General features: G+C 36.1%; 1 long non-coding RNA gene across 1 annotated transcript; it reads left to right on the top strand.

Annotated features, from left to right (window-relative positions):
* Positions 1 to 22,770: 22,770 nt before the first annotated feature.
* Positions 22,771 to 71,857, top strand: LOC146760962 (uncharacterized). Its single transcript, XR_014945189.1, has 3 exons — positions 22,771 to 22,946; positions 65,733 to 65,819; positions 70,014 to 71,857. It is a non-coding gene; the product is annotated as an uncharacterized LOC146760962 (long non-coding RNA).
* Positions 71,858 to 72,089: the final 232 nt, after the last annotated feature.

Here is a 72,089-nt window from a genome sequence, read left to right as displayed (position 1 = left end):
TTCTATGGAACAGAGAATATCTGGAATGCACAGAATGTGGATGCAAAGTAACGATCTTTTCTTTAAATAGAGTCAGTTGTTTCTACAATGGGATTGCCCCTACTACAAGCATTAAAATTGGAAATTTCTTGCTCATATAGAATACTTTAAATGCAGATCTTGTGCCAAAGCATAAACACTTTAATGGAAGCTATGCTGCTTTTGACAGAATAAGAAGCACAAAATGAGGAAGGATTTTCATTACATGCAATGATATTTTATTCTGATATAAACTACAGTTTTTCTTTTGCCTGTTTAGGAAGTTAAAATGACTTGGTTTATGTTTAAAATTTATAAACAACTTGGAAGCAGATCAAAATATGCCTTTCAGTTTGTTCTTTCAATACACTTTTATTTAAGTTGTGCAAATGGATATATATAACCTATCTCTAAATATGTGAGGATGCATATCTTGTGACTGAGTATGAATGTGACGTAGATATTATGAATGCTTAAGTTGTTGAACTTAGATAATTAATAGAGCTCACCATGAAGTTTGCTGCCAGCCAATTTGTCTGGATGACCCAGAGCAGTAAGGTAGTTTAATAATGTATTCAGTTTTTTTTTTAATAGACTCAAACTTATTCATGAATAATCTATTAATTTTATTTCTTACGAATATAATATTCTGAGTTCTTTGTTCCTTTTCTTCAGAAAAAAAAAATAAATCTTCAAAACTTACTCAGTAGGGAATTGGTACATTATTTCCACTGAGACTAAGATGATATTAAAGAACTGGTATATCAATGATATTACTCAGATATCTGGACCCCATCCAATCCTCTTCATAATTCCTAGATGATATGCTGGTATTGTGGTTTGTTTGTTTTGTTTTGTTTTTTTTTTCCCTGCGCTTTCTGTAGAAGCAATTGCAGTGGGGAACTATTCAAAGGTCAGTTTCCCATAAAAATTCAGCACTTTATTTTTCTAGTGGTTTCTTCCCAGAAAAGTTTCTGGAGGGGCAAAGGAAAATACTAACAGGGGTGGTGTTCATCACAATTGTTACCATGTTTTTTGAAAGGGTGGTTGCAGGATGGAAGGGATGTGTCAATCCCTACTCATGTAAAATAGTTGAGAAATTAACAGTGGACAGATTTTTTTTTTTCTTTTTTAATCACCATAATGTATTCATTATTTATGATATTCATCATAGTGAGATGCGTTTATGTAATTTATTCTTGGAATAAATTTCTGTGAAGGTGAGAAAAAAACTTCAGACATTCCTTTACATGGGCCTTTTTCCTTAGTAATCTCTGTTAGTTGTTGGTAACAGATCATTGCTTAAACCTCAGTTTTTCACAGTCAAAAACAGTCCATCTGGGGAGATTTTCAGGAATGAAACAAGGCTTCTATTTTATAGGCAGTTTTCCACGTGGTACAGGACAACAGAAAGTTGGCTTACTTCTAAGGGGCTAATTCTATTTCCATAGGGCTGATTATTTTAATTCTGCTAGAACACTTAACATATGAAATATTAGAGCCTGGAGTACACATCCTTTTAGCAAGATTTTGTATACATAAGTCTTATTATAATAATTATAATACATGTGTCTGTTTCTGCCTGTGTTCAGTTAGAGCTTCCTTTCACTTAGTGGCACGGGTTCAGGATGCTGTATAAGTCATGTATGTTGGTTGAATACTTTATAGTTTTTCAGACAAAAAACTGCATCAAAATTTCCTGGTGTGGCTTAAGCTCACAAAAGGATGAAAATTCTCAGTGTTGAGATTCTAAAACTGCTGCAAGAGGGTGCCTTGAAATAAAGTTTAAGTGGTTCCCTGTTGTGCCTTGATCTTGCTTGTGAATGTCTGTGCTTTTGTTGGTGCAGACAAAAGTTGTCAAACTGAAGATTTTTAAAAGCTGGGGAAGGCAAAGTAGAAAGGTCCACACTGGCTGGTGTCCTCAGACTCAAAATTTCCTTTGTGTGTCATTCTTGGAGGAATAGATGAAGCTGAACAATGGCAGTTCATTCTTGTGGATACAAAATTGTTAAGAATTATATTGTTATTCCCCAAGGAACTATGTATCTGTCTGTACTACTTGCTGTAACACCTTAAGGAGCCTGCATATCAGGTGACTTTTGTGTATTGGGAGGAATCAGTAGAAACTGAATAAGGTAAGAATTCTTTATGTAAATAACTTAAATGAAACTTCTCCACTCCACCAATGGTAAAGGATAGGGATTTCTTTTAAAATCAGACTGATTTCTATTTTATCAGTTTGAAGTGATTGTGTAGCTAAGACAGTGTTCAGTTTTATGTTTAGCCTAAAAAATGATTCTATGCATCTAGACTATACTAGCTAGCACAAAACAACAGAAAATATTTAAGAGCACAATTATTGAAATATCCTCACACTGAAGCAAAGTTAGCGTTTTATTTCTATGTTTTTCTTCCCATTTTTGTACTAAAAAAATATACGTTCATATATTGCACTTATGGTTAAGCAAATGAAATGTGCTTTTCACAGCTTGCTAATGAAACAAAAGGGATGCTTATACTACATAGGAAAAATCATTCCTAATAGATTTTTATTTTTTTTTCATAAACAGTACCAAAATGACAACTGTGAGCCCACCTTAAAAGCAGAAGTAGCTACAATGAAGGCAAAATAATCCTCACAATTGCAAAAAGTTTTTTTTTTTATGGTATTGGAAATAACATTTCCACTTGTTCCTCTTTAAAGTAGCTTATCTGTTAGAAAGAACAACATGACCATTCAACCTTTAGAGAGCAAAGAACCTTTTTACAGAGAAGTAATCCATTCATGGATTAATTTAATTTAAAGCCCTTGGTTGGTTAAGGGTCAGCCCCATTTTATACTATAGAATATTATTTTCATGTTTTAAAAGATATTAACATAGATTTTTCTGTCAAGATGAAATTATTTCAGTGTCAGTTCAGTTTACTTAAACTGTCTATGTTAGATTGATTATATTGCCTCCTAGAACTATTTTACATATATGTTGACATTAATTTTTGATTTGTACTTGAGGGATAAATGAAGAATAAGTTATTACATCATTGAGATGTTTTGAAGGCCAAATACTCTTCAGGTGTTGCATGGAAATTACATTTTGAAATCACAGCTTGAAGCCATTCCTTCTAGTTCTATTACCAGAAGAGGCCAACCCCCAGCTCGCTACAACCTTCCTTCAGGCAGTTGTAGAGAGCAATAAAGTCTCCACTGAGCTTTCTCTTCTCTAGACTGAACAATCCCAAGCTTCCTTAGTCGCTCCTCATAAAGTCTGTGCTCCAGACCCCTCACCAGCTTTGTTGCCTTTCTTGGAACATGCACTGCAGGGCCTCAGCATCTTTCTTGCAGTGAGGGGCCCAAAACTGGACACAGTACTTGAGGTGTGGCCTCACCAGTGCTGAGTACAGGGGAATAATCACTGTCCTGTTCCTGCTTGCAATGCCATTTCTGTTGCAAGCCAGGATGCCATTGGCCTTGGCCACCTGGGCACATTGCTGGCTCACATTCAGCTGTGTATCAGTCAATACTCCTAGATCCATTTCCTCTACACAGTCTTTCAGCTGCTCTGCCCCATGAGCAATCAGGTGTACTTTATTTTGCATCTTCAACAAGACCTGAGAATCAGAAAAGAACTTTGTCATTTAGCAGCTTAGTGAATATGACATCAAAGACAGTGCTTATATTCATTGATAATCATAGTGACATTGTGTTGTTTTTGTTTTCCATTAAAACAATGTAGGGTCTTAATTTAGGTCATCACAGTCACAAACCTGAACTAGCATTCAGTTTGTTTCTTGATGCATAGTAACAATACAGGTGTCCTTCAAACTAGGGTGGAGAACAGCTGCTAGCATGAACTGAGTATTCAAGCCCAATGAGCTTTTTAAGTCACATGGAACGTTAAGTAACATTATAAACCATGTAACAGCAACTGGCAAGTCCACTGTTTTCTGTGATTACACTTCAAATCTTGAGCAATGGCCAAAGTATAGGTTGTGTTATTATATAAGAAGTGATGATGTTCATACTTTAAAACAGCTGTGGCTAAGGTAAGTAATGCCATGATTCTGTTTACCACTAACACTGATAGTTGTAACATAAAGGAGTCTGATTTCTGGAGAGGAAAATGATAACCTGGAAGATATCATTGGTGATTATTTGTCAAACATCAAGATAATATATCAGATTAGATGGAAAATTCTTTCATGAAAACTAAGGTTTTTTTATATGTACAATGGTTATAATTTAATGTACTTTTAGTTGTAGTACAGCATTCTCAGGCTCTGTCCCAAAAGCTTTCGTGCTCTGTAAATCCAAAAGTTTTAGATTTCAAAGTGAATTTCTTCAGTATGAAACAGCCTGACTGAAAGCTTCAATAGAAGGATCACTAAGGTACCAGAGAAATGCAGTCAGTTTTGCTCTTTTTAAAAATATAAGTTTTAAAGTGAGACAAAGATCACTTGATGACAAAATCTAGAAGCTCTTTACCAAACTAGAGAAGTAGTAGATGTGGTTTGATTATTTTCTAATGGCAGATTCTTAAGCAGAGCTTAAGGGACATTCTGCATATCCTTATATAAGGAATTTTCACTCATGGAAGAATTCCTTTTCAGGACACTGGAACTGCTATTTGAATGAAGACTATCTTGTCTTCAATGTGAAAGGTTTTCTATGGTTGGAATATCTTTGGAAGGGGGATAAGCTGAGAAATGTTTATGTTTATATTTGGATGCACTGCACATCTAGGAATGACAATATTGAAAATAAGAACCTGCATACCAAGGTACATGGCTTGTGTTTTGTTAAAAGTAACAAGATAAATGATGTTCATGAAATAGTTTGGTTCCTTTATGTATTTTAAGAAATAAAACAAAATTTTATTTCTCTTCTGTTTTAGTTAAGTTGAATTTTCTTGTATTGACATCAGGAGACTGACACGTCTAAATATTGCCTGACTAATGAGATTTTCACAATCTATCATTATGATTGATAACCAGCCCAGAAAGATATTTAAGTAGGGATAACAGTCATGACTAGACCTCTGATGTGCTGATTAACATTTCTGTGGTAGAGCACAATTCTATCGTGTAGACATAGAACAAAGAAAATCCACGGATCAATGTCTGGATAATCATAGAATTAAGTTTAATAGAAAAGTAGGAACAAAAATTGCATGTCCCATCTCACAAAGTCTTCTGATGAATATTTACAAACTCTGAAACTAAAACAGCTTTAAAGAAATGAGTGCTAGAAGAATATGGACAGAAGAAATGAAGGAGGAAAAAAAGAAAGGAAATTAGCTTGTATGGATGTAGACTTAGTTTAATAAGACTCTACATCCAAATATCCATTATATGTTGGGCTCTTCTTTCATCTGTGTGAATGGTTCCTGAAACTGAGTTCCTCTGCTTGCGTTCTAAGCAGACTGGGTGAAAGACATTTACAGTCTCAGACACCCATATTACTATGCCTGAAGTAATAAATTCATAATAAGTATTCTAAAATATGAGCTCATTTCTGAGCTCTATGAAGCTATTCACAGTCTGTGTAATTAGTATCCCTTTGACTGTAAATAGTATGCCTTCATGTAGTATTTGAGACTGTGAATTCTACCACGTAACTAGGTCTATGTAAATCCTTCATTGCTATCCATTTTTGTCATGCTGTTTCCTTATTTAACTCCTCAGGGTTTCAGTAACATAGTGCATGCTTATGCATCATGTATGAAAATCTAATGTAGAAAGTGCTTTTTATCCCAAGATAGTGTTCATCATTTTCCTTGAAATGTTTGCAGATACAACAGATTATGAAGGAATAATCATTCTTTTTTAATCAATAAGTAATTATAAAATAACATTCAGATTCCAATGAATTGAACAAATGAAATATTATTTTTTGCCCTTTGTGTGATGAGACTCATGATTCTAGATTCTTTTTCCCAAAGATCTGCCATCAATGGAGCTGTCAGCTTTTCTTTTGTAGCCAAATATGTAACTCTGACTTCTAGAGCTCAACTTGCCATGGTTTTTAGCTGTGCTTACTTAATCCAAATGCTATAACTTGCATAGCATAAAATGCTAAATGATTAAGCATGGATTGAGTGCAGTTTGATTTGTAATAGTAAGAGAATAATGTATGGATACCAAAACCTAAGGCTGTCTCATGTTGTGACACATTTTTTGCACCAAAGGAGAAATAAGTATGTTTCTGTGATATAACATAAGACAGAATATCAAATTTTAAAATTAAATTTTACTTTATCAATTAGTTTTCATTTTAGTTATTACTTTAAGATATTTCTTGTTAAGTTTAATTCCATTTAAATGCTATTCAAGAATTGGTTCTAAGTATGTAATTAAATCTTGTCAATATTTTAATGGATGTAATATATTTCAAGGTTGAGTTCTTTGAGTTTGCATACGTGTTTTGTGCTAGATTGTGCTTTAAGCAGTCCTGACATAAGCCATAGCAACACAGAAACACGTTCCCGAGACAAAATAAAGTGAGACATGGAATTTTGGTAAGGTCACTTATCCTCAGCATGTTAACTGCTATGGGCATAACAAATTATTATTTCCATGTTGTATTTTTCAAAAATCAGCTTTCCCTCAACGCATTTTATATTAAAATATATAGTGAAATCTATTTTCCACATTTATCTTTTCTCCTTCTTCTTCCCCTGTGAATTACCATATACTTATGTAGATGTAAACAACGTGCAGGAAGGGGGAATTGGGAGCTATGGACAGGCTGTCTGCCAAACTAGCGGTAAGGATTCCTACCAGCTTCACTTGCATTCCTGAGGGAAGTTTGTATTCAAGCAGCATGCTGTAATGTGGAAGCCAGAGAGCTCTGTTCTTTGCCAAATGGACAATATTTTGTCATGATGTGTCTAAAAAAAATCTCCCTGATCTTGCTAAAGCATGCCATCCTAAATCACAAAAGAGAAATTTGGCAGTTCCCTATAACTGCAGTTTTTAGCTGTGGTGCTTTTCTTGGTTCAGATAAAATAAAGGGAATGTTCTTTTTTTTTAAGTGGGCTACCATGCCCTTCTCTGTCTGACAAAGTGAAATGCATTTGAAAGTATTTTCATTAGGATTCTTCTTTCACTTCATGCATTTTAAAAAAGCTAATGCTTTACAAAGTTCTGCTCTTAGTAGGATTTAGAACAGCTACCAGGCTCTGGAATTTCATTGCTGTCTTCCTGCCTCTTTGACATACCTTTTACTGAACATCAGGAGAAGCCTTAGCCAAGAATCAAATGGAAAGATTGTCAGTGAACAGAACAAGTGAACTCAATTCAGTGATCAAATCTGTGTTGAGCTGGATCTTGTTGGAGTAGATCTGGTTCAATGCTAGAAGTAGTCAACTGATGGGGGGCTCTCTTACCGGCTCCCTTAGGCTTTTTGTGTAGCTATGAGCAAATGATTGTCCTTTGAAGAGAAATGATGTCTTGAAATTTTCTCTTTAGCTTCACTTGTTATGAAACAGTTCTTTTCACGTCTTGCAGTGATTTGGCACATACACTTATATCATTTTGTAAGCTGCGCAATTTAGGATATAAATAGAATAATAATTCAACAGTGTATCATTGATCATTAATGAGCTGATTAATGATTAATCTGCTTTTCTCTCCTTATTATAATAAAGGAGCAATGTAATATCTACCTCTGGTTTGTTGTGATCTGCCCCAGAAAAGTTCTTATGTTTTACTTACGAAATATTTTAGTGCTGATAGTGTAATAAGATTTTGCTGCCTTCTGCTCTATTAGTTTACTAATCTGGCAGTTCTCAAGCCTGATTCACTCCATTTCTTGGCAGCTGAATAGTAGATAGTTATATCAATAAAACTTCATCTAATCTACTGCACTGCGTGTATCATATACTGTGGAGTATTACAGACAGCAGAGCTCTCAGATTAGCTCAGTTTTCATTTTTCATGTGTTCATTTCTCATCTGTTCATCCCTCTGAATTCTGATTAAACTTTGGACTTTTGCTGTAGTTTTCTGTGGGTTGAATTACATTTTTCATGATCTGTGCTGTAAACAAGATTCCCATAATTTCCTTTGGGTAATGAATCTTCCTGAGGGAGGGGTCTTGCATAAGTCTGTGTGGTTGCAGTGATCTGCCTCTGGCTAACACTGCACAAAAACTCCAGCTCTGTTAACAAGGGCCTCCAGCAATGTACTGCACCTGGGAGGTATTAAAGTCTGTTTCTAAACCACATAATTGAAAACAAAGAGGAGTCAGGATGAAAAATGCTGATGTCCAAGATACATGCATTAAGAGCAAATTGGTTTCTGCCCCTAAAGAAATATAAACCTCATGATAACTTTTAGTCTTTCTCCTCATGTATCTTTGCTTTCCTTACTACCACCTTTTGTTTGGTTAAAACACGGTTCTCATAATAAAGAGCCCATGGGTGCTGTTGGTTTGTGGTGGAAGAGGATTTTCTGTACAGAGGGAGGCAGGGGCAACAATTGCCTGGTGATCTTGTCATGAAAAGAGACCTAAGAGAAATATTCTTACTTTTGTTTTCTCTGTAATAAGTGAGAATAGAGCTGCTTTCTTTTTCTATGGTTTTAGCTCTGTTATCTAATAAATCTATCTGTGAAGTCAGTCCATTACCAGACAGAAATCTTTTGATCAATTTTTTTCTTAATCATATGACAGACAGCCTTCCCCAAAATAGCTAACTTTTAATTAGCAGAAAAACATCAAAGGGTTTGGACTCCATCCAGCTTAGATTAAGGATATTCTGAAATCTGTTTTTAGTGAGAAAATCATCTCAATATGAAGGGGAATTTGTGGCCAAACAAACAAGTGAGCTGACTGGGAATGGTATGAAGTCTCTGAAAGGGATGACCTTGGGGAAAAGGAGAAAGACATAAGAAGAAGGGTAGTGTGAGTTAGAGCATATATCTTTTCTATGGCAAAAGTCTTGCCTTATGAGCTAAACTCAAAAGACACTTCCTGTAGATAGCTTCATAAGTCAGGCAGTGACTAAGATAAAATTCTTGGAGGAATTTGTGGTCAGAGAGTCAACACCAACTCTATTTTTATTTTCTTGTAAAAGATAGCTCCTATAATGGTGAAATGGACATTTTTACATCTTCACTCCCCTCAGAAGATCCTCCAATTGTAAGAAAAGCCCACATTTTTAAAACATAATAATTAGAGCTGCCCAAGCTATAATGAAGATGAACTTTGTTTTGGAACAGCTTGGTTATTCTAAGAAAAATGGCGAGTTCATTACTGACTTTTTTTGCTAATAACAAAATTAAATCCTATTATGTCCCATTGTTATTCCTGTTATGGAATATTAGGTTAGTAGCTCAGTTTAATAAAGGAGAGAGAGTGATTTAGACAAAAAAAAAATAAAATAAAAAACAAAATGAAGTCAGTCAGAAGCAGCTAATGGCACCAGAAAGCTGCAAATGAAACAAGAAGTTTGTGAGGAATATAAAATAAATAAATAAATTCAGTTCATTTGATTAAAGATAGAGACTGGTCTGGAAATATGATAAAGAGAACAGCAGTAATGATGACAGGCAACAAAAATGAGCTACTACAGAAATTATAGGACACATTTATGAAGTTATTTAGAAATAAAAGTGTGATCTGTAAGAATTACTAAATGATAATATTTTCTTAAGGCTTATAGATAAAGTTAGAATTGATGAGTTTGGATAGGGGCTTGACATGCCTATATAGGCAACACAACTCACAGTGTAGGAGGTTGGTTTGTTTGCTCATTTGTTTTGGTTCTGTTGACATGCAGGGAAGAGGAGGAAAAAGTTGAGGAATAGGCTTGTTCCATTAATGAGTAAGGGAACTGAAAGAGGTACAAAAGGGAAATAGAGAAGAGGAAACAATTAAGCATTCAAACAAGTCATAGGGATGAACTATGAAAGTAAAAAATGTATTAATTATATAATGGAAGGGTGAGAATCTGTCAAAAATAAAGGCTCTTAAGGTTTGCATATTTGGCTGCATTTCATCTTAAGGACAATATAAACTTGATAATAGAAAGCTCTACTTGTTTTTCTCTGTAGCTAATTGGTTTGGTGCTTTGCTTGCAGTCTGACTTGATGTTTGTATGCTGACTGATGTAATGACTGAATAGAAATTCAGTTAGTTTTGCTGTGTTTCATATTAAGAATCAGTTAGTGAAATATGGGGCTTTAAAGCTTGATCCAAAATCCACTTAAATAAGCAGAAGTTGAGGTGTCATAGCGCTTACCCACCTGTACAAATAGATATTATGTCACTGACAATGTAGGTAAAGGTATACATTTACTAATTTACTGAGAGTGATTTCAGCATTTACCTCTTACGCTAAGGAAAGCTGTACAGTCATGAAGGAATATCAGTGCTGGCATCCTAAGGAGAAAAATTCAGAAGTGTTTTGTATAGGGAAGATCTGGCATTTAATGATTCAGAGTATTCTTACTTGAAGCAGAACATTTTTTATGGCCACCCTTTCCCTCAAGCACTGCAGAGTTATGGAAAGTACTGATGTGCAAGCTTACAGTAACCTGCCATTGCAGCAGGTGTTTTGCTACTTCCAGTTGCTTATCAAAAGTTGCAGAAAAGCACTTTTGTTCTAGCTGCTGTTGCATCAAAAGATGTAATCCACTACGGCATTGCACTAAGTTGCCTAATAAGAAATGACAAAGCTTGTCATGTCAGGAATTTAACTAAGAATCACTTCTCTCTCCCATATTGCACCTGTTAAAAATATGTATATTTCATTTTAAAGACTTCATGTTATATAAAAATGTACAAGATTCTGCAATATCGCTTTGGAGTTGCCCTTCTATGTAAATTGCAATCAAAAACATACATGGAATATTTGATGTAAAGGAAATGAAAACAGTTAATTGAATTTGCTATGCCTCCATTCCTTGCTGTATAAGTTTTCTATTTTTCTTCTTTACGCCAGCTTTCTGGTCTGATGGAGAAAAAACAGTTTGTTTTGAGAAACTAAAATGAAGATAAAGGTTTCTGACTGAGTGGCTTGCTTTCTATTAATTTAGCACAATTCATTAGCCAGGAAGGAAAGAGGGAGGTATAAATCAGACCCTGGTGCTTGGTAACTCAGGTGCCATTAAGAAGTGTGTTCTTTATGAAGAAAATCTGCCGAGAGTAAGAGTACAATTTTATTTCCCTCTTTGTTATATCAGGAGTTACAAGAGCTGTACTTTGGGCTTCTTAACAGACTTTTTTTTTTTTTTTGGTACTCTTGCTACAGACTTGCTAGGTTTTTGCTCTTATCTCGCTGCTTTTTCTGAGAAACACTTAAATGCAGCCCTAAGCCTAGCAGATTTATGAAGGTATGACTCACATCTCCTGTGAGAATGTCCTTCACCTGTTAGAAGCACCAGTTTTGTGTCACTAAGGAAACAATCCAACTCTCCAAGTCCTCAGTTCCTGAGGACGATTTCTAATAAAAGAAGAAAGGTAATTCAAATCAATTTTGGAAATTATTTTGTCAAATCAGCACTTATTAGTTAAAGAAAATTCTCTGTGTAGAGCTATCACTAAGGTTTTTTCAACATGAATGTGAGGCTGCTGTGGTGGGATGTATTTCATGCAAAAAAAAATAATAGCTGAAATGTGCTCTAAAACCAGCTGCTTGGGCTCTATTTGTAATCATCTTCATCAGAGGAGAATGATTTCACCCTTCTGGATCTGGACATATTGAGGCTATACTGCCTGATGACAAGCTACTATTAACTATTGCAAAGAAGCCACCACAGAGCTCCAGTAACCAGTTAGCTAACTTGCTGCTGAGACTGTGGATTTGTGATGGAAGAATAAAGTATTGCCTTAAGTAACCACTTTTAATGATGAATAAACTAAGTTGGATATACCTTCCAAAGCATATGACAGATGAAACTCAAAGATGACACATATCAGCTTATTGCAACTGCATTTGTCTCTTTAAATGATGTACTTTAATAATCCTTGCAGTAGACAGCATAGGGTGTTACAAGCAATAAAACAACTCAAAGTTGAAAGCTGGTCATAGCAAATGACAAGATGTGTCCAGTCTTCATATCAAGAGATGAGTAATCTGTGGTAGCAGAACAGGGTTTAGTATAAACAGGATAATGCTAGGAGGTTTAAGAGCTCACATCATAGAGAAATACACATATCACAGCTGGTCATGACTGAAGTGCGTCAGGGAGTATATCTTATAGCTAGCTGTGAATCCCTAAGGACATGCATAAAACATTGCAAGTCATGTAGAATTATGGACTGGTATTGGAAAGGGATTGTCTGATCCCATAAAATTCTGTCCTAAGTCTGAGTCCAATCTTTTTACTCTTTGTTCTCTTTAATGATGGAAACTATGTTTCGGAACATTACCTCTCCCATTCCTGGGAGATGAATTGTCACTCAGACAAGTGCTATGATTAGAAAGCTGAAAGTGAGTCTTGCAGTATAAAAGGTAGCTGACACTGAATTTGTAGACAATGATCTACAGTTCACTGAAGTAGAATTTAAATAGTTCAGCACCATCGTGGCATTAAGATGACTTCCTTTGTTTACCCACAAAACAATGCAAGGAGGGGGTTGTCTGCAAAAAGCAGCAGACATCTAATGGAAATGGTAAAATTGGAAGAAAGTCCTAATACCTTGTTGGACCACCCCTTTTGTCCTCAGATATGGGAGACTGAAATCTGGAGAATGGCATAAAAAGCACATAGGCGCATGAGAGGAGTGGTTTTGTTTAGCATAGATTCCTAGTCATCATAGTTGGGGCAGAAAACCCAGGTTAGAGATTCAGATTGGGACTTAAAGCAGTAACAGAATTATGTACAGAAAGACCTAAACCATAAGGGGCTCAGGACCCTAATGGACATAAATTGGACAGTGACTGTGAAGTTCTGTTGGACTGTACATAGACCCAGACAAATAGAGCTGATATCAGGACTGGAATAAAATGTCAGTCTTCAGTTATTTTAAAGCAAATATGGTAAATGTACATTATGCAACTTTCAAATTCTAATCAAGAATGCAGATTACAGAGAGGAAATGTTCAAGTCAGATGTCACCTGAATTTTAAGCAGGATTCCTATATATGATGTTTTAATATTAAATATCAAATAATGAATTAGAACGGAACAATTTTTGTTTAAACAAACATATGAAAATTGTCAACAGTTCTGTAAATATAGGAAAGGCACTACAGTGTGTATGCACTTCTATTTGTAGAAACATCACAAATGGAATTGCTCTGGAAAGTATTGGAATGGTCTCATGATAGCGATATGTGTCAGATAACACCACTAACTAGGTTGTGATATTGAAAATCCAGTAGTGGATAATAGTATAATGATTTCTTTATTTCTTCTGGATTTATTCCCTCTCTTACCTTTTGTTTTCAGGGCATTAGAACGACAAATGTAGCAGAAAACAAGGGGAGAAGATGACGGGGTATGTGATGGTTGATTTTTCTCCTTTTGATGTATACATGCACATGCACACTTAATTTTTAAGTCGTACTATAAACAACTTCTGATTCATGGCAGTATGAAACAGTTAACCTGAGACAATCTTTGACTACTGTAAATGTAAATATAATCTTACTAAGCTGGTATTTGTTTCTTACTGCTTCTGTCTGTTGCTCTGAATTCATATTTTAGGAAAAAAAATAAAATGAAAGATTCATAAGCAACCTTACTTTTATAAAAGGTTTTCTTTTTGTTTCAGTTGATAATACAATTTACATGGTGGAAATGAGACCATTTCACCACTAGTTTTTTTAATGCAGTGTTCATTTGAGAATAAAGATGATTGCCGTAATAAATAGGGCTGAAATCGTTGTTCAGTCCTCTCTATCCAGGCCCAGAATTAAATGTTTACTATTTCCAAAGTCTGAAAACATCTTTATGTCCCACAGTACAGTTACATGCAACTTAGTAAGATTTCAGTAAAATGTACCTGTGTTGTCTGGTTGATCAACACCACAAACACTTTTAGTTTGGAGAGATAAGGAAGAAAATATGTTGAAAAAAAAAAGAAAGAGTAATAAAAGAACATCTGTCTTGATATTGTCTATTTGTGAAAGCAGTTTCTAGCTGACATAAAGCTGGTAAAAGCTACCTTTACAAAACAAAATGCATGGTTTTGCTTTGAAGATACCCTTCAATGTGGCTCTAAGCTATGTTTTTGTTTTTCCTCAAATTTGATGTTTTTATAATGTAATGGGAATTAACAGGTCATGTGTTGTGTGTCAGCCATTTTCAGTATATGAATGAGCTTGTGTAGATATAAAGTATGCACAAATATAAATATATACATTATATAAACAGAGAAGTATAAATATATTTTAACAAACTGAGACTGAACAGGAACTTGTTCTTTAAATAGCTTTGTTACATCACAAGACCTATTTTAAGAATTGTGTCGCAAAATGACTTGTTCTGTGCCTGCTACGTGCAAGATGTGATGAATTACAGCTAGCAATTAAACTAGGAGATAATAGGATTCTAGCATTTCTTAGCAAGCATTGGACCAGAATCTGGACATCTTATCGTGGAAAGGCTCCACAGCTGATGTGCAAGGGATCCAGGTGAGGACACCCAGAAGGTAAACCACTGGGTCTTGCACTGGGTCAAGGTCTTCCAAGGCACACAGGTGTCAGGGATTTGCACTACAATAGCTCTGCAGATCTTACCGCAGCAGGATTCTTTTGCTCCTGCAAAAGGGAACTGTGCTTGCTGGTTCATTTTTAAGCTCCAGTTAAACAAGTTAATGACATGGAAAACCCATAAGATGCACAGTCCTATGGAGAGAGGGAGATGCTTCTGAGTACAAGACTGTATTATCTTCTGATAACTGCCTTTTGGCTAGGTGATAAAATACATTTCTTCTGCTCAGTGAGCACGCTGGCTCTCTAAAAGGAAGTATAGCAATAGCGCAGAACATAAAATGCAGTGGGAAACTGTGAAGGTGCAGCAGTGCAGCAACGAATATGGTGTGCTTGCAAGAGTAGTTTGAAAAAAGTAACATGGGAAACAATTCAAGAACAAAATTTGTGTGTTTGTTCTCTGATGCTCATGTTGTTTGTTGAATTGGGAGGCTTACTTAGCAAAACCATCTGGTTTCAGAGTTTGTTGTCTCTGTGTCAGAGAGTCATCAAAGAAATGTCTGGTACTATCTTCATATCATTTCATACTCAGATTTCTTTAGGACTAATTTCATGAAAATAAATAAGGGTTGACATTATTTTTCCCATTAAATACTAGCTTTCACCCACCACTTTATATTCAAGAGACAGAGACAGAAAAGGATACTTTTCCCTGTATTAAATTCACATCTATTTAACATACTTATTTATTTATTTTAAGATACTGATGATATAATCTCTGTTTTACTTGACTGATCAGAAAATGAAGGAAATAATAACAGCACGTAGTTCTGTAACTTTGTGTATTGTCATCTGCAAATAAAATTCTCTCATACAACTCTCAAGGTATCCAATCCACAATAATAATTATCTGATTTTTGTCTTTTTATTTGGAAATTGCTTTTCATTTCAGAAATAGTTGCTGGAAACGATATTTAAATTAATGAAACGTGCTACTTTTGTTATTAGTGCCCCTCCCTCACCCATTTTTATGGGTGCAACTGGTAAATCTGGCGCATTATTTAGTAGTGGAATGTTCAACATCTCTACCATACTTAGGAAGAGAATGCAAGTAAATGTAGATGTGTGAAAGATATTTAAGGGTTTTGAGAATGTATAGTAAACATATTCTAGCCTATAGAATGCAGGTCTTGAGATTGAGAAGAAATTTACTTTAAAGTGTGCAGGTCTGATTTGCTTACTTTTTCTAGTATAAGGAAATCATTTAACAAGATACAGAAGTTATCTGGAATGAATGGTATTCATATTGTTTTAAAAATTATTTAATAAAAAGAGAACTTATTGATGTTTCAGGTGGACAATAGATTTAAATCACCTGTTTAGTAGTCATGTTAGTACTGATTCTGTAGGTATTTGCATCTGATGTTGTGTGACTTATAATGAAAGGGCACTACAGGCCTGAAGGTAAGTGAAACTCCTGTCTCTTCCATCTATCAGACATGTTAAAAGCTAAATGGGCATGGTTTGATTTGCAAAGCATAAGTGACTCCAAAATGTGTTAGTTCCTGCATTCTACAGCTCCTTATGAATGTTTGTACCTCAGTACCACTTACTGAAATCAAGACACCTTGTCTTTGCATTTCTAAAGTCAAGTAACAATGCTTAAATTGTTGCTAGAATGGATAATGGAGGAATGTTTTAAGCTTGAATGAATCATGCCTTATGTTGCTAGGTCTATGCACTGTATCATAAACAATTTGAGGGTTTTTTTAATCTATGTCTTAAAAAGTGATGGGTGACCTTTTGCTGCAAGGAGATCAATTACTTCTTTCGGTAGAACAAGAAGTTAACCTAACTTCAAATATAGCATTGAAGTTAGAAAAACTCAGGTGAATACACACACAAAGGAGAAGTATTTATAGGAAACAGAAACAGGTGTTTGCTGTTTACCATTAAAGTGTATCAGAAAGAAATAGCTGCAAAGCTGTCAGATTTTTGTTGTGATTCTCTGGTGCTTCTTTTCATGTTTTTGTTTTCTGTGGTCAACAGAGTTCATGAGAAACTTCTTTTCATTTTCAGTGAAATTGCTTCCGACCATTGTTTAAAGAAAGCCTTGAAAATATGAAGGGAGGACAACCTGGTTAATTGAGGCTCAGAAAAGTAGGAGGTAGGAGAGAGACTTTACATTTGTTCTTCAGATGAAGACTCAAAGTCTCAAATCTTTTAAAGGAATATTAGGATTCTTTCAGTTAATCAAAGCAGGTATTTTTCTCTCAATGTTTGTGCTTGAAAAGCACATCCTGGGAGTAAATCATGAGGGGATTCTGAAGCTGAAGAAGTGTGCAAATCTGGCAGTTCTGGTCTGCATGAGAGACCATCACCTTTTTAAAAAGCAGTGGTAACCATGCAAGACCACAGACTTGTTTTTAAAAGCAATAAGGTGTGCATGCAAAGGTCTTTTGTTATTCACACTTATCATATAGATCTAGTGGATGTCGGTGTTAATGTTTACCCATATAAAAACTGTGATCTTTCTTAAAAATGACTGTTTTACAAGAATAAGTGACCTTAAGAATGCAACCAAGTTTCAGCAGCCAAACTTTGACTTAGGTTGATTGCATTGTTTAGTTTCTGATTTTTAACGTAAGAAGGAAAAACTGTGATGCTTGTCACGTGTTTGTTTTGACACAGCAGAGAGTTTTGTTTTCTCGTATGAGGACATCAAGATTTATCTTGCTAGGAACTAGTAGGCTTCTACAAGCGGTAATATAAACAAGTGGAAATCCCAGATGTTTTGTTTCTCTTTGCAATTCATTATGCTTCATCTTTGTGTGATATTTTAGCAAATCCACTTTGAAATTACTTCATATCATTAGTAAATCACTTCTTCTCAGCTGTATGTTTACCAACTAGTTACTGCAGCATAAACATGAAGCACAAAGTGCATTGGAATAGCTTGAGATGTCCTTTTAACTGAGAGATTCGTTAACTCTAAACAGTTCTTTTTGTGCAGATTTTAAGCATTCCATTCATGGGTATTAAGAGTTATTTATTGTTGAATAATATCTTGCAATATCAAGCATGATGTTGCAAGGAAAACAACAACAATAATACACAGGAGAGGAGAGCAAACTGGAGAGTCTTATTGTACAATTATGCACTTCGATTTCCTGTGTAGTACCTTCCTGTAATTGAGATCAAGTAAATCTTAACCATACTTCTGAATGATTTTACAGTAACAGAGAAAATAGGCTTGAAATTTTCAAGATCAGCAAGGAGTTATTGAAGAGTTGTTCTAATGCCTGACTAGTGAAAGCTTTATCCCAAGGCATAAAATAGCTTCTTTTCCAGTATTTGTAAGCTGAACGATATTGAATCAGCTGAGGAAAAGTATTTTTAATGACTATGGAAATGTAATTCATTTTGGCTAAAAGCTGGAAAGCTGCACAGTATAACTCTAAAAAGTCAATTTAGGAGCAGGGTAGAGATGCTTGATTTCATTTGCAAACTTATGGGTTTTTTGTTGTTGTTGGTTTTTTGGTTTTTTTTTTTTTCCCTAGACTGGATATGGCTTTTTCCTAAATGGAAAATCATCTATAGGCAAGTGGTGTCAAAATAAAGTGTGATAATGTTTCTGTGCACTCCTGTAATCATTTGGAGGTGATTGTTTTAAAGAAAACAGACTTAGTTATCTTACAAACTTCAACGTATGTTGTAAGCCCGGAAAGTTCCTGAGCCATCATGTATACTCTCCTCATGTCCCCAATCTGGACTCTTTTCTTAAATTTTTCTATGAACCCTAGAAAACTTTCCTTCTCTAAGAAGCTGTTTGAATTTTCATATATTTTGATGATTTCTGCTGATAAAATGGAAGCCCTTGATTTAAGACTTTTTAAATGTGAAAATTCTAGCTCCAATATCTTCGTTGTGCCCCACACTTCACTACAGATGTTTTGCTTGCAATCTGCATTTCTTAACCAATTATTTTACACACGTAGCTGTACTAAAGGTTATAAACATGAGCAGAATGTGGACATGTGAAAATCAAGTAGATTTAGATCAGCAAGAGATTTCTATTCTTATTGAAACAGGCATGTAAAAATCAACATAAAAATCATACTTATTTACACCTAATGCTGAATGTATTTGTGCTTATATCTGTAACATCCCTTGTTAGATAGGTAATTTTGGAAGTGCCAGGTCTTAATACTGCTGACCTGCTCAGTGCCTGGTTATATGCAGGTTATACCAAGATCAATAAAGTGGAGTACTTTTTTCAGCAAAACCTGTCCTGGTGTTTTAGGGATAACATCCTAGCTGCAGCTTTTAGGTTGCCTGACCTGTGTTTGTGAGTAAACCATATGGACTCCAGCACTGGTGCTTTCCACACAGTCTTACCTTCAGTGAATTCAAGACCAGAGCTGCATTCTGGGGTACCATCCAGATTAAAATGTGCATACAAAGTCCTCTGGCAGTTAGCTCTCCAGGCACGCACAGTGTCTGTTTAGGGTCAACTGGCAGAAATCTTATTGCTGGCAAAAGCTTTTATGATCCTGTTTAGATATATATCTCTTCTTCTAGATCATACAGAAGAGCTACTAGTGCCTAAAAATAAGGCACTACCAGTTTTCCAGTCATTTTAGTATCTTTGTTCCAAGAACTTATTCAATTCAATTCAACTTATATGCCCTCACGCAAACAGTAGTAATTATGGTACTTTTAGGATGTGCTGCAATGACGTTGTAATTTGTCAGCAGGGTACTACCACTGACTGTTGTCATGGTAAAATTTATATTAGCAGCATTTTAAAGTACAATGTTTACTGGTTTCTTAGTGAACTGCAGCAAACTATGCCACTGTACCTTGTACGCTGTCTAATGGTGAGCATATCAGTAGTGAGAAGCTCCATTGTTCCATGAAAAAAACAACACTGAAAACATGCTGTATCTCTTGCAATTTTCAGTCATTTTTCTTAATAGTATAGGTGCATGCATTTACAACATAAAAGTGCAGTTTCATAAAGCTAAATCATAGCTATGCTGCATGTATTGGTATTAACTTTACATCATTTAACACCATGGTGAAGGCATGTGGAAAGAAAGAAAGGAAAGAAAGGAAGAAAGAAAGAAAGTACTTAGAACATGTGTGTCAGGTGCTCATTTCACTCTAGAGGAAAAAGCTATGACTAAGATGTAGGTGCTCAGACTTGCTAAGTAGGTGCTTCAGCCTGAATCAAAGGGAAGCTACAGAGTCCTCTGCTTGAAGAAAATACACTTTCCAAAGCTAAGGGCTGGTTTCTAAGAAAACTACTTGAATGGTCTGGATCAAATAATAGAAACTGCTGATGGTCTATGTCTGAAGCAGTGGTTTCAAAACAAAAAGATGCACTTTTTTTTTTTTTTTTTTTTTTTTTTTTTTCCCATTTAAAATTAGGAATATCGCTAGGGAGACCATTTTGAATTCTTATTCAGTGTATGTGAGTACTGTGAGAGGCAATGGTGACGATGACATGAACGACAAGCCATGTTCAGGATGGCCATACACAGCTGTCATACTGAAAAATGAAGAGCGTCTCAATCAGCACATCCACACAAATCAGGTGATGGTGGTGACTTTTTTGAAACATACTGTCCTGTAGATTATAATTTGCTCTACCAAGTGGTGTTATTGCGCTCTTCATATCTGTTGTAGTTTCCATGAAAATAAATGAGATGCATTACTTTCAGCGTTACATACATATATTGGCTAATCAGAGACAGCAAAGGAGGAGAGTGAAACGTATTTAAGTACTGAGAATGAATAATAGCAGATACAAAAGTAAAGTATTCCATGGCAAAAACAGTCCATGAGAGTAGACAGGATGAAACTGAGGGTCATTCACCAATGAGGAAAACACTGAGCAAATCTATAAGTGAATCCCACATCACCCTGAATCCCATCACTGTAGTCATTTAATTGCTTGGAAAGTGGCAGAGGCAAAGCGAGGTTCATAAATTTTGGCTGCAAGAGCACTGTGCCTCCTTGTGGGATAATGTTAGAACTGATTTTGAGTTTGCTCCTAGATATGAGGCTGCAGGAGCTGTAGGGTGCTCCTAGTTGCAGAGGAACCTGTTTTGTGCCCTGAGAGTCAATTGAACTGTCTGATCAGCATATCTTCTGTGAAGAAGAAAAGCATAGGCCTTACACTGTTGTGAATATTTCCATTGAAATATAAGAAACTTTGGAGTCAGGCTGAAAAAGGCAGGACTCACAACAATTATTTTCAACTTAACAAGGTTTAAAATAAAGAAATTAGTGATTGAACACAAATGTAATAATTACAAAGTGGAGATGTGTAGTACTGCATATTCCTTGGAAAGGAAGATAAGTATTAGCAGGATAATGTGAGCTCTTTATTAGTAAGTCCCAGTAAGAAAGTCTGTCAATCAGTTTTCCATTTTTAAATTGGAAATGGATCACCTATAATTTACTTATTCTTTTAGTGTTGTGAACCATGCACAGCTTGGAAAGTATCAGGTGCAAAGTGCTAGTTTGAAATAGCATTAGTATTGTGATACATGCTTAATATAACTAAAGTATTTATAGCAATTTCTTAGAATATTTTTAACACAGGTTCAACAGAATGCAATTATACTTGTGTATAATGTGTGAGATGAAATCATGAAGTACTATAGCATTTCATTAAAATAAACGTAGAATGAAGTAGCAGTTGTTTTTGAGGTGTTTTTGACTGTTGATGCTAAGCGTTATTATTAAACTTGTCAATGGCAAAGGCTATGGCAGCAGACCATCTAAATTCATTTGTGAGTTAGGATGTTTTTAGTTTATTTTTTCTCACCTCAGAGCTATTTTGGCAATAGGAACCTCAGGCAGTCAAAACTCACTATTTACCCCTTCTCTCTTAGACATTCAATTTATAAGACTGGCTTAAAACAAAATGAGATTTAAAGAAAAAAAAAATCAAGGAATATATATTACTTTTTATGTATCTTTTATTTTTTGAGCCCTTAGGACCAGACAGACATTAACATTCATTAAAGAAAAGCTGGGGAAAAAACCTTCAGATTTAGGAATTCAGGAACCAGAGAAGCAACTACGTGGCTTTCAATCTGTTATTATTTAACAGAATCTTATGAACTGATAAAATTGATCACTTGTAATATCTGGGTGCACCAGTCAGTTAAAATATTCAGTGGAAGAAATCTGACTCCGTTGCAGCCCAGAAAAGTTTATGAAGCTTTAAGCACTAGTTTAAAAGACAAAGCTGCTAAATGTGCCAATTAATGAAAGTAATTTTTGGATACAATGCCTTAATGCTTAACGCTGTTTGGTAGTGCTTAGGCTGTGCTGTCACTAATTATGAGGCAAGCAAATAGCGGCAGACAGCTGGAGAAACCTTTGAAAGCCTGCTGCTTCTTACAGGTTAAATTCTGTCTCAAGGTATGCAAGATAAGTTTGAGTCTCATTTATTTATTTGGCAACTTAATCTTCTGTAAGTGTTCTGCTTTTTCAAGCAGGATGGTATTGAGTTAGTAAATATTTATCAGTGCTAAAATCTTTTTGAAACTGATCCTTATCTTCATTGTTTAAAGATAATACTTGGCCTGGAGGAGAGAGACATGAGGGAACTGATTGTGTTCTTTTATTTCTCCCAAAAGTTAAGCAGGAATTATTTATAATATATTTCCTAGCTCTTGCTGTTAACAGAGAGATCTTTTGGCCTCCTGAAAATGATATCTGGATGTGTAATTAAATTTGGTGTAGCTACAGCATTCTCCCAAAGTTTGCAAAATAGTCCTTCAGCACCTTGATGCGTATTATATAATATAGCTATTAAACATGGATTATCTTTTGGAGGAGAGGTAAAGATTAATGACTCAAACTAAAATGATGAATTAGTTGTGTGTGATGAGATGCAGTCCCGCAGCAATGTAGGAAAACGGGACCAGAGAAGGCAAACACTTTTTAAAATGAGATTAACAGAACCACAAGCTTAAGTTTAAAACAGAACAAAAATAAGGGGAAAAAAGTACGTTTACCTACTCTGCACAGAGGTGAGAAAAGAAATGCCCCTCACGCGCATGTTAAATAGGCATACGTAAGGGAACTGTTAGGTCACAATGACTGAGCACCTGGTGAACGGCTGGCTGGCCCACAGAGCACAGGCACAAGGAATTCACACGTGCTTCCCACATGAGCAGTAGGGGCAGACCCTGGACCCTCCCTCCCGTGCCCCACCGGACTCATTTAAGGGCTTGCCTCGAGAGGGAGAGTGTTTTCTGGATGAATGCTGCATCCTGAGGAGGGAGTTTTGTGTACCACCAGTTGGGTGAGTCAACTCTCTTGATATATATGATTACTGATATTTCTGATGATGCTTTGCATGGTGTTGAGCTTACCAGTAATGCTTGTTGGTTTTTATTTTGCATTCCTGCATGGTTTTTCAGTCCTCTCTCTGAGATAACTCGAGGGCTTGTTCAATGGAGTCCCATCCTTCTGGGCAGTGTATGAAGGTCAATGCCTCCTGTACGACTATAGGAGATGGAGCCCATGTGAGGGCATTTCAGCAGCAGGTGCTCCAAGCTTCTCACATGGTTCAGGAGGAGACTTCATTTTGCGTGATAGAGCCTAGGTTGCAAATACTGGATGGCAAGTGCTGGGAGAGACTCATGCTTTTGTGCTGGCTCCACTGCCTGGAGCAGCTGTTTTCGGTTTGTTTGTGTGCTGGGGCAGAAGAGCAGCCCTGGGCCACCAGCAGGCTTGCTGGCTGAACTGCTGGCAGTGTGTGATGCAAAGGGACAGCTTTTTCACAAGTTGTTAACATCCGATGTACCTGCAGACTTCTAGATATCTAGACTTGTGTTGGTGTCTTTATGGAAGTTAACCTCCTGTGGTCTTTTTCTCCCACACTGTGAGCAGTATATTATGATGAGTCCTTTTATATTTCACAGCTACAGCAGGTGCTCCATCTTAAATGCGATGCTTATGGTCATCACAAGTTGTGCTCTTCTCCAAGGAAGTGTATGTTTGTTTTTCTTCTTTAAGAAGAAGCTACAGGAAGGCAAGCAGATTTTTATCTGTAACAGTTTATTTTGTGTGTGTTTTGTTTGTTTGTTTTTTATAGTTGTTACTTCTATCAGTGCTATCTTGAATGGCAAAAAAAAAAAAGCAATCATTTCTACATTGGTTGAAAACCAATTGTAGTAAAAATCCCTGCGTAGATACAGATTAAGATGCCTTCAACCTTGGATAAATCAAGTTGTAGTCAGGACTTCTGTGCCCCTGGAAGAGTAAACCTTCTGTAGGTGCTTACAAAAAGAGCTCCTGGGAATACTCCTGAAGACTCCCAATAACTGGGCAGTTTTTAAACAGTGGATAGTAATGAACCGATTTAACGCTTGTTTCTTGCCTGAATTAGTTTAATCTGGGAATGCTTGCACAAGCAGCATCTGCCAGCAGCTGATTTGTCAAGGAGTGCCCTGTTTCTAAGGAAATGCTGCTAAGTAGGCAAGTATTCCAGCTTCTTCCACTGAGTTAGCTAGATCTGGACTAGGGTACTGCAGAGTCTGAAAGCACGGGCTCAGATAAGTGAACGATCCAAATCCTTTATTGCAGGTTCTAACCTTTATGTATGTCTCCAGGTTCCCCTCCATAATTTCCATCCCCCTGCATGTCAACAGAAGACTTAAAAGAGTCTCCTTCATGTCTAGGCACAAGCTGCCCGTGCAAGTGCTTATCCCATTAGAGCTACATGTTGCTTCTATTCACAGGCTTCTCCAGTCAGGGTCCCCATCACGCAGTGATTATGTGCCCCACTGGATTTCTGCTATTCTCCTGCAGACAGCCTTTGTTCTCAGTGTTCTTCTTCACACTTTGTCAGATTTGTTTTTCAGCCTCTATTCTGAACGTTGTCTTGAATCTCCACAGGGTATGTTTGCAACCATTCTGTTTCTCACTTATACTGTGAATGTTGTCCTTATAAATATTATCCTTTTTTTGGCATCAGGCTTAAAAGTATTTGTACCCCGGTGGCGGGTCTCTCTTTAAACAGAGGGAAAGGTTTTTCTTGCTCACACATGCATCTTCACTCCATATCCTATGAACAGTGGTGGCATTACAGTATATTTTGGAGTTCTGTACATATAAAGCTGCAGCGAATAAGTGAAGGTAATTCTCCTTTTATTCTTGTGTAACTTGTTGGCATAGACATAAGCGGTGTGGGGATTTTTCAAGAACACATCGTTTAGTAAACAAGTATTCTTTTTTTTCTTAGCTGACGTTTGAGACTTATTTTAAGGTTGTGGAAAGATCAGCAGTTCAGTTCCATTAAGATGTGGGAGTAAGTAAATACTTGCAGACAGTAATTAGAGCCTGTTTTTGTTCCCCTGCCCAGGAGAAATGGAGGTGCTGATACTTGGGAAGGAGGAGGTTGGAAGGGTGGCAGGAAGACTGATGAGGAGAAAGGGGCTGTGTCTTAAAAATGTTTGGAAAACATTGTCATAAGTGGTTATACTAAATTGAAAGCTAGCTTGTGGTAGAGGAAAAACAGCACAGAGCTGCTCATTGATCAATGATTCAATCAAGATTCAGTTAGGGAAAAGAAAACCAACAAAATATCTTTAAATTAACCGAGATGCTCTATGTAAGAGGCTTCTTTATTCCTGGAATATTCCTGAATCCGATTCACTGTTCCTGTTTGGGGTGCGACTGCTCTGAAAAGTTGGTTGCTGCTGGCAGTTTGTTTCTGACTAGGAGTGATTGGTCCAAAATTGCTATGTTGTCCTGGAATGAGAATATATGAGCTTCATGTGTAGCCAGAAGGGTGCTTAGTTTTACTGTTTGAGAGTAATGCATTGGCCATCTGCACTATTTGCTCCTGCAGCTTGAATACAGCTTTTGCCTAATGGTTTCCTCTCTGGAAGAACTCAATAAAATCTGCAGTAGATGAAGCAGAGGCTCACGGTTGCACAGTTTAGCTCATACTGTGCCTATCTTACAGTCAATAGGATGCCTTAGTCTCAAATCGGATCTGGCTGAATATGGCTATAATCCATTATTTTTTAATACGAAACTCCTGTTGCCTACAGTGAGATTTCCCTTTAAAGGATGATGGCAGAATGCAGGCCATCCTCTGAAACACCCTTAAAAATACCTGGATGCCAAATGTTTTGTTTCATATTAAGTGCTCACTTGTGAAAGAGGGTGCTGGACTCACTCCAGAAAAGCACTCAAATGAGGACTGAACTATCGGCACACAAATAGCTTTTGTTCATGGAGCTTGGCTTGGCAGGAGCCCAAAGACTAAATACCTGCCCATAGAGGGTCTTTGTAGGAGCTACTGAAGTCAGTAGGAATGTCAGTGTGCTTTAATGGTAAACACATGGATAAGGCTCAGCTCAAAGTTTTTGATATCTTTAGAAGAGATTTTTCTGTTCACTGAACTGTCTCTGCTTTTCTCAAGAGAATGGTTATCTGTCACCTGCATGGAGAGATGTTCAGCATGCTGGCTTCAGCAGTGTCATCCTATTCATCTGGGCTGTAACTGATGAGTTTTGCAGTTGAAATTCTTAACTTAAACCTTAATGGAAAGAGAGTTGATTAAAAAATATGTATTTTCATGATCCTGTGTATGTTTATGTTGAGGCGTAGTGAATAAAGAAGGGACCAGAAAAATCACGTTTCTGTTGCTGACTTGCCTGCTAACCTGTATTTTGACTGAGGATGGGATGATTAATCTCCTTTGTGGATCAGTGCTGCTTGGGGTATAACAAGGATTACAACGTATGCCTTCTGAGCAGTATAGTTCAGTTTGCACATCGTAAGTGGTAGTACCTTTGGACAGTGTTTGTCACAGCTGTATGATAGGTGGGACTGAAGTGTGATTTTTATGTGGTTGTCTGTTTGAAGTGGGGGTTATGAAATACTGAGAGAAAAGCATCATCTTTGTCTTTTGGCAGGAATGGGGATTATAGCAGTTGTATATGAATTCTGAAGATTCCAAATGGCTTATTATAGATTGTTGGATTTTTATTTTTTTTTCCTGATTCGGTGTTTTTTTAAATCAAAAAGCAACCAAATAAAACCCTGCCCACACACAGAAATGTCCCCAAGATCTCCCTCCCCCCCCAGCTGTTAGAAGTATACCTGGATGCACTCAGTGATTGCGTGTAATTGCCAGGATGTCTGGGGTGACTAGAAATTTAGTGAAGAAGATCTCTTGTAACAACACCTATATCTGGGAAATGATTGTGGAGGGTGCTTTGAATACAGATTTCTACTCAGAATTGATGATTCAAAGTAAATTTGTTAACAAGAGATATGTTTTCTTGTTTTTGCTGCTGCTCTGTGCCTTACAGACAAGTTCTGAGCTGTACCGTAACAGACAAAGAATGAGAAAATCCATTTTTAAAGATACTTGTGAATTTAGTAGAAAAGATAGACGAAAGTATAAGCTACCTCCATTTTACAGGTGAAGCTTATGAAAGCTTATGAAGCTTGTTTAGAACTACATAGAATGCAAGTGGTCTTACTGAACCAATCTTGAGATCCAGCTCTTTTAATATCCTGAAGCTTGCGCAGCCTGGTTATTGTGTGTTTCCAGATTCCCTCTCAGAAAGCCAAATTAAGACAGTTTGCTGGAGAATATAATGTTTCCCACCCAGTGTAGTGGTAGTATTACAGCTCATTGGATTTTATGGTCAGCCTGAGTTGCTTCATCTCTTAATCTCAGAGAGTGTCACCTCCAGGATGCAGGCTTCTGAATGTGCCTCCCTCATTTTTTCAGACAGTTCCCCTCAAGGTTTATTGTTTGGCTAAATGATTCCTGTGGTGCATCAAATCAAATGTGCAAGATTGCTAAACTTTGTGTGAATGCTCTTTTCAGAACTGTTCAGCAAAACCTCTTTGAGAGTATTCCAGCTTCAGGAATGCCTCTCAGAGGAGAGGCAGATGGCAGTTTGCCATTGCTGTTTTGTGGTATGTCTGCCTGTGGAGGAAGAGGGAATCCCTTCAGGAGTCTGAATCACAGTGTTGATGTAACTGAAAAATGTGAAGTCCTGCTGCACAATTTTTGGCTGTGTTGAATTCCACCATAGGTTGCTGCTGGCTCAGGCATTGTAGTGGAGCCGGCTTTCACCTGCTTCTTGGGGAAAGCTGATTGTTTCATTTAAAGTAGTTGCTGTAAACTGAATGTTTGCATAAGATATCAGTAATTCCAGTTCTCACCATAACAGAGTTAAGCATAGAACTGACAGTGGTCTGGAATTTATCAGAAATTTTTGAGCTGTTCATATGGAGCCTCAGAGGGTGGGTTTCTGATCTATGATTTTGAAAACAATATGTAAATTTTTCTTGCGAAGACAGGTTAATGATCCTGAAGATGCAACATACGTTTCAATGGGGACCAGCTTTCTATGAACGCTGTTTATCTGTCCCACAGCTTATTATGTTCCATATATTGTTTCCCTTATTTTATAGCAGAAATGGTAAATGGATAAGGAGGGTGATTCTCACGGCAATTGCAACTCTTACGAGAGTGTGTATGCAAGTCTGTTGGTGTTACTGGAACTTGTATTTTACCAAGTTCATCCTTGCTCTTAACTCAGAGTAGAGTTGGAATCAGTTGAATGTCCATGAAGACTTTTTTAAAAGCTTGAACTATTCTTTTGAAATAGAAATTAGATTTTCACATTATCACAGGTCATACTTGGCTGCAATTCAGTAGCTCAGTGAGTTCACTAGAGGGTAAATGTGGTTAGAGGTCCCTTTTTGTCCCATAATCTCAATTACAGTTAGTAAAATAGTTGCTTCTACTTCATCAACCCTTCTACAAAGTGATTCTGTGCAGTTTGGAATTCGAATAATTAGCAGGCTCGTATGGAAACAGTCTTAAAGAGCTAAGGGCATAGTAACATATGCTAAGGTGAGCAGCCTGGAAGTTAAGCAAGTGATAAATTATCTGGGTAGCACCTCTTCAAGTGGAAATGTTGTGGAAGGAACTCTACTATGGCAACACAGCTGTATAGCCATCAGTTATAAGTGCCTATTTGCATACTTACACTGTGCAGTAAGTATGAGTGTTCTCTCTCTTAAGACAACTGATTTAACTAGTTCAAATGAGAAAATTCACCTACTAGTTTGACTTACCCTTCTATGATCTAAAAGGGTAACTGCCTCTTGAGTTTAAGTGCTTTATTTGGTTTGTTCAAGACTATGGACCAAACTTGGATCTTAGGTGTATTTCTCATTTCAGACTGAAAAAGACTTTTTTATGTGTTGTTAATAACCAGGGGGAAATTTTGCTGTGTTACATTCCCTGCTTTGTATTCCAATGAAGGGAACGTGGAATTCTGGATCTGTTCCTTCTGCAGCTTATTACCATATGTTGTTTTGTTTCAAGTGGCAATATGTGAAGTAAAACTAAGAGCAACTGAGCAAGAGGTATTTTCACAGCTGTAGGGAGTAGAGGTGAGAAGTGTTTTACTGCCGATGTTGTTGTTTTTTTTTTTTCTCCAGTGTCTTTACTGGAATCATTGTGATCAAGCATGTTAAAAAACAAACATTGTTCTAGCTCTTCAGGAAGGTTTCTGTTATGTACGTGCACTTTAAACTTGCAGACAAGGTATGAGAGAGATTGCTGGTGTTCTGATCACTAAGCACTCTGTTCAGATAAAGCAGTTATAGACAGTTCAATGTCACCTTGTGGTTAATTTAATCTTGCATTTTGGACTGTGAAGTATTTGTGGTTCAGAACCACAGTGCTATATGCAAACTCTTTGGGAGACTTTTAAAATCTTATCAGCTTCTTAATAGTAGAATAACTTTCCATGTTGTCATAAAAGTTCCAGTTGAGAAAAAGACTTAAACTGTTTTATAACTTCCATTGTCTTGGTAGTCTGGTGAGGCTTCACATGCTCTTATGTCTGTGTGTGTTTAAGATGAAATGAGCCCAAAGTTGGATGTTTTTGAAAGTGTCCTTTAACAAGGGCAGTAACCTGTCTGAGCTAACAGCAAAATAATCAGTACAGCTGTTGGAACAATGAGTGCTATGTCTTGCATCTGATTTCTTAAGGGCAGGAAGCAGATAGTCAAGGTGTCTCACCGAGGGTATGATGGAAGTGAAAGAAAATCTTTCAGACTTCAGCTGTTTGGTTGAAGGAGAAACTGGGAGATTGGGTGAAGTAAGAGCATTGTTTTGAATCTATCCAGCTTTAGTCTTTCTCTGCATGGTCAATGGAATGAGGAAGCTCAGGCAGTTCTTATGCATGCCGCTTGAGATCTCAAATGCTACCATGGTCTTTTATTTCCTCCCCTTTTCAGGAAAAACAAATCTCTAACTTGATATCTTTCATTCACAAAGACAGATATAAATAGCCAGAGGGCAGTAAGCCTGCGTTGGGTGACATACATGGGAGCCTGCTAATTAGGTTAATAATCATTCCTGCAAATAACAAAACAAAAAAGAATTAGTTATTTTTGGACAGGGATAAGTACTGAATATTTAAAACCTCTGTCTAAAACTATTTGGAGCTGTTTTTCTCCCCCTGTGAACAGGGACAAAATCTGCTTGGATCAAAATCAGTAATAAGTAATTTATTGACTTAGTTGTTTATAAAGTGGTAGATAGACTGTGTGTGAATAATGCGGATGTACAGATAACTGAAGAGCCTGCTTACACCAAAATAAAGCAATTTAGATCTTTCTAGTTGTCCTTCCCGAATACTTTTAGACACTTCTGTGCAAAAGCTGCAAAGTATGACATGTGAGGGCTGTATCCTTTGAGTGTCTCTTATCTCTCTGTTTTGTAATGAATAGTTAAAAAAAATAAAAATAAAAATCCCAAACAAACAAAAAAATGACTTGATGTTTTCCTATGAAGTGTTTAGTGAGTTGGTTCTTATTCATCTAGTAATGTTTTTCCCTCTCCTTTGAAGTGCTAGTGCTCTTTGAGCTTGACAAACAGCAATTGAGTTATCCTGCTCTGCTTTTAAAACATTTTAGTGCTTTTAAAAACGTTGTTTTGCCTTTCCAGAATGTTGTATCTGCACAGGGATGCATTGGCATTATTTTTCAGCCTTGGACAAATTGGAGGCTTGTCAAAGGATAAAAGAGAGCTTGTTGAGGGGCCTGCTCTTGCCATCTTGGATTTAGGGAATGTATTGTTCTGTTATGAAACCAGAAAGAGGCTTCCTGCCCCTTCAATTACAAATGTTTACATCTATAAATATAACTCTGTTTTCAGATCTAAGGGCTTCTTCTAAACAAATTGTTGAATGCTTTTTTAAATTGGGGGAAAGAAATGAACCAATCCATATCCTATTATTTTAAATAATCTTGTTAAGACACTAATCTTTTGATTACTTTAGGCAGATGGTTTAGAGCAAGAAATCATTTCAATGGAATGGTTAAGCTCATATCAGATTTTCAAAATCTGTTGAAAATTAATCATTGGAAGAAAAGTAATTTGGTGATCATTGACAGGAAATAATAGTTTATCTGAGTCTGAACATAGATTAATTAATGGGTTATAATAGTCTGCAATGTTAGAACCTTTTAGTGCTACTCCATGTGTATTATTGATGTATCAGTGTCATACAGCCTAACCAGAGAGAAGGTGGTAAATTACATCAACTGTGTGAGGGAATAAAATATTTTTTGCCTCTATTTTTTTTCCTAGGTTTTATCTTTTTATTTTTATTTTTTCCTGCTGTTAATTTCCAGCTTCATCCAATAGTAACAGCTTTTCTCACATGAAAAGAAAGTAATTAAGTCGATGATCTGCTCAATTAAATTGTCAGATTACTTGGAATGAGCATCTCAGAGAGAAAGGGAAGATGCTAACTAATAGAATAAATTGTTTTAATTTTTATCTCTTAAACAGATCGCATTGTTACCATTGTGAATAAGATGTGAATTATTGAAATACTATTGTTTGAAACACATAAAGCAAGCTTAATGATCTCCTGAAGACTGTACTGAACCCATAGCTGAAGATTCATATTGGCCATTATAGGCATGAATAGTTTTCAGTATGAGTGTAAGAAGCTCCACCTCTTCTTGCAATTCCTCTTCTTGGATGTTTTCAGTGGTTTTAATCTGACATCCATTTTTCATGTGCTGCGTGTAAGTTTATGTGCAGCTTAGAAATAACCAAGAAAATGTGCCCTGAATCCTGAGACCCAGGGCATTGTGCCTGCCTTGGGACAGGCACAGTGCTGGCAGGGGATGACGTGTGCATATATTCGTGCTGACCTGGCACCCTTTTTCCCACCCTCCATCCCCCTGCTTCCTTGATTTCTTGCCCAGCTTGACAAACTTCCCTCAGACTGTCAAAATATCTGTAATAGGTGAGAAAAGTCTGAGTACTGCCTGTAACAGATTTTTGCCTTTGGGGCATGTAACATTAACCTTTCTCTGCCAGTCAGATGAGTTAGGACACTGTCCTGCTTTAATAGGGCCAGATGTTTCAAAGTAGCAGTAGGGGTTCTGCCTAAACAGCATGATTTAGATGACAAAGCAGTCCCAGCTTCTGTACTTCTGTATTGCCAAGTCAATTAAGAAGATACTGCTCTTCCATCATGCCAGGCTATAATCTGTCAGCCAAGTAATGGAATGACTACAAATAGGAAAAAGGAAAGATTATGGTGTTTGTGCTTGGATTTTGCTCTGAGGGTAGAGGGGGCTGGGAGCTAAGCTAGAAGCATGTCTTGTTCTTCCAGATCATGGAGAAGTGCCTCTGTTGGGACAGTAGCCATGTAGACAATTCTGGCTTATGCAACTGAAGACTCAGCATCAAAATCCCTTAACTATGTGGAATGCCAAGTATTTTGGTACAAATATTACTTGAGTATTTTTTATTTTTTAACCTCAGACCTTGTAAATCAGTAAAGGACACTGATATTAGTCTTGTCCAATTAAAGAACATCCTTAAGGTGCTACTTCAGTTTATTTTAGTAGGTTAATGGTGTTTGGTTATTTCTTGAAATTAATTCATAAATCTTTTCCCAAACGAACTCTTTCATTGCCTAGAATGTATCTATGCTTCTTGGCAGACATTAGACATGTTTTTGGATGATTCTAGATCCTGCTAATCCTTGTTCATCCCAGACACTGAAAGAGAAATAATGAGCTTCATCCACCAGACTCTGAAGGAAACACGAGTGAATATCTTCCAGAATCTGACATGTTGATTCAGGTTTCATGCTCTGCTGTTGTGTGTTATTATTATTTGAGATTTGCTTATTAAGTGTCTGAAAATATATGGATATTTTTTGCTTTTTTTTTTTTTTTTTTTGAAGTTGTCTAAAGAAGAAGTAAGGATATTATATTTATATGCTCATAAAGTTTGTACATGGCTATGTATAGTATAAATGTAACTGATATCCCCCAAAAGTGGGACTTAATTAATCTTGGGTATTGGGACAGATGTGGATTTTCTGTGTCCAAGGTACAATTTTTGCAGAGTTTATCCAGGCTAAGATACAAATTTTGCATAGCTGCCCCATCAGTGCTTTGCTTAGATTCTGCTTGGAGACTTTATCATGTCCTTTCCCTTATGTTTTTGTGGTATGGTGATTATAGAGCAACTACATTACTCTTGTTGTCTGAAACTAGTTCCCTTAAGGTGAGACTATGTTGACCTATGGTCACTTTGATTTTATAGCAAAGTGGTGGAGGGAACATTACCAACTTCTGAAGTTATGTTTATGTTCATGAGAGAGGTGTGTACAGTGTTCTTATGCAAACTAGGTTATTCGGTTTTATAATACTTGAGGTTTTCATTGCAAATTACTATACCCTGCCTTTACAAAGTAGCTGAATATGCGTTAAATACTTAGGGAAACCTGCAAATAAGATGTTCTGTCTCACTGCAGCTGTGTTGGTGGTAATGTCAACTCATCCTTCGTTCCTCTTTGTTTTTTCCTTGCTGATGGAGTTGTGGGCATGATTCAAAGTTAGCTATTAAACACACAGTGAAGTTTTGCTTATTTTAGTGGCTTTGTGTTCACAGTGTGCAGCAAAACTGTGTTCTTCCAGTCATGATGATTTCATTGCATGAAAATAAGAATTTTAACATTACCTGTCTGAACACCGGTACAGTGCATACATACAATTAATCCAGATTATATCAAGCATTCTGAATGACTGAACTGTGACAGGATGGTCATCTGGATTCCAACAGAGTAGTTTCAGACTTAAGTTTCTTGCTTTTCTAGATAGTACACCAGGCTGATAAAATGAACAAAGACCAGAACTCTATGACTGAAGAAATAAGCAGAATGATTCTTTGTTATTTCTGGTCAGGTAACTGGAGAAGACCAGAAGATAGAGATTTTTGTGTAACTGTTACAAGTTGGAAAGTGTTTATAAAAAAAAAATGCTTTTCAGCTACTCCAGTATAGCAGCAATATCATTAATCATTTAAATGGCATACTTAATGGCTTCACCCACTGCCATTGGTTGCACAAAATGGGCTATTAAAAACTGAAGTAGATGCTGTGAAGCCAAAGTCTGAAAACAACTTGACCAGCTATTGAAACTAAATGGAATGCAGAATTCTCAGTATGTGATTGCTGCATTAAGTATCTGAATAGTGTCATCATGACAATGAGGTCACACCAAAATAAGATCTTCACTGGACACACTAACTATTACTTAATAATTTTAAGGAGTATGTGGGAACTCCAACTATTAACATAATTTTTGGCATCTAACTTAAGAAAATAATCCATGTAATGCATTTGGGGCTTATTTGGTATTTCTGTTTTTAGTCTGTGTTTTATGGATGCAGTGCGCTCTTTTTCTTCTGAGTTAAAGGCTGTCTGTGCATGTGTTATTTTCGATGGTCCTTTTTGATACCACCAAACTCCTTTCTCTTAGACTTTGTTACTGGTAGAAAATTAATATTCTGTTCTGTGTGCCATGTACAGTTTTATGCATTCAGGCTAGTCATTCAGTGCAGTGTCAAGGTACTCAGAAGTGCCTTATTAATAATATAAATACTCGGTTTCTAAGACATTTATTTCCAGACCCTTTATTTTTACAGATTAATGATTTTCCTGAGTTTTCGTGTGCTACATCTGAAAGTATGTTTGGGAAAGTTCCATCACAGACATCCAGCTAGATCCACAACTTACAGTATAAGAACATGAGGGAAAGAACATTTTCTGCTATTCAGAAAATGTTGGGTATGCGTATTACATAAGTCTAAAAGCCTCTCTTATAAAACTCAGGCTCAGCAGGAGGCATGAGTATGAGTAATCTGCGCTCTGCCTTGTTTGAAGCAATTTGTTTTGAAAGAAAAAGCTAAGAAAAAGCTATGCAAGCTTGAAAATACGTGTTTGTGGGAGTCTGGCATTGTGTTCATTTTCTCTGTATTGGGGATGGACAAGAAGAGAGATACTGTTAACTTACCCTAATTTCTGAAGTGATGAATGAAATATTTTTACGTATGGGATTACTTACTATTTTAAGTTACATAAACTATTTCATATGGTGTGCTTAAAACAATGAGATCATTGATAGAATTATTTAATAATTGTTTATAATACGATATCCCCAGGTGTTGATTGATGCACAGCAGGTTCTGTATTACTGGCTCCGCAATATGCTTTAGGATTCCTCATGGGCATTGTTTTTAGTGCTTCAATAAAGAAGGAATTCTCTCTTATTTCAAAAACTAGCATATATATTTAGAAGTTAGACCAACCTGTTTAATTAGCGTGTTGATGTTTCACTGAGATGTTTTGCCCAAATACTGTTTTTGATGTAATCCAGTTTTCCTCATCCGTTTCTCATGACATTTGCCGAACATAAGAAAAATTTATGCAAGAGAACCTTCCAAAGATGAGCCTATGATGTGTGGATGTAAAAAATTAATAGGGGCCATGCATTTCTCAGCAGGAGTTTAGGATAGCTTCACAAGTGGATGTGCTTAAGGTGGTTAGGAATTATGTATCTGTTAGGCTGCTGGATTCGTATAATAATTTTCGTGGGAAACTGCTGTGATTTCAAGGAAGCAAGGCCATTAAGGAGAAGTAGATCTTTTTCTTCTAAAGTAAGAAGTGAAAGATGATCCTCTACGTATTACTAGCTGTTCTTAAGAAAATAGGAAAATGAAGTAGGCTTACTAAGTGCTCTAAAGGAACTTGTCATGTACAATTTTCTTTTTTCAAAGGTTTATAGCATATTATGAATCACTGTGCCATGATAAAAGCTTCAGGATAAGCCTGAAAGACAAGTATGCCATTATGGACATGCAGATATTTCTTGTTAGTCTTTCCATGTATAATAACTCCAGTGAACATTGACATTTTGACCAACTATCATTCTAGAAGGAATTTCCTTTTACATGCTGAAACTGTAAATGGTGAAGTGATCATTAAGCAATTCTTACAGAAAATATTTTTTATCCTATGTTTTCCTGTTCATTTGCATTGCAGTGTTGTCATCTGTATCTTGTAGGTGTGGTCATTCATGATTTTTGAAGTTATACTGAGTCATTTTCTAAGGATTTCTATAGTGTCAAATATATGGGACAATACATCTACTTCTATTAAAGTTCTATCTATTGTGCAACAGGACAATACAAAAAAATTATGCAGCACAATAAACAATTACATAGCTTTGTTTTGCCATTCAGTCCTATCGTACAGTCTCATCAAGATATAAGGTTATGGATCTTTGTCTTTTGTTGCTGTTGTTCCTAAAATTGTTCATCCTTCTAGAGACTTGTAAGTCAGATTCTCTGCTACTGTTTAAGTGTGGTGTTGATCTGCCACTGCCTGGATGCTGTTCTTTCAACTGCTTTCCTAGGTTTTAGTATATCTATAAGTTAAAATCTGTGTAGTAGGAAGTGAGAATTCAGAGCACAAAAAACACAGACTTCAATGTCATAAGGGATAAATAGAAGATAATGAGGACATGCTGCAAACTCTATTTCTGCAATGAAACCAGGGGAGAAGTTCTTGTTCCCGTGCGATCTGATGGGGCTCTAAATCTTCCTTCTGTCTTACAAGCCTATTAATATGCTGTAATCTGGGTCTTTACTACAGATACAAGAATGTCTGCTTAGTTAAATGTAATGTGCATGCACTGTAGCCTTCTTTTTCAAGCAATGTCCAGAACCAAATCTATTAAAGATGAGCAGAAGTAGCCTGACAGACAAATTGCCCCCAGCATGTTACTGTTTTAGGCTGATTTCTGCTTTGAAATAGATTCTGAGTAACATGAACCAATTTTATGTGGAAACAGGAAGGCATAAAAAGCACTACTGAGTCAGAAGTTTTCAGCACCTTTTAGGAGATACAGGTAATTCTGTGGCAGTAACATGATTACACAAATTCTTTATATCATTATTGCTTTGCTTCTTTGCTTTCACTGTGATCCACAGGAATTGAATTGAGGTGTAGCTACTCAAGTAACAGCAATGGAAATTCTGGCTGTAAAAGAAGATGGATGTTGCCCAGTAACATGGGGATCTCAGTAATCCACAGATTGACTGACTCAGAATGACTGAAAAGGAGAAAATTCTGAAGCAAAGAAGAAACAAAATATGAGAACAAAAAGATTATGGTGAAAATATGAATATATGAAAATTATGGGAAGTGAAATGCTGTTATCTTGATGATTCATCACCAAACTTTAGTACAATATCATTTATTAATGAATTTTGTACCAAGTGTAAACGGAAGCCAACAAAGAAGAGAACATATGAGGAAAAAGTCCCAATCGTGTTTTCCAAATGTCAGTATACAACAGGCTATATACTCTTCCAGTAGTCTAAATGGTTGAACTGGTATCAAGCTGGAAACCTGAGTGTTTATTTATTTATTTATTTATTGAGGGACTTTTTGCTGCCTTTTGCTTTCAAGAAGCTGAAAGGCAAATTAGATAAAAGACTTGGACTATAAACAGAGCTGGCTAGAACTCGAATGTTTGAGGGAATCCTTGCAGTCCCGCACCATCTGCCATTTAGGGCACTGAGAAAATGCTGCTATTCCTGCTGGACCAGGTGTGCATGCAGTCATGTTCATTGTATCTCTTGTGTTTCCTTCCCTAATTTTTTCTTGTATATTTTTACTTTGTCTATCCTTTACACATTCAGTTATTTGGTGTAATAGTAACCATTCGGGCTTCATTCTTAACATTGCAGATAGGCTTCAAGTAACTTCATATAAAAACCTTCCAGGATAAGACAGAAGTTTTATCTCAGTGTTTCCTTTTTGATCTTAGTTTAAAAAACAAAGATCAAATTTTGTATTTGGTATTGTCTTTAAATATTTTTTTCTTAAGGTGCTTCATGTCTCAGGATAGGACATAAAGGAAAATATTAAGTCTAGAGTATCTAATTGTCTATGTAATAGCTGCTTATAGCTGTTCTACTAGTACTTTGAAATTACCTTACCAGCTACTGAGATAAATTGTGACTTAGTAGCATGCTTACCATAACTGAGATATAGCTAGCAGGACTACCCTTGAAACTAATGTCTCCTGTTGTATTATGTTGGTCCATGATGTCAGAGGTGGTATGACAGTACAGGCTGAACCTTCCCACCAATATTCCATTCATTGTTTTGTTGCTGTGTGACCAGTCTCAAATACAAGATTAATCTTCATTAGGAAAGCTTTCCTGAAAGTCTGTTTTTATAGAAAGCATGAAATTAATGCTTTGTATGATGCAATTTTTTCTTTCAATGTTTTTGTTAAATGTTTAGATGTTCTTTGGCTGTGGGAACAGACAATATACATTAAAAAATTAACTCATTTTTCTTGACCCAAGGTCTGAAATGTAACTTACCAAAGAAAAGTAAATTTGTCATGATGAGAAAATAGAAATATACTGGCCAGGCCAGTCTCTTGTGCTTTTCAAAGGTGTTTTCCTTTCTACTCTCAAAGGTACCAGGAAAATAACTTATCCTTTTATGAAGAAATAAGCTTTTGGTGTGAGAGGTGGCAATCACAAAAGATGTGAATCTTTTGTAGAGATCTGAAAGAACAGAAGTTAACAATACAGGCTGGACTTCTCTGCCCTCGCTGTGATATTTGAGAGAGGAAAGGGATGCATTAGCAGTGCCATGAAGGAATATGGCATTTCCAGTTTAGATTGTTTTGCATGAATTATGTGCAAAAGGGCTGAGACCTCTGACATCTTATATTGATCTGAGAGAATAGATAATAAGATTTCTGTTCCATGGATAGATAAATACTGTTTAGCTTACTTATTAACCAATTGGTCTCCATAGATACTATTTTCCTTTGATGCAGTAACCTGACTTTCTGATAATAGGTGCTTTGGACTATGCTGTGATTCAAGGTTTAAGACCCTCATTCCTATTGAGGAGGCTGAAAAATTTCTCCCTCCAGTCTGTTAACCACAAAGGGACCTCAGATTCTTATTGTGTTTCCCATTGGTAGCCACCACAGAAGGATAAGTAAAAGGAATTAAGATTTGGTGTCTTGGTGAAAAATGAATGTAGGACTGTGTTGTGTGGAATTATGGTTTATATTTTATTCTTTTGGTATTGTAATATTCTCTGTATGTTTTAATTGTTCTGTTTTATAGATCTGGTTTAAAGTTGTCTTCGTTTACTATTTCATTTGTAGTAAAGTTTTTGGGTTCTTCTGTTTCAGTTGAGATGATTAAGAAACAAATACTTGCTGATCATTAAGAGCTCTAGAACGTGAATCTGTATGCTCAAGGAAGTAGCTAATACAATTTTGGGTATATTATGTCAGAGTAGTTGGGTTTTTTTTTTCCCTATAAGTTATTACAATTAGTATTTTGAATTTTATTGCCCACTTAAGAAATAATAATTAAAAACATGCAAAAAAGCAATTTGTTCTAAATTGTAGAGTAACTAAGATTCTTACAAAATGTTCATGAGAGATTTAAGGAATATGGTGTGACTTCAGTGCAAGCAAGTAGCTTTTACATCTTCCTGTCAATGAGAACACAAAAGGAATATCTAATCAGCTCTGAAGTACTTTGAAATTGCTGGTAGAGGTTCAATGTGTTTCTTTTTTGTTTGTTTTTCTGAGTGATGCTGCATATTGAAATAAAATAAGTATTGTTTGTCATAGAGATATTTGCCCACCACCCCTTCTGTGATTGACAGGGATGAGATCTGAACATTAGAGCTGATGATTTTACAATCTGACCTTCATCATATGGATGACAGATGTTTTTAAGATCTTCCTTTACCTTTTTTGTAGATCTTTCTTTGTTTGCCATTACTCATTTTTCTATAAATATCATTCTGTATTGGGGGGGAGTGTGGACAGTACTTTTTTCTCCTCATTTCTTATTTTGATTAGTTAAAAGTATTTTCTGTAGTGAAATTCTATGGTAATATACATCTCTGGAAGTGTTTATAAAGAAAAAATCTGAAAAATGCAATTATGATGATTTACATCTGTATTGAAACATTCAGCTCTGATAATTGAATGGTAAGAACTGTTCCATTTGTTTCAGTGGACTGGTCATCTGTTTTATCTGTAGGGATAGTACTAAAATATGTGGAGTATTTCACTTGAATGCAAACCCATTATGCAATGAGAACCACAGCACTAAAAGACAGCCTATGCATGTGCTCTGAGATGCAATTCATTGAATGGGTGTTAAAATCAGCTGAAAACTACTGTATTCTCCCAGAATGTGAGAATGTTGAAGGTTTGTCTTACGCTGTTTCAGATAATATTAATGACACTAGAAGCAGTTCTAAGTATTTTCCTTGCTTTTAGCAGCAACACTTCCAGGAAAAATTCAGTTATAATTACCAACTGTTCATGTCCTGTTTTATCTTTCTTCCTTTATTTTGCTTTTCCGCTGATACTTTCCTATTACTTTTCCTTTATCCTCTGATCCTCTTCAAGCTGTCATTCTGGCCCTCGCCTTTCTATCAGCATTTTATATTGGTGTCTTTAGATTCTATTTCACTTTTTGCTCAAAGAGCCTTCTTTGTGAACTAGAAAGGGAGGAGGAGAATGAGGAGAGGTTTTCTTTGAAACAAGCCTATTTTACCATTTTCTATAGTTAGTTTTCTTCTGTTCCAATACCATTAATCTCTTTCCCTCCTTTTTCCCTACTGTGCACTCAATTTTCCTGAAAGTTCTTCTTTCTTGCCTTTGAGGAGTGTCTTCATGCTAAACAGTTCAATACCTTTGTAAGTACTTAGGGCGTGACAACCATTTACCCTGGGTTACACAGAGTGTCCCAGAGGACTGAAGGAAGGAAAAAGAATCATCTTTGTGCCCTTCTCAGTGTGAAATCTGAGTTATTCTTCCCTCTATCCCGATGACATGCTTGAAACTACTGTTTCTGAAACAACTCTTTTCCCTTCCACGGGGAGCCCTGGTACCTAAGGCAGACAAATTTGTGCAGTACCTGGAAAATTAGTAGAGATGAGATGATAGCAACGGAACAAATACCATATTGCCTATTATTTCCTGTGCTTTTTCCTCCCTTACTCTACAGTTCCTTTTGGATTGACTTAAAGACAAGCAGTTGTGTACACTTGTATGTGTATGTATGTGTTTGTTTCATAAAGATATGGAGAATAAATATAGAGGGCAGAACAATGAGTAAGCTTGAAAAATTTAAATGTAGCCACGTTATGGCTTGCTAATTAACAAGGCAGCACTTGCAATTTAATAAATGAGCTGATCACTTCTGGCATTACTGCAGTATTTTTTAAAGACATCGTGGAGAAAAATCACACTTCTTTTTTCTCTTGCTGCTTCTTTTTTTCCTTTTACAAGTCATCACAAGCTAATTACTCACAAGGATTAGCTTTTTCACTAGGTTATTCTCACAGTGTGCCATTTTGAGCTGAACTCCAACTTGGAACAAACGAAATAATTGAGAAGAGAAAGCAGAGATTAATCAGCTAATATTGAAAGAAACTTGATTACACTGAACTTGCAAAGCACATAACCCTGTTGCATTTGCAACATTAAAAATTATTAATTAAAATAATTAAGAGTGGTGATGATGGTAAGGAGCTTTGTTTCCCTTCCCATTTATATTACAGAAGTGTCGTGCTTTAAGAGACTCTTGAAATATGCGGTTGAACTTACCCTGATTTCTGATGTCCTTAGCCCCCATAAATTGTTCAATCAGGTCTTTTTTTCTTTCTCACGTTTTCAGTTATACAGGGATTTTAGTGTTGTACTATGTAATAGGAGGTGTTCCAGGTGAGAACATGTTTCCTGTGGATCAGAGAATGACTCAATTATGTTCAGCTTAAAAAGTACTTAAAAATCCTTCTCAGTTTCTCAGTTGTTGTTAGGTGTTCCTTTCTCCACTCTTTGTGTAAAGAACAGGTGGAAAGTGGATTGCCTGTCACACAGAAACAGGACTTAAACTTATATCTCTGAGGTGAAGAAATGCTTGTTCAAAAGGTGATGCCTGAGATGTGGAAGGCAGAGAGAAAGGAAGGTCCTGCATATCAGAAGGAGAACAGAACCAAGGCTATCAGAGCTGGGCTTTCACAGTGTTTTCCAGATTGCAGCCTGAATTCTGCAGTTGTCTGCTGGTGCTCCAGTGCTGAGAAGCATAGAGCAGGTCTGAGTAACTGAGCAGCACAAAGTGAATGTGTCGTGTATACCTCGTGAGCTCAAAGATGTTGAAAGAAGAGTATTTTTCTGCAACATAGGTGTTTTCTGAATGAATGTTTGCTTTTTTACCTGCTCAGGAGATTTAAATACCCTTATGAAGAGGATAATACAGATTTCAGCGAAGTTTACAGGAATGGGAAATTAAATCCTAAATTCTGCATGTGTCAGTTTTGCACAAGTGGTGGCACGGATGCTCTTCTGACATATCAGTTTAAGAGTTTCTGTAAAGAGATGTAGTTCAAACTCCATTTTTTATCTTTTAAGTAGCATTTATGATATTGCTTGAAAATGCCGTAATGTTGAATATCTCAGGAGAATGACAGAAGGTAAAATTTCCTCTGTAGATACATTCTTCTGTCATTCTCTTTTCAAAACTACTGCTGCCTTCAACATACCTTTTTGTGTAATGGATCTCTAATTGTTATCTGTAGTTGTGGAGACTAGCAGTGTTTGTAAAGATTTCTGAAGGCAAGAAGTGAAGTTTCTGTGGTTGTAAGTATAGTCAATTAATGAAATTTCTTGCACTGATTAAGCTATATATTCTGTCCTCTACTGAGAGCAGGAATATTGCTTTTGTTGTCAACAGATACTGCTTTGTTCATCCAAAGTGCTTCACAGCATTAATTAACTATTAATTCCTGTTACAGGCACAGAAATCCATTACTTTCTTTACCTAATTTGAGTAGGAACTAATTCCAGTTAAACTCTTCATTTTCCCAAAGTGGATTTCCAACAGATAACAAGAACAGCCATGTGAAACTGCATAGAATTTAGCATATCCATGTGTTGCAGCTGAAAAGGGGAGAAAAAGTTTTGTCCTGTTTTGTGTTTTCTCCTGAATCCTGAAGAACAAGCAGCATGAATCAGCAGTCCTTTCCTTGCTGCAGAGACTCATCCAATGGCACTACACAGGAATGAGGTGACCCCTTGGAAACCTTTCAATTGGACATGGGGAGAAAAACAAACAAACATGTTTGGTTTTTTTTGGTTTAAGACAGCATCAGGATTTTGTTCATTGGAGGCTTTGCTTTCCAAAATCTGTTTTGTTGTTTAGCCCAGGAACTGGTTAGAAATGGTGTGCTCTGAGGATTTAAAACCATGGCAGCTATGTGCTAAATAAAACAGGGCAGGTTAACGGAAGCAATAATGAACATACCTGCAGGGAAAAGTCAGATAGCAAAAAGAATGCTCAGCTTTTATTCAATGTTGGGGATGTTATAGATAGAACATATTGGGATTTGGAGGCATAGCTTATGCTATGGGTACAGAAAGGTGTTAATTTATACCTGTGGTCTGTACTAACCTCAATTTCATAAACAGATTTTCTTATCTGGGATGATGATCTTCCATTTGAGTTAATGAGCAAAGGATAAAATTATTTCTTCTCACATGCTGAAACTGCTAAACTTTGTTCCTGTTATTACCTTTTAATGGGATGGGTGGATGAAAAGGACAAAGTTCCTCTTTGGAGTAACAAAAAGCAGCAATGCAAAACTCCTTTCTGCAGATGTTCAAAACCCAAATCTATGTTTAAATGCTCTTCATCTTTGCATGCTCCCCATAGGAGCCCTAGCTTGGAGTGAACCTAAATTTAAATAAACTCTGGTGGTTGATCTATTCTTGGGCTACCCACAGGCACTTTTTCTACTGTATTTTGTTGTTGTTTGTTTTTGTTATTTAATATCTTTAATGCTGTCACCTGCTGTTGGAGAAGAGCTTGTTTTTTCAACCTTCCCAGTACTGACATATTTTTTTTTTTTAACTTTTCCCTATACGAGTTGTCAAATCAACAATTCAAACAGTAAAAAACCTACGAAGTCTCTATGGAAAATTTGAATTTGCATTATCAAAATACCTTAAATTTAGCTTCACTGGAGTGAAGAAAAAGACAACAAGAACTTGGATTTTGTTGATTGTGAAGGGAAAGAACATTGGACAGTACTAAAACAGGAATTATAACTAATGTTTAAAAAAAACATTTTAGTTCAATGTAATCTTCAAATCCGTATCCTCTTGTGATTGATTGTCTCTAGTCTCAGCTGGATAAGCAAATACTGATCAGCAGTATATGTGCCTGCTGTACTTAAGGCTGTAGCAGAATATATCTGCATGGCTTTGTAAATCAAAGTGTGATGTCTGTCTCCCTGAATACAGGGGGACCTAGATTTGTTTCACCATTATAGAAAAAGACCTGTTTAACACATGGGATCTGTCTATTTGGTGGACACTAGCAGAGGTCACCATCCACCTTCTAGTATGTAGCAGTGTTCTAGCATATTTTTTTAATGCAACGAGACTTCAAAACTGTATTCAAATGTGTTTGCCATTTAATGTGCCTTTCTCTCTCCCTCTTTTTCTCTTCACCTTTAGTAGTGAAAAATAAAGACTGGACCAAGTTAGATAATCTGCTGGACATTATAAAGAATGGTGTCAGCCTGCAGAAATGTGGGGTTTTTACCCTTAAGCTATGGAATATGGGTTTTTGCTTAGGTCTCTGTAGACCTGTCATCTGACCCTACAGCAGTTCTGGAGGAATCTGTGCAGTTCTGCAAATTGCAGACTTTTATTAAAATTCTCACTTGCTACAACCTGCTGAAGATTGAGAATTTGTGGATTTCATTCAAATGAATGGCTATGATGACTCTGAACTTTTGTTAAAGATTTTGGTCTGTTTCCAGCTGAGCTGTCTTTGGCTTGGATGTCTGGTTGTCTTGCTGACTGGGTCATGTGTATTTTTTCCCTATGTCCTAATAAGCTGTCAGTTTTATGCTGCTATGTCTGTGTGGTCTCTTTCCGATTTCTTTTTTTAGAATATGGTCAGTTTGGCCTGCTCGCTGTTCTATCTCGCTTTAAACCAGCCAGTGTGTTTATTTTACTTCAAGGCATAACAAATCAATATTATAGGATATATGCAACAATTCTTTTCTGTATCTTACTCAGTTGGGTTCTGCTAATAATAACATTTAGCTGTCCTGTACAGCTTGAAATGATTGCACAGGGGGGCAAGTGCAGAAAGAATAATCATTTGTTTTCTAAGTAGAGTGAGAACTGAAACAACTCACTCAAGCTCTGAAGTGTGTTGGGATAAAAGTACATTGAAGATCTGCATATTATTTTTCTCTGAGTAATGTGCTTATGTCATCTAAGACATAATACATTTATGCAAATATACTAGGTAGACTTCGGTAAATGTATTTGTCCTTAAGTAACAGTGTCACTTTACCTGAGCAGCAGTAAAAGTCATAAGTCTCTTCTGGTAAAATCTGTGAGCACTCAATGCTTCAAAAAGATACTTTACAAACCAGAAAGATCCACTGTGATGTGAAGCAAAGTCAGATTGTTTTAACACTGATTGTATCATCAGTAATTTGTGTATATTATCATTTAATTCTATTGTCTGATTTTGTTACATGTAAAAGTTTTCATAGCCACTACTGCAAAATTTAAAGTAAAATCATATAATGAGGCATGCTTTAGAAAGCCGTTTCAATCTAGAGTATTGTTGAAAGAAGTCACAAAGTGGAAGGAAAGTTGTATAATGGCTTCTAAAATAATATTAGCTTGCTCTGAGTCCGTTTTCTGTAACTGCTACTTCAGAACTGTAGGAACATATGATAAACATTGAATGAAAAAGGACGGTATTATTTTGGCGAGCCAGGCAGCTAAATATCTTTAAAGGTACCCAATTATAAACCCCCTAAAATAATTACCATGACATTTTTGAACAATCAAAAACACATGTGAATATGTAGGAAAAGCAAAAGTTTTACTGAGGTCATAAAGTAAACTCAAAGTTTAGCAATTATTTTACACTGCTGTTTTGCGTCAGCCTAATGTTTTGGACCTCTTCCTAAACGTATTGGCTTCTGAACTTTCTAACTTCTTTTTTTAGTCTATTTGGACTCAGTAATTTGTAATCTTTAAGTTATTTTTTTAAGTGTGTTCTCTACGCTGCATCATTCCGCTTATTATTGAAAGTATGTTTAGAATTGGATTCAGAATGGATACCTCTAGAACTCAAAGTTCATTTTCAGTTGGCAGCAAACTGTTGGTTACTGTACTTATATAAAGTTTTGTGCCACATCTTCTGTTGTCTTCACTGAAACCAACTTTTCTAGTTTATTCATGAGTGTCCTGAGGGACAGCACCAAGTGCATTACTAAAGTCAAGACAGATTGTCTCTTATGCCTCCTTCTTATCTGCTAGGCCTATTATCTTGTCACAGAATGCAATTGGATCATTTTGATGTGATTTGTTCTTGACAGATCCATGTTGGCTGCTTTTTATCACCTTTATTATCCTGTAGGTACTTCTAAATTGACTCTTAAATGATTTGTTCTAGTATCTTTTGAACAGTGAACGTAGACTGGCTGAACTATAATTTTCCAGGACCTTTTCCCTCATCTTGGAAATATTCATAAAATCTGTTCTTTACCAGACCTTTAGAGCTTCTCTTTACATGTTAGGCTCTACAAGGTAATAATTACTGATTCACAGATTTCTTTCGCTAGTGTACTGAGTACGCTGAGTTGAATTGAATCAGGTCCTGTCAACTTGGATGCATCTAATTTATCCAAATGTTTTTTCACCACTCCTTCTTTCCCTTTTATTTCAGCACTGGGGTCTCACCATCTATTCTGCTCTAATGCACAACTTTTTAACCAAGTGACTGATAAACTCTTATAGAGGCTTACATGTGTGTATTATAACCATCCTGCTATATATCCCATTTCAACCCTCCAGGTGAGCTTAACAGCTTTACAAGGTACTTGGATGGATTTCAAATCTTACATTTATTCTCTGGACCAAAAAAGTATATTACTGGTGAAATTTCAGTTACTGAAATTCATCTATGTTCCAACAGTAGCTGTCAATGGACTTTTAAGAAGATGTCCAAGTAGAAAGATAACATACCCTTCATTCTCAAAACCTTTTTGTGAATGAACATGAAGTGAATTTAATCTGCAGCATGATCTTTTAAAATGAAACTTCCAAACAAATAGCTTTTACATCTAAATCTTTCTCTGTTGATTGTAAGGGTGGATTTTCTTCAAAAATTTGATTTCCCCTCTCACCCCCTCTTTCCTTTCTTTTTTTCCCCTCAGGCAGATTTTTAGGTTGATTTTAAAGTTTTGGTGTGCTTTTTATTTTGAAGAGTAAATAAGCTGTGAATCCACTGTAATGTTTTCTTTTGTGTTTTGTTTTTTCTCTATACCTAAGGGATTTCTATCATTGTGTGTGTCTTTGTCAGGTGCCTTCTGTATTGCTCAGTTTAAATAAATTGTTGGTATGGATTTTTAAGATTGCTCAATTTTCTAGACTCATTCGAGAGTCACCTCTCCACCTTAGCCAATTTTTCAGTATTTTTTATTCATTATGCAATACATCCATTCATTTAATGGTAGTAAGTAGAATATGTAGAGTTCTTAACAGTTGCAGAGATGCTCTGCAAAACAATCAAAGTCCTCAAGGACAATTTGTGTGCAGCTGATACTGAGTGAAGTTCAGTGCCTTTTTAGAAAATGTATGTAATCACTGCCTACTCTGAGTACATTTGCTTGTATAATGGTTTGTAAATACACCATAGTTCAAGGAAAATGCTTTTGTTCTTGAGCTGTTACCAGGTTTTCAAAACAGGTAGGTAGCCTGGGAAGCAGAATTCATGCAAAAATTTTAGTTACATTGAGAACTGATTTAAATATATTGTTTTTGCATGTGTGTGTTTAGAGATGAAAGAGGTTCTTGCTCTGATTTGATTATGGAGTACTTGAGGAATTGGAAGAGTTTAATAGGTCTCAGAAAAGTTAGTGAGAAATCAATGCAGCCATCTCTTCCCTTGCTGCATTTTGTCACTGAGCAGTAGAAAACAGCAACACTGTCTTGCCCAAGCTGTGGATAAATTAGTTCTACTCACATAAGTCCTGTAGTTAAAGATTTTACTACGCAAATTCTCTCAAGTCTCTGAAGGCCATGTATGGGACTAGCATTTATTTAGATGTAAATAATGATATGGACCATTGCTCTTGACTGTTTTTAATGACTCCTATATAATTTCCTGGAATGCATACATACCTGCAACTGTGAATGCATACCTTGTGATTTTTATTTTTTTTTTTTAACTGCACCTTTTGTGTGCTGTAGGTGGATAAAACAAAGGCCATAGCTTAGCCTGAAACCTCTGTACTCTGAGTAAATGACACCCAAAGCCATTTATCTTCTTTATTTCACTTTTAGGTTGTTAAATGGTTATGCTTGGATGTGGTTGTACTAAGAGAATGGGGTTCTGTTGTGCAGCATCTTCTGGAGCTTAACAATTTTTTTTCTATTGAAACTACACTGGAAAGGAGCATTTGAACACTTTGAACACTTATGAAAATAGTGGCTGGCTGAAAAAAGCTGTGGGTGCCAAATGGTGGTAGATGTGAGAGGCAGATTTCAGTCCTGACTTTTAAGATCTGGAATAGGATACTCTGGCTGAAATACAGCATCATTTCATCGATATAATTCTAACCAAGAACGAGTCATAATTCTAAATCAGGATGAAATATAATTCTAAATAATCAACTTGAACTTCACTTTCACCCAGTCAGGGCTGTGTTTCATCTTGTACAGTGTCTTCTTTCATTTTTGCCCAGTAATCCATATGTGCTATTGAAACAAATGTTTTGACTTCAGTGAAATTTCATTTTGACAGAGATGGTTCTGTCAGTATTTCTTCTTTATTTGGCCATAGTTCTGTATTCTGGGGGGAAACCTAGCTACGGATGCACTGATCAGCAAGGGGATACTGCAGTCTTTGTTGGATGGTGACAGTAGTCTTATTTTCAGATTTCCCTGAAAAGTTTTGAAGCCAATTCTTAAAGGCCCATGTCATGAATTAAAGTACTGAGAAAAAGAAATATATGTGGATGTGCTTGCAGGAAGTGAAACTGAGTATCTGAGTTTCTGTTGAAAAATCTTTTAGCCTACTAAACTATTACTTCATTTAAATATTGATGTTTTAAATATGATTTCATATTTATGACATGCTGTATCCTTTATTGACTATTGGTGAGATAAAATCCAAATATTCATTTGTTATATTTTTGTTAATTTATCTCAAATGTTAAATACTAAACTACTTTAGTATACAAAAAGGTGACCTTTTTTCCACCCTCATGGATGAAGAGAACTGTGTTTCATGGAAAGGTTGTTTTATATTGAGACAAAGGGAGCGTTCACGTTTCTCAACTAATTGGAAGCTCATTCTGGGATATGTAACACGAGTGACTTGAGTGTTGGACTCATTCTGCCACACTGATTATGTAGAGAATTGTTGAGTAAGATGTCAGGTGACAGGGCTGCTGTGCCTTTTTTGGTGTTTGTTTTTTTGTGTATTGAACTACCTGGGTTTAACACTTAATAAAAATTAACTGTTAATTTTTAATGTTTGCTACATAATGAATATTTCAGTAAGACAATAACAGCTGGAAACATCATTCACAAAGGGTATTTTGAGGATATGGAGATATGGAAATTTCCTGTTCCTCCTAGAAAATGTTCTTATATGGTTGGAATGCAAAGAGAGGCAGTTTCAGGGTTGCCCAGGTTTTCTGGGATGTTTTTTCTACGTAACCATCTTGAAAGTCTTGTATTTGTTTAGAACTAAGGACACTAAGGACTGTTGCCCGAACTGAGTGATAGTATAATGTAAGTGACTCATTAATGTATTTCTCTGTAAAGGGAGAGAGACTCATATGCCGGAAGTTGTTTTAAACTAAACACTTTGTTTCCCATTTCTGTCTGCTGGCAAATGTATTCTTAGTAGGATCCTTAGGCAAGAAATATTTTGCCAAGCAACAACCTTGTAAAAACAGATAAAATGTTACAAGCCTTGTCTTTAATTGCAGCACTTAACGCACTATCCAATTTCAAGCTCCCTAATAAGTGATCTTTATCCTTTTCAGTGCTGTCCCATTTCCAAAATGAGCCCTTAGCCAAGATTTTTCCAGTACCAATCTCAAACAGAGAATTCTACGAGGCATTCTAAAATGTGGGTATATCTTTAACTGAGGACTTACTCGGAGAATGTTAACTAATGCAAATGTATTTCTAGAAGTGAGTACAGAGATCCTAAATCACTTGGTCTTTTTTTTTTTTTTTTTTTTAAAGTATTGTTTTCTTTCTAATATTTCAACAATATTTTCCTTTGATATGATGGACAATATCTACTAATTGGCTCATTTTGCCATTTAAATATTTTCATTTTTTAACTAACAAAGACTTCAACAGAATGGGATTTGAGACTTTATTTGTAAGGTAATTTTAATTATGAACATGACTGCTAGGGAAGTCAGCTATTGAAAATAGGAAAGTGGTACTGAAATAGTGTTGGAAAAAAAAAAAAAAATTATAACTGTGAAGGACTTTGCAGGAATATCAATGGGACAAGTTTGCATTAGGTAACAGAAGCCCACAGGCAGAATTTGATATATTATAAAAGACAGTATTTATGGCTCATTAGATAAAGTCACAATTCAACCCAGTGTTCAACACATGAGGCTGACGGGGGAGGGAGGGAAGCATGTAATTAATCGGGTTATGTAGGAGATGGAAGACAATTAGAGGAGAACTCTATTCTAATGTGAAATGTGTACAAACTTGGCAGTGGAAGAAGTGGCCTGTTCATGTTCTTTTTTTTCTTTTTGAGAGGAGTTTGGTAAGTGAGAATCACAGGATGCAGGAGTAATACTTAAAAATACTTCAATGTGGTAATAGTAAAGAATGGTATCACAGAAGAATTAATGTTCCTGATGTTTTTATAGTTTTTCTGCTTTAGGTCTCAGAGGCCTTCCTGGGCTAAGTACTTTTTACTGCAGTTATAAAATACTCAAAGAATATCCTGTTTAAGGGGCCAAGAGGTTAAAGGGGCACAAGGCTACCCTGGCTATGTAATGGACCAGAACAGCAGCCAAGGAAGTTGTAAACTTTGGACTGTACATCCTCATATTAGTTATCTTGGCAACTGGTACATAACTGCCTCATTTCTCTTCCTGACAGGCTGCCTGATACAGGCCATGCTCTGAGTGTGCTGCTTGGGAATTCAAAACCATGGGTTTTTGAGCTTCAAACTTTTGCCTGGGATACTTAGTATCTGTTCAGAAGTGAGTGGTTTGATATAGGAATTCCTGGGGAAAAACTACTTTCTGGCAGCTGCACTTTATATCAAGTATTTATTAATGCTGCAGCCTTATTCTTTTTCATGACTGTCATGTTTGTGCTTGTTGCTGAGGTTATTTTTGAACATTAATTGGCAGTTAAAGTAACCTTGTCCAATGCTCTTTTGCCGCTGCTTTTCCCTTGGTTGCTTTTCTCTTTTCATTCTCTAGACTTCTAATAAATATTTTAAATTCAGTTGTTGCTTTTTATTGCACTTTGGTCACAAAAGATGGAGAGCTTGGCATAATCTGTACTCTGGAAGGTAGATAAGCAGAAAAAATGGGAGCAGAGAATTCCTGGGTCAATGGACTTGGAAACGTTCTCACAAATATAATGCTACAGAAATTCTTCTATAACTTTAACTTCAGTGAAGCTGCAATTGTAAATTTTAATTCCTTTGGCAATGTATGGATTTGTATTTAAAGAAAAAAGTCTCGTAACAGAAATATCAGAGAGAGGATGCAGGCAACTGTGATGTAGTTCAGAGGAGAATATGAGGTTTGTTTTTGAACATCGTACCTGTTTTTTCAGTTGGCTCAATATTTTAAATTCACATCTGGCCTTCTTTCAGATTATGAATCTTTTTACTTCATTAAGCTCACACCTTTGTTACAGAGGGGTAAAAATGAATGCATGAGAGGTGGAGTTGAGCACATGGGTGGGTTCAGTGGTTAGTGCTCCAGTCTAGGACTCTCCTGTGAAGGGGATGCTGCATACAAGGCTAGGTAGGTGAAGCGTATGCTGTAGAGCGACAGAGCTGTAGTAATGTCGACAATGCAGAATAATATGGAAATGCTGTTATTCTGTATCTTACTAAGGTTTCTTTTCATCTTCTTAAGTACTTCTCCATGCTTCAATACAGTTGCTCTTTTTAGTAATACAAACACAGTCCTTTGACTGGCCTTATTAAACAAGTGTTTTTTTTTTTTCTTTCATCCATTTCCTCATGTCTGTTTCCTTAGGTACATTTTAACATGAAGAACACCAAACAAATACTGTGCCATTAAAATCTGTAGACTAGAGATCAATCTTTATACTTTAAATGACTTTGTAGTTCTCAGTTTTATAATCTTTTCCAATGTTGTACAGTTAGATAATATATTTGTAGTTTAATATCTGCCTAAATAGTTTTAAACTGCAATTCATAAAAATACTTGGAGGCAATTTCTGCATATGGCATCCATGAATAATTATAAGTTCTCTGGAATGCACAGTAAACTGAGGAATGGCACGATAAATCACTGAACAATAACTCATGGTATATTTAGTAAGGTGATGCTTCTGTGATTATAATTTCATTTATTTACATCTCAAAGAATACACTGACCGTTTCTGTCCCAGGCACAAGCTGATTGTGTCGGTTCCAATGTAAAGGAAAGACAGTTCCTCCTGTTATAAAAATTCTAGAATACATAAATGAAATAATTCTTGTAGTGTTCAGGAAATGGTAATGAAGTATGTTTATGCAGATTAATACAAACCAGAAGAAAATGTAATTGCAGGTTCAGTCTTAAAGAGGTATGTGGAGATGCAATCAGCTTACAATAGTACGGGGCAATGTAATGACCCTCAGCAAGACAGTGGTCTAGCTGTGGATCTAAGATTCTAAGATGTTTGTGTTATAGTGCAAGTCATTTCCTGGGGAATCATCTGATATTTGTCATTTTCAAGCAAAATATACTGTATTTCCAGCATGATCTCTTGTAAGCCAGTTGCTATCACCTCGTGGTGATAGATTGTATAGACAGAATTTTATTTCATGCTTTGATGAGAAGAGGGATTAAGACACCACTTGTGTCTGAGGCAGAAACCTTTATATTGCATTGAATGGTTGCAGGATATTACCAAAAGAAATATTGTGCTGTGAAAGTGGGGGGAAGCCCTCTAGATAGCGTCAATATAAAGAAAATCTCAACTGCATGTGATACAAATGAGATCACTAATGTAGTATAATGCAAAGCTTGGTATGGTACAATTATGTGAAAATAAACTCAATATACTATGACATGAATGATGACTCACTGTCATAGCTGTAACTGGGAAATGATTAGGCTGCTTTTCAGTCATGAACAAAGACTGGTGAATGCTGTGAGAGTGAAGGCAAAACCTCTGGGTGTGAAAATAGAAAACAGTTAAAAAAAAGTTAAAAAAATAACAGGATAGATTTAAAAATGTCATTTTACTGCATTTTAAAAATAATCGCCACTCTTTGGTGTGATTAATGAAGCCACAACATCATACCTAATAACAAGTGAAGCTGGAATCCAAGGAGCTTACTTGACTTATCATCAGACAAAAAACATCATCATGAGTTTATTTGCATTAATTACAAGATTAAATATCCTTTGTCTAGAGAGCTTCTATCTAAATTATGGAATCATAGAATAGCTTAGCTTGGAAGTGACCTTAAATATCATCTAGCTCCTACCCCCTATTGTGGGCAGAGTTGAGTCCTTTAACTTGAAAGAAACTTGTTTTGTAAAATAAGTGAAAAATGATCTACCAAGGAATAAGTGGTGGGCTTAACAAAAGGAATTTTGCCTTTTTTCTTTCCCCAACTTCAAAGGTGTTTTTTTTTTTTTTTAAACTTTATGTGCAAACTGGAAAATAATTAGAAAATAATTTATTTTTATTGTGTCTGTTAGATAGAAACTATCTTGAAATTGTTGGGATGCATCTGTGATCAGTTCAAGACAGAGGCAGAGTCCTTCTCCCCGTACTATATTTTTCAGATCCCTGTTCAATCACTGATGTTAAATTCTAAAGTTTTATAAACTAATTATTTTAGACTTGGAGTTCTTCCTCACCACCATAACAATTCAGTTGTGTACAGAATCACTTCATTTTGCCTGGGTTACATCCTAGTTCAGAACTGAAGTAGGATGTTCATTAATCTAGACATCTGAAGTCAAAACATGGTGCTTAGTTCTACAGTTTCTATCCTTAAGTGTTTAGCTACAGTGCTGAATTATGTTAATTAGGCTAGATACCAAGAAGCCTTTAGTCAAACACTGGGCAAATTATTTCTGCCTTACTTGTCTTTTCTCTCTGCATTTGTGTTCTTGCCTTTGCAAATTCCATATTTTAATTTTACTGCCATCAGTTGAAAACTACAGCAAAGGTTCCTAAACAGATATATTGAAGTGTGCTAGAGATACTGCTGCAGACTGTTTTGAGAACATTGTTGGTGTTCTGAAGTATTAGTTTTCAGTGTATATATGCAGGGCAACAAAACTGTTGTTATTTTAGGGTTTCTTGTCTCCTGTTGGCTGCAATAATAAAATTAGGAAGATTCTGCAGGCAACTTGGAATGGTGCTAAGCCTTTTTAACTCCTTTTGAAAGAGGAAGAGGAGAGCAACAATGTGTTATGAAAAGTGAAACCTCCCTGAGCAGGATTCTGTCTTCCAGGTGAAAAAATCCATCGCAATATGCAAGTCTGGAGGCATTCTGTTGGCCTCTTGTGCTGAACTCCCAAAGTAAAGCTAACAGCCCAGGAGTAGCGAGCAGGCTCACCTAGCTGTCGGTGTCTAGAAAAAACCCTTTGTATTCTGTACTTCTTTCTTGAAGAGGACAGTGTTTTACAGTGATGAACAGTTTGAAAGGTGCTTTCAAGTCACATTCATTCCCAAATAGGAGTTTCTTGGGTGTATTGGCATAAAGTGGGGCAGGGATAATTTCTTATTCCTTTTGTTCTTATACAGAATGCATGCTTTCTCTGCTTGCATGTTGACATCATTTGATATATTCTTTCCCCCCCTTATTTCCCTGTGACTTCAGAGGTTTTCCTCACTGTCTCCATGTGTCTTGCAGCAGAAATGGAGATGATACAAGCAATCATTTAGCAGGGAACAGCCAGCGTCACATGTTGTATCCTCTTCCCAAGTTTGAAATTTAGGCATAAGAGATGGGTACGTCTCTAGTATTCCACTTCTAACAAGGCCTGAATATTTTTTTTATTGAACTAGTTAAGTTAGCACTTTAATCATCCTTTAGGTCAATGTTTGGGTTGAAAAACATGTTGATGGATGATACATCTAATTGAGAACTTTAAATAAAAACTGTTATTGCCTACATAGAGATTAGGGAAATGTAAAGAGTGAAATGAAGCAAGATAGAATGAGAGTCATACACACATGCAAATAATCATCACTATCTAGGACAGACATTTCTGAATTAACCAGGAGCTAACATTTAACATTCTGTTGAGATTTGGTATAGGAAGACTTTTCTAGTATCTGGGAAATGATGAAGGCAGTTGAAAAACTATTAACTTTACGTTTGTCTATATCAAGTAAGAAGACAAGCTCTGCAGCTATTAGACTCTAATCGTCTCTTTCTTAAGCAACAAGATTTGAATTGTAGGGGAACAATTTATAACTAACATGGTTTAAGAATGAGAGTCAAGCGCCATTGACAATATTACATCAGCATTCAAAATCTGAATCAACCTTTAGGCTCATAATATGGTTATAAAGAGGAATGAAAGGTATTCTCATCAATGTCATTTCATTATAAAAGAAAAAGGAAAAGAAAAAATAAAAGGAAAAAACGATGTACATAGAATCATAGAATCGTTGGAATTGGAAGGGACGATTAAAGGTCATCGAATACATTTCTGCTGTGATGCACCAGAACATGCACAGCTCGATCAGGTGGAAAAATACACACGTGAAAATTCACTGTAATAAATCCTCTTGCAGTATAGGAACAAAGTTTATTTCTGTTAAACAGTGCTTGCGGAATTTCTGCATTTCTGGTGGTCATCAGCTAACACAGATTTTCATTTAAACAACACTGTTCATTTATTCTTAATGATAAAGAACTGTCAGAAAAAGATTCAGAATTAGAGCTTGGAATGAACTTGTGAAAGTTTCTTCACTTAAATTTTAGTAGTTTCTCAATATTAATAAGAAGTTGACAGACCTAAGAACCATAAAACAACAAGATACATAGTTAATATCAGACAAGTATCTAAGAAAGATCTACATATGAATAACAGTAGACTTCTACGTTACAAATGTTTTTTTACTGCTATACGGAAAGTGGAATCTATATTATGTAAGTTCAACTAGAAAATACTTAGAATTGTATGTGTTTTAAGTCATATCTCATAGTAATGTTTCTTCTTACATTTTACTGTTAAATATTTAGGTTTTTCTATGCTGAAGACCCAAGGCTTGTGTCATAGTGTTATGTGTCTTTGCTGTAAGGGAAATGGTCCGTATCAGCAGTTCACCTTTATGGGATGCAACATTTAAAAATACTCCTTAAAAAGTCCTAGAACCAAATCTTGACTTGTAGTAAAAAATCTCAGAGCTGTCATAAAATAATAAAACACTGAAAGTACACAGAAGTATCACTTGCTATGGAAATTAATTCTTGTGGAAATAGAAAAAAGTATCAGATTAAACTTCTGTTATGGACTATTTTATCTGCCAAGTCTTTTGAAATACAGTTTTTCCATTCAGCAAAACTTATCTTTTAAAGAATAAAGCTGTCCTTTGGTTTGCCACTGATATAAACAAGACAGAAACAAAAGTTATGTACAGTGTAAAAGAAGTCAATGACAAAAGGAATGTAATCATTCTGTACATATCTACATATTTCTGTCATGTTTTTTGCTAATATTTAGTTTTATAAAAGTGTATTTAATTCTTACTTCCCAAGGGTAAATTTAGGAGATCCTAACGATTGCTTGTTGTCTTTTGACTTTTTATTTTATTTGCCTAGTAGTATTAAAATGAGTACAGTATGAAATAGTAGCTCAGACCATTAAACACACTCTTTGTTCTGTTTTTCAGATCATTTTGGTCAAGTCCAGGTTCTCCTTTAAAAACTGCACTGTTTCTGACTGTTAGAATTAGCTCTTCCATAAGTGGAAATTACATGGGGAGACTTCTCTGAGAGAAAAGCTTTTTGTGGAACAGTTAAAATTGTTTTAAGAGCCTATATTACAAGTAACTGTTCTAATTGCCACAGAGATCTGGAAACTTAGTAGGAAGTGTGCTCTTTTTGGAGGTGGAGAGTAGTGTTGCTCTTTGATACATGGTTTATTGTGTAGAGACTTGTAGCTCATCATTTACTCTTCTCATATAAGGATGACATTGCTAAATTAGGAAACTTTCTCATTTCAGATCTCTCACTGAGTTGGGTTTAATATTCTTCAGTTATAGGAGGACCTATATATTGTTCAGTAGTCACATGGATGTATGTGTCTGTAGCTGGTAACAGTCAGATGCCATCACCACAACAGCTGTTGAGACATGTAAATTTTCAGAGATATGTTTATGACAAGGTAACAAAGAAATACTTTAAATTCTGTTTTTCTCCAATTGTCTGTCAGAAGGCAGAACATTGGCAGCTTTATGATTTAAAATTTCTTTACCCATTGCATGGCTTCTCTATTAGGTACAGATGCTTTTTTTATTTGGAACTCTGAATGTGGAAATGAGTGAACACTTAATTATAAAAGCACCTCAGTATTCCTCACTTAGAGTGTTTAAGAAGTAATCAGTTTCTCTATGGAGCTCAAAGAATGGAAAAATCCCATTTGCCTTTTGTCAGTAAGTTAAACAGAGCCTGTAGGTTTTGATTTGAAATGTCTCAGGTATCTGTTCCATTGTTTTGCTTATTCTGTGAGAGAAAATGCCTCGCAAATTCAGACATTTCAAACAAAGTTTATTTAATCGCTTTGGGTATTTCTTTTATTCCCATCTGTTTTCTGTTCCTTTCTTGATTATATTCAAAACATTTGCTTCTCTTGTGACTTCTGTTTCTGGCTCCAAAGTGTTCCTTTTTGTTCACTGGTCCAGGTGCTAATAGATCTAACAAACTGCTTTGAGGTCTTGCATCTTCCTCCATTTTGCATCCTGAGCTGGATTCTGTACCTAGATTTGTTTGAAAATTCAATCAACCTCCATTTGATTTCAGGAACAGTGAATCTCCTGTGTCCTTTCTTTTGTTGATACTTTCAAAACATTTTTTTCATATATTTGCAGCAGAGCTTGATTTCCTCCCTCTATTTGAAGTAGGTATTAGCTCGGTACTTCTTCAGGAAAAACCTCAAATTAACCATAGGAAACATCAGTGAATTTTCCTTCTTACTTGGTTGAATAACTTGTGTCAGCTTCATGCTGACCCTCCGTTACAATAAGGATGTGCCTGGTGGAGATTTTTAGAACAACCAGAAGGAAGATGAACTGTAGACTCTAAGAAAAATTGAAGGCAAGAGAGTCTCCAGCAAATTCGTACTCTGTCTTAAAGTATTTGACAATAGACACTGGACTATGAGATCGTGCACATCTCTTAAAAATAAGAGATAAAATTTTAACCAAGAAATTCTGCTTGCAATTGTATTTGAGCAGTAACTGCAGCAAGGACAGAGCGAGCACCTGAATTCAAATGTTGTGTAACTTCTCTGTGCTCAGTGAAATTACTGAGTTGTGTGTTTGGCTTGAGATTAGAAGTGAAGTCCTTCAATGTGTTTACAAAATTGAAGTGCTTACACATCTGTGCTGAAGGCTATAGCCTGAGTGTTCCATGTATTTGGGCCTCAGATGTTATCGTTAGTAAGTGGTACTTAATGTAATCTGTAGAATGAAAATCCTTGCCACTTTGATTTTACTGAACTGTGATTTCATTTAAAAAATCTTATTTGCCAACAAAGGTAAAACAAGCAGAGACATTCTATTTTCTGTGTAGAGGAAGGAGAGAGTAGTAGGCATTAAGGAAGATTTAATAATCCATATATATTAAATATTTAATGAGGTGGCAAGAATCTTTATTCTGTTAAGGATCGCCCCACACACAGAAAAAAGATGATGAAAGAGTGTGGATGAAAGTGTAGAAGTTCTTGAAGGAGATCTGTTTTTGTCAGGACTACTCATAAAACTCATCTGTGGATGTGACTTTGATCAGAAGTTTTCTCTTTTTGACATGTTTGTTTCTTTTGTGAATTTCTCTCCCTTTATAGATGTGCCAAGAGATATTATCAGTCTTGAATATTAATTTTAAGTAGAAACAGGAGCAACAATATATTTTACCTAATTGAAACTACTTGGAAAAAATTACAAAAACCAATGGAATGCAAGATTATTTGTGGCTCTAAATTTGAAACACGGTAATTCTGTAATCACAATGGAAGCATTCCAAAATGTTTTTCATGTAAGCACTGTAGTGTACAGATAGAACAGATATCCTGTAGCAGTAGGATAATGGTTTCCAATTGTGTAAATTAAGAAATACCTGATTTTAAGAGGGTGATGTGCTGTCAAGGAGAAGTAGATCTAGGCTGAAATTACTAATGGTTGTAAGGAAAAGGAATGTTGCTTTATGAATTTTTACTTTGTTACTCCCTGTGGATTTGGCTTTTGAAGATGTATACCAGCCTCTCAGTTCTATAGATATGTACTTTAAAAAAACACATCATAATCAAAGTAAAGCAGCATGATCTCTTTTTCCTGAGGCACAACAGCCACTAAGTTTGAGAAGGTCAGAACTGTATGGTTTGATTTGTGCCCTGTCACTTCAACATTTAATGCACACAACCCTTAACCCAGCATTTGCACTTGCCAAATTTTAGTCCATTTGGATTTCAAAGAAACTTCATCAGCACAAAGTTGTGCAGAGTGCCTTGGAAATAATGATAGCTTGAGCTAAAAGGGAAGAAAAGGAATTGGAACTAAAAGACACGATGTAAAGCAAAATAAAGCCCTCAAAGAAGAGCGCTTCAGAAATAGCTGTTTAATTAGCCCATCTTTTTACTCCTTTATTTTTTTTGATGCTGCGGGTGTCAGTACCTTAATGTGCAGATAAGTATACAGCACTTTTTCTGCTTTGTTTTATATGTGGCAATAGGACAGATAGTCCCAATGGATTCCTTTCTACTATAGATTATTCCTAGTGTATGCCCTGGCTGTAAGCATTCTATGACAGCAAGGTTATTGTAAAATGGCTTTTTTTGCCCTTTGAAGTAGAGCTATAACACTGAGAATAACTTTTATGAGGCCTTGTGGGAATCTTGTTCTTTATGAAATGCAGTGATTATGTTCAGAGGATGGAATAAATGTTCCTGTGAACTTTTTAAAAATAAAAGGAAGGAAGGAAAGAAATGAGAGCATTTGTAGCTTCAGGGGCCACGTACTCTACCACAGGCAGTTTACTGGATTTCATGCCCTAGCTTTCACCCTAGAGTGAGGTTAGACACACCTAGAGACTACTCTAAAGAGCAGAAGTTAACTGATACTCTGTGCCAGCAGGGAATTGTCAAGTAGTTTCAGCCATTTGCTCTCTCCTGTAATGGATGATGAAGGCAGAGCAATGTGAATCTAAAGAGGATTCTTTCCAAGGCATACAAAAGAGAAAACTAAGTAGGTATTATTATTATTATTATTATTTTTATTATTATTATTATTATCATGAAAGGAGTAGAATGAGTGCCGTGATCCTGTCCTAATTGATTTCAGGATGTCACGTGGGAAATGATGAGCAGCAAATAAAAGGCTAAGAAATTAGCCTCTTATTATTTCAGATTATAACTTTCTCTGGTCTTTGCAGATCTAAGTTTTAATTTTCCTCCATGTGCCTATAAGGGTATGGAAGCAAAGAACATAAGGCACTGTGCTGCTTCTAGGTCTAGTGTGAAGCAGTTTCAGGAAAGCCTGTGGTCCCAAATACACAGGATGCATGAGGCAAGTCCTCAGCTGAGGCCCTGGCAGCATTCATGGACTGCAGTTCTGGTCCTTCTGTGTACTCTCCAACCTGTTTCTCAAATCCACCTAGGGAGGATTCTGGCTTCCCTCAGAACTTGAGTATTTGTTTTCTGTGGGATGTGCTGAAATGATCTCCCTTGTCTTACACACGTGAGGTGCTAATAAAGCCTTCTTATAGTAAAGGAGAATTTTCTATGATACTAGGTGGAACAAATGCATCTCAGTCTGAGTCCTTAATTCTGTCTGTCCCTGTCATGAACCAAAGGAGAATACTAATAAAACATGTCAGAAAGGAAAGCAATGTGGAAAGAGCCTTTGAGACTGGAGTGACAGAAGGGAGAGATGTATGGAGAAGATGCAGTGACTTCCATGTCATAAAAGTTTTCAGACCTTTTCCACTGCTGTGCCTAAAAGGAATGTTATCCTCTTTGTACCCCTCCATTCTCTGTGAATGTAGGAAGTCACCAAATAAGTGAAGGACAACATAAACCTTGAAAATGCTAGTTTCAAATTCTCCTAGCATTCACAGAAATTAGATGATAGGACATAAAGCCAGGAGAAGTGTGAAAAACTGAAAATCAATCTTCAGAAAAATAAATGCAGATTAATAGTTAGGGAGCAATAGGATGTTGTCTCCTGATTAAATAGTACATTCAGAAAACTACTACGAAAGAGTTGAAGGGAAAAAAAAGCCATTTATGCAAAAAATCTTTTAAACTTGTCATGCATCCTTTTTCTCTGATATTGGTGGAAAACAAAATATTTGCTGAGCTGAGCAGCATCACTGAGTTCAACACTGAAAGAATATGCTGACAAGTCACCCAGTTACAGAGCTGCAAAGGTAGGATAGTTAAACACCCAGTGGAGCATGTTTGCAATTATTTATTGCTTTGCACTTGCATGGGAGGTCTTAAAAAGGAGTTATTGTTAACACTAACTGTTGGAAAAATTAGATTATTTTAGTTTTTATGAGAAGCAATTGTTGTTTTAAAGTAGAGCACAAGTAGCAGTTGTTGCCATCTTTGAAAGTCAGTGCCAGCAGTTAGGGCCTGCACAGACCACCCATCACATGTTTAGATGTTAAGAGTCAGTCATGATATTTCTCTAGAATAGATGCTCCTGAGGGTGAGGGTCTCATTAGTGTAGGAGATGTGCAAAACAAGTTTGTGTTTTAAAACAAAGGGAAAGTCTTAAGTGATGAAAGATTAGAATACAAATCTGAATTGCTCCTGGATGCAGGAGTTCATCCCATCAGGCCTTGAAATCTAAGATTTTTCTCTCTTTAGTTCTCTTCCATGATTTTTTTCTCTCATGACTTGACATAAAATTCATAGGTATTTCTGTGCATCTAACTAAGATAGTGGGAACAGCTTTTACTTGACTTGCATGATCTGAATAAAATTACAACTAGTTCCTCATGCTGGAATCTTTCTTTCTAGTATGGCGGATGAAATCTCTGCTGTGCAGAGGTCAGTTGGGTGACTGTTGCTTCTTTAGGGAGGCACAGATCTTATTTGAGGTTTCTAATTGCTTTCCACGGCAAAGAACTATGTCAAATTTCTGCATCTTTGCAACCCTTTTATTTTTCTCTATCTGGAAGTTCTGTCTCAATGGAGATGATGCTTCTCAGTGTCCTGAGATGTTTCTCCTTCATCTGATTTTTACATGCCAGTTAACCAAGTAGTTGGCAGTTAGAGTATAACTAGTAGCAGAAAAAAGCATATAGATCATTGCATTGTGGCTGGTAAGATGATAGTCAGGTATACCTTCAAGTGTTTTTTTTTTTCCTAGCTAACGTTGAAGCTAATAATAGCTATGTTTTACAATCCGCATTTCAAAAACACCCCCTCAAAAGCAAGCATTCAATCTGACCTTTAATTTTTCTTCTATCAGCAGCAAAGAACCTTTACAGAAATATTTAGCCCAGTGGCACTCATCTTGTATTAGCCCTCATTCATTCAGGCTTCTTGAGCACGTCTAGAGGGTCCTTAAACAAATTTTTTGACACTATTGATGGAACCTTTCCGATAGCTCATTAGGCAAATGGCAGAGAATTCATGAGCTTTTCCAAACATGCCTAGAGACTCGTGTTCGTCAGAGTTCAGCACTAGCTAACAAATTGCTGCAGGTCTAATTAAAATGTAAAGTAATTCTAAGCACACAACCTTTGGTAAATCAAATGCACCAACTGATTAAAAAAATTGTTTCAATCATAGTAATAGTTTACCAAAAGAGAATATTATGTTTGCACTTAATGAAAACGAGGAACAATTTTATATCACAGAGTATCTAAAAGCCAAGCAGAAAAGGGCCGTTTTAAACAAGTGACAGTATATAAGAGAGACTCCTTGTTGTGATAAAGAGATTAAGGAACATTTTTAACACAAACTGCAGTGATCTCTGTAGTGAAAACAAATGGAATTTCTAATGAAACACACATTATATCCTTCTGATAATATTATTGTCATTAATAGTGTTTCGGTGGAAACTGAAACTACAGTAATAATTGCAATACTTCATTGGGATGTGACTTCCAAGTTTGAATACTCAAGATTTCTCCTGTTATCTTGAAATTTCTCCTCAGTATCTCCTATGGCTGAATGTTTCCTATCCAGTAAAAGTAGAATAAAGTATGATTTTGATATCTTATACCAAGATGGTTGCTCTGTAAATGTTGCCTCAAAAATTTGGAAGGAAGCAAACACAGCACCAACACAGACTTCTAAGGAAGGGTTTATAAATTGTAGAATAAAGCAGTCTTCTCATTGACAGCAGTAATAAACTCATACAGCTTGAGTACTGTGCACACTTGCATTTTCTAAATCACATACAGTGTGTAACAGTGCAGAATGCCACATGGGTACCTCTCCATGATTGACATAGTTTTTAATGCAAATTCTGTTGATCTTTAAAATATAAACAAAAAAGGCATAATGGAGAATAAGTTTTTATTACTCATAAACAATACTGGAAGATTGTTGTAAAAATACAAATACATAGAAACATCTCTCTCAGATGTCCATCATTAAAGCAGCTTGAACTTGAAATCTATCTAGTAATGACTTAGAGAGAGGAAGTACATGCATAAGACTGATTACGTCTTACAAATTGTAGCTCATGTTAAGAAAGGGTTCTTGCAATTTCTCACTTTTGACAAACTGCAAAAATGCATGACATATTTTAGAATACCCAAAATTGTGATTCCAGTATAAAAGTACGTATGATCTTCCTTGATTGTTTATGTTCCCTTTGTCTTTCTCCAGTAGTGTACTCTCACAAGATTGGTGCTGCCAAGCAAGCACCAGAATTTAGTCTCTTTCTGCACCAGTGACTCCCTCTCCTGAGGACTCAATGAATTAGGGCCTCATCAGCTTGGAAATAGGAGGATACAGGGGGAAACTAATGATGCATCACTTCAGGACTTGAAGCAGCAGTTGTTAGTAGCTGACATGGAGAACAGTTTTGCCTTATCACAGCAGTAATGAAATCTACAGTATTAAATGTGTGTGCACCTTCTCTGCAAAGCTTCATAGCTGGATTACTCTCTCATACATTTGTGTCTATGAACATAAAACAAAGCACCGTTTTTCCTTCTTAAAGCTCATGGTACAGCAACTTCCAGATAGGGGGTTGTTCTTACGCTGTGTGTTATGCATGGCATGAGTGCCAGCTTCTTTGTAGTACGAACTAGAGAAATCGCTAAGTCTTGCACCCAGTAAAGAAGCTGACAAAGAAATGGTCTATGTTGATAGCATTACTTGCATTGGGCAGAAGAAACGAGTGTTTCTCTAGGTATGTCATCTGCACATAAAACTACCTTCCTGAAATTTATAATGAATAATTGCCTTCCTTTTAATTAAAAATGTACATAATTTACACTAGAAAAATTGATGAAAATCTACAGTTAGCTAGTGATTATGGCTATCTGTGTCACAGCTGCATCCTTATAGCATTAACATACATCATTCCTTTTGTAGTAATAAATGGACTGTCTGAAGTATAGACTAATAGTGCAGTCTGTGCACAGATATCCAAATGCTTCTGACTGTACATGTTTTATATAATTACATGCACAGAAGAGAACAGTTATTCTACGTATTAATTTCTTTAGAAGAAAATTCACTCTGAAGAAGTGCTTTTGGCATTGATAGAACTTGTATGTCTTGAACAGATTAAAATTTTAGTATACTTGAAATTGAATATTTAACTATAAAGTAGGTTGTTATATGTGTGGATTCTTGGAAATAAGCTTAAGTATATAAATTTCCACTTTAAAAGATACTATGTTAACATTCTTTGCTCTAACAGTTATGATGACAGCCTCTTACCTATAATAACAGTCTATATATACGCAGGTCAGGAAAATTCCCTACTTAACATATACAAAAACAGAGATTAGAGATGTTTTAACCTTCTACAAATTATACTGAACAGTGCTTTACATTGGAAGAGTACTTCTGTTTTGCTTTGTTGCCTTTTCCAGGAAGATGTAAATATATATATATATATATATTTATCTGAATGAGAGTGATACATTGCTGTGATGAATGATGCAGATTTCAGTAAGTGTGTGTGTTTGGACTTGTTGCAGATCACCAGAATTTGTAACTCCATTGTGAAGATTATCTACGCTATTGGGAAATTTCACTGCCTTATCTCACTCATTGGGAAATTCCATGTAAGAATACTGATTGCTCCTCCGCCTACAATATCTAGACATATATATTTAAAAAAATAAAATAAAATGTAGAAAAGGAATACTCAGATCTAATATTTCCTTCTGAAAAAGTTACAGAACTTGAGTTCCTGTTGCAAGAGTCACTGTAAAGCAAATTCATATCATTTTGATTTTGTGATGATTTAGTGTAGTGAGCTATAGCATGCAGAACCCTTGAATGACAGCCCCATAGGCTCCTTGCATTCATTGTGTTGTCTGCTCTGCTCTGTTTAGGCTGAAAATGATGTTTCTAAAGTCTTTGCCAATTTTAGTAATGGATGCTCACCAGGTCTCGTGTCACAGCACTGATTAATCTTCTGCTTTTATATTTCACACTATGAAAGAGCATCACCCTCTGACTTCAGCCTCCTGACCATACTCTCAGATATGCAAAACAAATTGAATTACCTTACATGGATTGTCTGGTACAGTTTCACATCCCATAACAGGTACATAGGGGTTTCAAAGGAGATTTAAATACAAAAGAGTAAGAGAAGGGGAATATAGTGTTAACAGTAAAAGCAATTACAGGGATAGTCTGGAATATATTAACTGCAAGTTTTAAGAAAAATAAAGATTGTATTCTCCTGCCTTTCCCTCCCCCCACCTTTCTTTTGAAGTAGTGCAGGTTGAGATATTGTCCTTGAAAAAGGTAAGGTGCGTGGGAGGGGATGGCTTGCTTTTTAATTGAAGGGGCATTAGCAGCACAGGCTATATAAAACTCAAAATTGACTATAGGACTACCTGTTCAAGATTAAATCAAAGATCAACTTAATTCAATGTTTCTGAGAGTGACCCAGGCTTGAGGAGATGTAAAAGTGTCTGCCACTCACTTCCTAGCGTACCTAGGAAACTAAACTGTCATATGGAGCTTACTAATGAATAACTGCAAACAGGTAATCTGTGGAGAAGAGGAGAAATTATTAATTTCACTAGATATGCTATTCAATGTGAATAATCTTAAAGCTAAGATAGAAGTCGTGCTTAACCAAAATTTTCTAATATTTATAATTTCTGACTATTAAAATGCTAAATCTAGGTGTATCAGATTAACATGAGGCTACAACCGAAAAAGCAAATCACCCTTACAATTGAAATATAGGTATGGATAAAACATGCCATCTGGATCACATACATATACTGTGTTACATTATCAGGAATATTGACACTGCTGATGAGATAGTTGTTGGGAAACATAGAAAGTAAGGAATGAAGCACACTGTGCTGTTGTCTGTTCCAGAGATGTGATTTCTTGGACAGTGTATGAATCAGACAGAAAGTGAGGATGCTAGAGCATAAAGGATAGAAAGGTATGTAAGGTAGAAATCTTCAGTATTAGATATAAAGATGTATTCATTTTCAGTCCAAGCTGAATAATACAGGGCAACACATTTGATAAACAATCCGTTTCTGCTTACGCTGAAGATTGTGTTTTCTGTAGAAGAAAGATGTCTAGGTTGTATCTTATTTAATAGGAATTATTGACAGATGATTAAGTTTTTTTTTAGGGTGTTTGTTTGTTTGTTTGTTTTTAAGATATGTTTTCTTCCTGAGTTTATCAGATTTAACAGCAACAACAACAAAAAAGCTATAAAAGTAGCCTTCGAGGTAAACAACATACCTTTATATCGTAAGTAAATCAGGCTGCCATAAGGAAACTTGATGTGTTCCAATAATTGCAGTATAATAATCTACTGCAATATTTAAGTAGTACCTACTTGGCTTTAGAAGAGTAAATAATACAGGTGGTAAGTGCTGAGAAAGTTGCATTCACCATAATACACATTTATTTGTCATTACTATAAACATAAAGGTGAGAGGATTTCTCTCCTATGTTTCAAAGAAAAAGGGAGTTGTAGCTAACAGATGGCAGTTTATCGCTTAGATATGTCAGATAATTTAGTTATCCATTGTGCAGAACAAGTGTGCTATGCTGAAGAGGAAGAGGTGGCCCAAGATTATTTAGATACCAACTCTTCATACATTGAATCCCAATTAGAGTGCCTATTACCTCTAAATAGGATAAAGATTTAAGAAGGTAATGCTTGGTTTCATTGACTATTGGAATGTGTTAATGTGAGACAGTGTTCAGATAACCTTCATGGACTGATGAATGCAACTGATAGTTGTTACTGGGGACCCTAATGGCTTAAATGAGTAGGAACTGAAAAACATTATCTGCTCAAACAACTTTCTCTTAAATTCTTGATGTTCAGCTGTAACTACTGTTTACTCATTTCATAAAATTAATGACTAAAATCTGTGCTTTATTACAGTGCTGCTGCAGTTATACTTTTCAAAGCACAGCAAATTAAGGCAGTAAATACTGCTGAAAGCTTTCTTTAGGAAAAAAAAAAAAAAATAATTAAAAAAAGGCCTATATCTTCCTTGATAGTTGATTGTCTACACAGAGCAGAATCTCTCTCCTGTTCAGGTACAGTGTGGTTCTCTCTTGTTCAAGTACAGCTCTCCTCACTACAAGAAAGACACTGAGGCTCTGGAATGTGTCCAGAGAAGGGCAACCATACTGGTGAGGAATCTGGAGCACAAGTCTTATGAGGATCAGCTCAGGGAGCTGGGGTTGTTCAATCTGGAGAAGAGGAGGTTCAGGGGAGACCTCATTGCACTCTACTACTTCCTGAAGGGAGTTGTGATGAGGAGTTTGGCCTCTTCTCCCAGGCAACAAACAGGATGCAAGGAAATGGCCACAAGTTGTACCAGAAGAGGTTTAGATTAGACATAAGAAAAAACTTTTTCTTTCAGAGAGTGGTCAGGCACTGGAATGGCTGCCCAAGGGAGGTGGTGGAGTCACCATCCCTGACAGTGTTCAAGAGGTATCTGGATGAGGATATACAAGATATGGGTTAGTGGTTTGCTGTAGCTATGGTAATGGGAGGACAGTTGGACTAGATGATCTTGTAGGTTCTTTCCAACCCTGTGATTCTATGGTTCTATGATATAACATTGGCCAAAATTTTCTGAAGACTAAGTCAAGTATTTAGGATTTTATTCTCAAAGTTCTCAACTCTCACTTCATTCATTAGCTGCATAATGAAGAACTGTGAATCATTTATAAATGCAGTTCTAGCTGTTGCCAATTCTTAACTACTGCTGGGTATGGAGAATAGTTACTGATCAGTGAAGATGGAAATACTACAGCCAGAATGCTGGAGGATACTTAGCTATTTACTGCCCATATGGCTTTGCTGATTAGGCCTTCTGGTTTCATCTTCCTTTGTGTATGTGACTGTGAAGCTAACGAGTGGCTTCAAAGTTTCTTGATTTCTGTTTGGTATTGCAAACAAACGTGGCTAAATAGCTCCAAAATTAGTAGTGCTTACTACTTAAATAGAGTATTTGAGCTGCCATCACCGAGGAATTTTATTTCATTCTTTGCTGACAAGTATAGCAAATTTCATTTTGTACTTTTGACAGTATGTAGTGCATAGGCAATGTGTGCTGTGTTTAGAAGAGATGCACATCATCACATGAAATATTACCTGTCATTAGAGCCTTCATCAGTCACATCTGACTGACGTGCATCAAATAGAATGAATCCCCATTTCTGGAATATAAATTGTTTAATCAAATGCACCATCACATAAAAACTGTGTTGAAAATCATAGTAATATACCCACTATTTGAAGCTATACACATAAAACTGCAAATAAAACTGATAATAAACATCAATATAAAGAAGTGTATGGCCTATGTTATTGCAGAAATAAGTAATATAAAACGATGTGACTTATTAATAATAACTAGTATTTTTTTTTTCAATATTAATAGTGTAACAGACTCTGTTTCTTTGTTTTGTTTTGTTTTTTAAGCACAAATGTCACAAAACTTAACACCAAAACATAGAGTTAATTTGACTGGTGATCTTAAGGTAATGCTACTTATGCAATAGTCTGTGGCTCACAAGGATGGATCTTCTCTTCTTGGTATAATGATGATTCCCAGGAGCTGAGTAAGCACATTTTTCTTTTCCTGGTGTTTTTGGTGACATGTTGATGATGAACCTCAAACATCAGGTTTTGATATTTGTAGGAAGTGCTATTTACGCAGTAACTGTGGCTAAGAAATTATAAATTATTTTCTATGTGATTCTGAACTTTTTTTTTTTTTTCTTTCTTTTTTTTTTTTTTTTTTTAGGTAACTATGAACATTCAGTATTGTATGCCACTGTGTGGGAAACTGCTGATCACAGCCTGAACCTCAGGTTGACCACCTGAGGCAAGCAATGAGCCAGCTGTGGGAGCACAGGTGAAGGTAATTCAGCTGTGCTCCTGGAAGGGGGGAGCTTGGCTCCACCTCTTCTAGACCCCATTTAATGGCTGACTGCCACTGAGGGATGATCTTTTTCCCTGAAGATTTGAAGATTCTTTCTCTGTGGTGTTTATCGTGAGCCTTCAACACTGGTGAGCATTTCCATTTATTATCACTTATCTTGCTATCACAGTAATGTTTTTTAATGAAGCATCTGTTCAGATCTTTGTTTACTTATTCATTGTATGCTTATTGACTGTACAGCCATGTTATCTGAGCAATAAGCCCCCTCAGTGTTAACTATGTAACTACAGAATTCACCCACCTAGATTTTGTTAAGCATCAAATGAGAGAGGTTACTTTTGATTGAAATCCACTAATGTTTTTTCAGAGTAGCTGCAGGTTTTACTCATCTATGTTTTGCACAGAACTAGCCAATAATGTTAGTACTCATAAGTCTTTCTCTCTTATGAACATTTTGACTTTGTGAATGTGATTCCACGAGTTATTGGTATTTCTATATTTTTGCAAGGAAGGTATCTCTGTGCTACATTTAATCAAAGAATGAATTAAATTATTGAATTGTTTTCAGATGTGGCAAAAAAACATTCTTGTAAAGATTGAAATCTACTGTCAGTCGTTTATACAAGTATCATGAATGACCTTTCCTACACAGATGAATACAATTTGAGTGAAAGACCAGAATTCAAATAAGGTTGATTTGTTTACTGTAAACATGAATAATATGGTGAGCATTTACATGTTCATTGAGTTATTTATTAAGAAGTTCAAATGGAAAATGTGAAAACACTGGCGTGTAATTTACTGCAATGAGTTTATGCATATGAAAGTTAAAATTAACTGAAAATTATTGTAATGGAAATGACATTTACTGCAATAAAAACACTCATAAGAACAATTTTGTCAAATGAAAACACAAACTAAAATTACAGATTTCAGTTCTTCTGTTACAAAGAAACTTCTGTACGAAGGCTTTGCAAAGGGCTGTTGGCAGTCCAAATAAATGGACCAAGTCTGATAGCCTGATATTCAGCTGGACTTGGTACTGGATCCAGCACATAGGTGATAGTAACCTGACAAACCTGGGAAAGAGAGTCTAGAAAGTTAATCAGCAGATAAGGATCCAAGTGTGCTGGTTGATGGCTTGTTAAATACAAGCTAGCAGTGTGCCTCGGTGGCCCAAAGAGCTAATGGCATTCTGGTCTGCATAGAATCATAGAAATCAGAAGTAACTTGGCCACCGTAACTAGAGAATTAATTATTACCTCTGTACTTAGCACTTGTGAGACAACATCTTAAGTACTATGTTCAGTTTGAGGCAGCTTACTGCAAGAAGAATATTGAGCAGTTTGAGCATGTGCAGAGAAGAGTGAAGGGACTAGGAAATAAATTAGTGTTCTGAGGAGTGACTGAGAGAATGTTGTTTAGTCTGCAGTATTATCCAGGGAGATCTACCTCATTGCTTTCTACAACTACCTGGAAGGAAAGATACAAAAAAGGAATAAGCTTTACAAAAACTTGTTTTTCCTGTTGCAGTAGTGAAAGTGTGTGGGGAAATGTCCTTTCTAGGAGAAAAATTGTGTTTGGCTGCTGGTAGATCTGTGGCTTCCTATAATTGTTTAGTTCTTAGGCAATAACTTGTGTTAGATCTATTTCCATTTTTGCTTGTAAAGAAAAGCAGAACTAGTTAAGACCAAACAAATATGATTAAATATATGTATTTTAATGCTTTGTTCGGGATGAATAGTGCACAGAAGAGTATAACATTCAGAGAAAAGTCCTCGGGCAATTTAAAATAGCTGAATACTGAAGCTTAGGCGTTCTTCTAAGCTACAAGAGAGAAAGTTTGAAAGTGATATGATAACTAGCATGAGAGATCGCTGGTTCCCTAGATTCTTTCATGATTCTCTAATGGAAGTGGATGAAAAATGATGTGAAACT

Source organism: Coturnix japonica, chromosome 4 (assembly GCF_054131305.1).
Source record: "Coturnix japonica strain WE chromosome 4, WE-NBRP24, whole genome shotgun sequence".
Classification (NCBI taxonomy): domain Eukaryota; kingdom Metazoa; phylum Chordata; class Aves; order Galliformes; family Phasianidae; genus Coturnix; species Coturnix japonica.
This window is presented reverse-complemented; position numbering and strand designations above follow the sequence as displayed.